Source organism: Neolamprologus multifasciatus, chromosome 10 (assembly GCF_963576455.1).
Source record: "Neolamprologus multifasciatus chromosome 10, fNeoMul1.2, whole genome shotgun sequence".
Lineage (NCBI taxonomy): Eukaryota > Metazoa > Chordata > Actinopteri > Cichliformes > Cichlidae > Neolamprologus > Neolamprologus multifasciatus.
The window spans coordinates 8,150,225-8,222,313 of NC_140448.1; the positions used below are offsets into that span (position 1 = coordinate 8,150,225).

At 39.2% G+C, this 72,089-nt stretch overlaps 3 protein-coding genes across 5 annotated transcripts in view; 1 reads left to right on the plus strand and 2 right to left on the minus strand.

Moving 5' to 3' along the window:
• The first annotated feature begins 10,776 nt into the window (after nucleotides 1-10,776).
• Nucleotides 10,777-18,815, plus strand: LOC146509544 (N-acetyllactosaminide beta-1,3-N-acetylglucosaminyltransferase 3-like). 3 transcript variants are annotated; one of them, XM_085175375.1, is made up of 3 exons: nucleotides 10,777-11,368; nucleotides 11,466-11,605; nucleotides 15,333-18,815. In XM_085175375.1, exons 2-3 carry the CDS (start codon nucleotides 11,598-11,600, stop codon nucleotides 16,465-16,467), a joined length of 1,143 nt encoding a protein of 380 aa, XP_085031501.1. In that variant the 5' UTR covers nucleotides 10,777-11,368; nucleotides 11,466-11,597; the 3' UTR covers nucleotides 16,468-18,815. The 3 variants fall into 3 exon arrangements, with proteins under 3 accessions (XP_085031501.1, XP_085031500.1, XP_085031502.1); XM_085175374.1 differs by having other exon boundaries at nucleotides 10,777-11,605; XM_085175376.1 differs by having other exon boundaries at nucleotides 10,777-11,605; nucleotides 15,425-18,815.
• A 20,359-nt stretch (nucleotides 18,816-39,174) lies between these two features.
• Nucleotides 39,175-57,067, minus strand: LOC146509545 (moesin a). Its single transcript, XM_085174637.1, has 13 exons — nucleotides 56,752-57,067; nucleotides 47,503-47,586; nucleotides 46,996-47,091; nucleotides 46,587-46,861; nucleotides 46,411-46,494; nucleotides 45,482-45,628; nucleotides 45,304-45,400; nucleotides 45,040-45,203; nucleotides 44,695-44,825; nucleotides 44,430-44,590; nucleotides 44,247-44,339; nucleotides 42,910-43,134; nucleotides 39,175-41,439 (listed from the first exon to the last, which is right to left on the minus strand). Exons 1-13 carry the CDS (start codon nucleotides 56,761-56,763, stop codon nucleotides 41,275-41,277), a joined length of 1,734 nt encoding a protein of 577 aa, XP_085030763.1. The 5' UTR covers nucleotides 56,764-57,067; the 3' UTR covers nucleotides 39,175-41,274.
• A 1,707-nt stretch (nucleotides 57,068-58,774) lies between these two features.
• Nucleotides 58,775-72,089, minus strand: part of zc3h12b (zinc finger CCCH-type containing 12B) — a 13,760-nt gene continuing 445 nt past the window's right edge. Inside the window, exons 1-5 of the mRNA XM_085174635.1 lie at nucleotides 70,023-72,089; nucleotides 69,743-69,882; nucleotides 69,377-69,611; nucleotides 69,006-69,112; nucleotides 58,775-68,916 (exon numbers count right to left, since the gene is read on the minus strand). The exon at nucleotides 70,023-72,089 is cut by the window's right edge and continues 445 nt beyond it. Of these exons, the coding sequence (XP_085030761.1) occupies nucleotides 67,496-68,916; nucleotides 69,006-69,112; nucleotides 69,377-69,611; nucleotides 69,743-69,882; nucleotides 70,023-70,657 (2,538 nt within the window). The 5' untranslated portion in view covers nucleotides 70,658-72,089 and the 3' untranslated portion in view covers nucleotides 58,775-67,495. The remainder of the gene's footprint in view (nucleotides 68,917-69,005; nucleotides 69,113-69,376; nucleotides 69,612-69,742; nucleotides 69,883-70,022) is intronic.

A 72,089-nucleotide genomic window follows, 5' to 3' on the forward strand; every position in this document is an offset into this window, starting at 1 on the left:
TTTAACTCAGATGTGATTTCACAGCAGACATTACAGTCTGCCTATCTTTAAGCAATATTATACAAATCAGTCACATTTATCCTCTTTTGTCCGTGCAGTTCTGGGCAGTAATTTATTATTATGTCTGACTATGTGTGTTATTTATTCATGTAAAATAAAGTCTTTCTGTGTCCTAGATAGTCTTACATTTACTAAGACCACAGTGACGTCAGTGGGAGCCTGACTTTTCCTAGTAGACGCCATCTAGTGGCCAATAATGAAACGGACACTTGCCAAACTATTATCTCCCTGTGATGTGTGCTTCCTGATGCTCCTTTTTTTTTTTTTTTTACAATTTAGACAAAAGCTTGATGTATTTCTGTTTTGTTTTGTTTTTTCAGTTAAATTATTACCTTTAATGGATGGGAAAAAATAGACATAATCTGAATGAAAAGTGATTAGAAATAAACACAAAAGCAATGACAAGAAATAATGCAAACAGATTCACTTGTGCTGAAATATCAGCAGGTGATGTAACAGAAGTGACTAAAACACTGAGACATTGTCCTCTCAGTTCTTCCAGTGTACTGCAGTTCAGTGGGTGATTGGTTCAAGTGCTGTCATGCAACTGTGAAAGCATGCGCTTGAGCGGGAGCAGGAACAGGGACAGGTGGGTTATATATAGCCCATGTCATCAACTTTGCTGTCCCTGTTTCATTACTGTAAAATGCAAACAATGTAATTTTGTAAAAAAAAAATGTACATTAGGTATGTGTATGTAAAGTGAAATCTTAGCCTGGTTTATTATTTTAGCAATGAAATAATTTAATAATTTTAAAATTATTTTAATAATTTAAAAATCAAAAATATTTTTTGATTGATTTTGCAGCTGCATGGACCTGCAGCCTTGGATGATGACTCAGTGTAGACAGAATCATAAAGGGAACACAAAAATAAGACATCCCAGAACTGAATGAATGAAATTTCTGATTGTCTGATCTGATCTAAATTTGATGTACTGTCCTTAAAATAAGTCAAAATGAGGCTCAGTAGTGTGTGTGGCCTCCACGTGTCTGTATGACCTCCCTACAATGCCTGGTCATGCTTCTGATGAGGTGGTGGATGGTCTCCTGCGGGATCTCCTCCCAGACCTGGACTAAAGCATCTGCCAACTCCTGGACATTTTGTGGTGCAACGTGGCGTTGGTGGATGGAGAGAGACATGATGTCCCAAATGTGTTCAATTGGATTCAGGTCTGGGGAACAGGCGGGCCAGTCCATCATCTTGCAGTAATTGCTGGCATACTCTAGCCACATGAGGTCTAGCTTTGTCTTGCATTAGGAGGAACCCAGGGCCAACCGCACCAGCATATGGTCTCACAAGGGGTCTGAGGAACTCATCTTGGTACCTAATGGCAGTCAGGCTACCTCTGGTGAGCACACGGAGGGGTGTGCGGGCCCCCTAAGAAATGCCACCCCACACCATTACTGACCCACTGGCAAAACCTGTCATGCTGGAGAATGTTGCATGCAACAGAACGTTTTCCACAGCATCTCCAGACTCTGTCACATCTTTCACATGTGCTCAGAGTGAACCTGCATTCATCTGTGAAGAGCACAGGGCAGTGGTGAAGTTGCCAATCTTGTTGTTCTCTGGCAAATGCCAAACGTCCTGCATCGTGTTGCACAACTCCCACCTGTGGATGTCGGGCCCTGATGCCATCCTCATGGACTCTGTTTCTGACATTTTGAGCAGAAACATGCACATTTGTGGCCTGCTGGAGGTCATTTTGCAGGGCTCTGACAGTGCTCCTTCTTGCACAAAGGCAGAGGTAGTGCTGCTGCTGGTTTGTTGCCTGCCTATGGCCTCCTCCACGTCTCCTGATGTACTGGCCTGTCTCCTGGTAGTGCCTCCATGCTCTGGACACTACGCTGACAGACACAGCAAACCTTCTTACCCCAGCTCACATTGATGTGCTATCCTGGATGAGTTGCACTACCTGAGCCACTTGTGTGGGTTGTAGACTCCATCTCGCTACCACTAGGGTGAAATCACCACCAGCATACAAAAGTGACCAAAACATCAGCCAGGAAGCATAGGTACTGAGAAGTGATCTGTGGTCACCACCTGCAGAACCACTCCTTTATTGGTGATATCTTGCTAATTGCCTATAATTTCCATTTGCACAACAGAATGTGAAATTGATTGTCAATCAGTGTTGCTTCCTTAGTGGACAGTTAGATTTCACAGAAGTGTGATTGACTTGTAGTTGCATTGTGTTATTTAAGTGTTCCCTTTATTTTTTTTGAGCAGTTGAAAGATACTCACCCCTCCTGCAGGTGTCACTGTTGCAGTGCCATTTTACCATCAGCTCTTCTGAAATCGTTTCCATTGCTTAGAACATACAGGCTGAGTATTGCCAGACTAACATGAAGTTTATCTTCTTTGTTAATTCCATAAAATGCATAGTTGTTCTGGGAAGAAGACCTTAAATGTTGTACATTTTACAAACAACAATGCATTAATTATGTAAACTATTAATCACACACAATCAAAAAAATAAAAATAAAATTAAATAAATCTTAGAAACAAAACAAAACGCAAACACGTATTTCTGATAGGTCCTAACAGTTCTTCTGTCTTTTTCCCCTTTTGATGTGCCAAAATGACAAAATTCAAATAATATAGCCACATAAATATAATTTTTGTGTTAAAAGTAAATTTAAATTGTATCCATAAATATAAAGAATCATATCAGCCAGTGTATACCTTGGCAATGTTGAAATATGATAAATCTATTTTTTATAGGACATTTATAACAAACAACAACAAAAAAGCTGCTGCAGTTTTGGTTAGATAATGTGCATCCTGTTTCTTTTACAACAAGTCTTAAAGCCAATAATTTGGTATGACCACCTTTATTCTTCAACACAGCCTGAACTGTCGTGGGCAAGTTTTCTTTAGTCTTTAGGAACACTTTATCAGTCTTCCTGAAGGACATTTGGTGCTCTTCCTTGGATGTTGGCTGCCTTTTTTGTTTTGCTCTCTTAAGGAGGGCCAATTTATGACTGATATTGTGTCATTTTTTATTATTTTTGGGATGATTGCCATGCTGAAATATGATTTCATTGCCACTCAGATACCTTCCAAATAATATTGCATGGTATTGTGTGGTGGATCAAAAACCTGATGTTATGTTTCTGTTTCCAATACCACTGGCTAAAATGTAACCCCAAGCATTTCAAAATTGGATTAATAATTCCACAAGACCTGTTCAGTTCAGTTCCTGTGTAATATTTCCCTGTTTTCTTTCCTTAATAATAGATTCTTGAAAGCCACTTTTCCAGTGAGACCATTTTTGACATTTTTGATATCAAAGATGTCCGGCAAGGCTTCTACAAACATAGATGGATCAGCTGAAGAGCCAGGTGTCTCTGGTCCTGTGTCCTATTTCACAAGGACATGATTTTTCAGATGTTATTCATTCACTGTAGATAGATATTTTTTTAAGGTCCAGTTTCCTCAAACTGTTTAAGGGCATACCATGCAGGGCATATCAAGTTTCAGCTAATTTCTCTTTGTCCAAAAAAACCAAAACAAAAACAGTGGAAAGACCTCCAGAAAATCTGAAAAACTACTTTAAAGAAATCAAGAAAGTCTGTCTCTCTGAAAGAAAAATATAAAGAAATAAGGGTTTACTCAAACCAGTGTTCAGCAGTGTTTTTGTATAGTGTACAGCATGAATTGCTTGTGGTAGTAAGCTTTATTAGTGTTTCATTCACAGTGAGTCACAGGAAAGCTGATGGTAACATTGGTCAGTTTTTGGGCTGTCTCAGAAAAGAGGAAAACTAAGTCTATAGAAGTAAGAAAATGAGTGCCAGTCAGATAGTAGAAGTGTACAGAGATGAGTCAGTGTGTCTTGATATAATAGTCACTGCCACTCACAAAAACCTAATAATCCATCCTTAGGGATCATGGTAAGAAACACCATGTTCACTGTGTTGCTGTTCAGAGTAAAGAGGAAGAGGGAAATAGAGATAGCAAGGATTGTGACAGGGCAGGAAGAGGAGATGACATGGAAGTGAGGAAGAAAAGGAGCAAATAATGGAAGATGACATGTAATGGAGCTCTTCCAAAGTGTTGTTATCTTTTTAAACTTTATAAAACAAGTGGAAAGTAGCTTTTAAAATTTTCAATAATTTGGTTAGTGGACTTCCAGACCCAAACACTTAAACATGGATTTGGTTCTCCTCCAAAAGATGATTACATGACTATGTCTTTGCATAAAGAATCTTGTTGTAAAGTGGTTTTGAATATGTTCTTTCCTGCACAGATCCACTTTTGAGAGCATCACATTAGGTTGACAGCAAACAAAAAATACATTCTTGCATTAAAATATAATGTATTTGTATTTATCATGTGTTTTTATATAAGCATACACTGGCCACTTAATTTGCAACACCTGTTTAGCTGTTTATTAACACTAATTTCTAATCACAGGGTTACAACTCAGTGGATTTCGACACGATCAAGACCACCGACTAAATTTCAAACCAAGTACCAGAACTGGGGAGAAAGGGGATTTAAGTGACTCTGAATGTGGCATGTTTGTTGTTGCCAGGTGGGCTGGTTTGAGTAGATCAGGGGTGTCGAACTCCAGGCCTCGAGGGCCGGTGTCCTGCAGGTTTTAGATCTCACCCTGGGTCAACACACCTGAATCAAATGGTTAGTTCATTAGCAGGCATCTGGAGAACTTCAAGACATGTTGAGGAGGTAATTTAGCCATTTGAATCTGCTGTGTTGGATCAAGGACACATCTAAAACCTGCAGGACACCGGCCCTCGAGGCCTGGAGTTAGACACCTGTGGAGTAGATCATGTTTATCTTCTGGGGAAGGAGAAGTTACTCAGTGACCAGCAGTTCTCTGTGGATAAAACTTGCATTGTTGATGCCATAGGTCGCAGGAGAATGGTCAGACTGCTTCAACCTAAAAGGGAGGTAACAGTTACTCAAATTTGTTACAACCAAGGTATGCAGAAAAACATGTCTGAATCCACAATGCATAAAAAAACATGAACACCACACTGGGTGCCACTCCTTTCAGTAAAGAACAGGACGCTGATGAGTCTCTGTTCCTGCTCAGGTATTAGGGTTAGAATGCATAAATTGTATTAGCAGCTCAGGCTGCTGCTGATGGTGGAATGGTATAGGGGCTATTTTCTTGCTTTGGGCCCCTCAATACCAAATAAACATGGTTTAAACACAAGTCTACCTTGTTGCTGACTATTTCCATCTCTTCATATCCACAGTGTACTCATCTTCTAATGGCTGAGCTCAGATCGTCTTAAACATAACAACGCAGCACTGTACTTAAACTGTACAGGCCCCAGTCCTCAAACCAATAAGTCAGATTCAAATGTGACATTTGAAACCTAAAGACAAACACATTTTAATCACACCTAAAAACTTTGGGCACTGAACAACAAAGCCCTGTAATAATTTTTGCAGATATCTGCTACCCCGAGGCTGCTTTTATTGTTGCTGGCGACTTCAACCACACCAACTTAAAGACAGTCCTCCCCAGATCCCACCAACATGTCTCCTGCCACACCAGAGGAGACAAGATTTTAGACCATGTGTATTCCAACCTGGCTGGAGCCTACAAAGCCACACCCCTCCCCCACATTGGACAATCGGACCATCTCTCCCTGTTCCTTACACCTAGGTATTCACCACTCATCCAACGTGTGAAACCTGCTGTGAGGACAATTAAAGTGTGGCCAGAGGGGACAATACTTTAGACCATGTGTATTCCAACCTGGCTGGAGCCTACAAAGCCACACCCCTCCCCCACATTGGACAATCGGACCATCTCTCCCTGTTCCTCACACCTAGGTATTCACCACTCATCCAACGTGTGAAACCTGCTGTGAGGACAATTAAAGTGTGGCCAGAGGGGACAGACGCAGTGCTCCAGGACAGATTTAAAAACACAGACTGGAATATGTTCACCCACACAGACCTGGACCAGTACGCCTCATCTGTACTGGATTACATCTCCGAAACCACAGACAGTGTCACCACCCAGAAACGGATCACCATGTACCCCAACCAGAAGCCTTGGATGAACCGGGATGTTCGTCTCCTCCTGAAGGCCCACAACACTGCCTTTAGGTCAGGAGATGCACACGCCTACAGTACAGCCAGGGCTAATCTAAAGAAGGGCATCAAAAAAGCCAAACACCATTACAAAAAGAAGGTAGAAGAACACTTCTCCAACTCCAACCTCCGACGCATGTGGCAAGGACTCCAGACCATTACAGACTACAGGACCACCAAACCCTTCCCCGCATCCTCTGATGTCTCCTTCCTCAACGAGCTCAACAACTTTTATGCTCGTTTTGAGCGAGGGAACCCCACAACCACAACCAAAACAGACATGACGCCAGACCACCAACCTTGGACTCTCTCCCCCACCGATGTAGGAGCGGTGCTGAGCAGGATCAATGTCCACAAGGCTGCAGGTCCTGATGGCATCCCCGGGCGTGTTCTCAGAGCGTGTTCTGGGGAGCTTGCAGGAGTGCTCACAGACATATTCAATCTGTCCTTGGCCCACGCTGTGGTACCGGCCTGCTTCAAATCCACCTCCATCATCCCGATACCCAAAAACTCCAACCCATCTAGCCTCAATGACTACCGCCCAGTAGCACTCACCCCCATCATCACTAAGTGCTTAGAGCAGCTGGTCCTAGCACACTTCAAATCCTGTCTCCCCCCCACCCTGGACCCCCACCAATTCGCATACCGCCAGAACAGGAGCACAGAGGATGCAGTCTCCATCGCACTGCACTCTGTCCTCTCACACCTGGACAACAACAACACCTACACCAGAATGCTGTTTATAGACTTCAGTTCAGCATTCAATACAATCCACCCCTCACAACTCATCAGGAAACTGACAGACCTGGGCATCAGTTCCCTCATCTGCAAATGGTTACTGGACTTCCTGACCAACCGCCCCCAACATGTCCGGCTGGATAACCGCTGCTCATCTACAATCACAATGAACACCGGTGTACCACAAGGCTGTGTGATGAGCCCTTTCCTCTACCCCTTCTTCACCCACAACTGCAGACCTGCCGGTGGTTCTAACACCATCATTAAGTTTGCAGATGACACCACGGTGATTGGCCTCATCAGTGACAACGATGAGGCCGCCTACAGGGAGGAGGTGGATCGTCTGGCTGAGTGGTGCGACAGAAACAACCTGCTGCTTAACACCGAGAAGACTAAGGAGCTCATCGTGGACTACAGGAGCTCCTTAGTCTCATCCACCCATCCACATTAAGGGGACGGCTGTGGAGCGTGTGAGCAGCTTCAAGTTCCTGGGAGTCCACATCTCCGAGGATCTCATCTGGACGACCAACTGCTCCGAGCTGGTCAAGAAGGCTCACCAGCGCCTCTTCTTCTTGAGGACTCTGAGGAAGAACCACCTGACCTCAGACATCCTGGTGAACTTCTATCGCTGCACCATCGAGAGCATCCTGACCAACTGTATAACAGTCTGGTACGGGAAATGCTCTGCCTCGGACCGGAAGGCGTTGCAGAGGGTCGTGAAAACTGCCCAGCGCATCGCCGCAGCACCACTCCCTGCCATAAAGGACATCTACAGGAAGCGGTGTCTGAAAAGGGCTGGGAAAATCATCAAAGACCCCAGTCACCCATCACATGGACTCTTCACCCTCCTGCCCTCTGGGAGGCGCTACAGGAGCCTCCGGACTAAGACCACCAGGTACCGGAACAGCTTCTTCCCCACAGCTGTCAGACTAATGAACTCTGCCTCCTGACATCTGACCCACGTTAAACTCATGGACTGAACATACACACACCCACAACCACCTACACACTCAATGGACAACTGTACCCTCAAACACACAATAATAACATGGACTGAACCACCACTCACAACCACTAGCACTTTATATAGCCTCTGTAGAAATTATCCACATATCTCACTTATCTTAACTGCACTACTGTATAGTTCTGTGTAAATAATCATTCTGTACATACGATAATTTTTAATCCTACAACTGTTTATAACTTGCATAGTTCACATTTCTGTATAACTGTATATCTCAGATTTCTGTATAGTTTTTTATTTCATATTTATATCCTGGTTATAGCCTGTACATAGCTTGTATTCACTACAGCCTGTACATACTTATAGTTATAGAATATTCATAACATACTTCATACCGTGTACATTATAACATACCATAATAGACCCATTTCTGTAATATACTTACATATCTATATTATTGCTAATATATATTGTAATATATCTATATCATGGCTAAAGCACTTCTGGATGGATGCAAACTGCATTTCGTTGCCCTGTACCTGTGCAATGACAATAAAGTTGAATTCTATTCTATTCTATTCTATTCTACTTGGGAATCTTGGAGCATACCTATCAGCCTCTCCTTTCCCTGCTTTATGAAGGGAATTCCTAATGAAAGAATAAAGTTAAGTTGAAACCAAGCACACCACTGTTTTTCTTGTGACATTACCAATACGTTTGATGTGTCACATGGCCCTCTTCCTATTGAAAAAACAAATGTTGTATCCAAGATGGCCAACTTCTAAATGGCCACCATGGTCACCACCCATCTTGAGGAGTTTGCCCCCTCACATATACTAATGTGCCACAAACAGGACTTTAATATCACCAACCATTCCCATGTTATTACAGTGTAACCATATAAATGGCCCACCCTGTACTTGCATCTTATATATGAGAGTAATTATGAAAAAACAAGAAACATGTAAAACAAGTCAACTGTCAAGAGTTGATGCCAATCACCTTTCTTCTCCAGGTTTACATGAGTTGCTGTCATGTGATTGGGTGATTCCATATGTACGTTAAAAAGCAGTTGAATAGGTATGTCTAGTGAGTTGGCCCACGAGTATACATCGTGCAATCCAGAGAGGGAGAATGAACTTGAATGTCAGAACTAGAAGCAGTCAGAAAGGCAATGATCCAAAGAGACAAATCTGCGCTTGTCTGAATGTCCCACTGGTGAAAATTTAAACAAAGTTGTATTTCGGCAGTCCTTTTAGAGAATTCCTTCTTTGTTGTCAAAGCAGTTGATGAAGACAGAAGAAGTCGTTTCTTGTCAGACTTGGATGTGTGTGTGTGTGTGGGTCACAACTTTATCATCTGCACTGTGAATTCATACCGTGTGCTTTCTCATCCCTCTCCATTCTGCCAACACATGTCCTGAGAAAAAAAGGATTGAGGATTTTGACGTTGCACTCAAGCATTTTGTGCACCCCTCCTATGTTAACAAAGCCTCTCTCCATTGTCTTATTTATGCCTTACTGACATATCTTACCCACCAAAAACACTCACTCTAACAAGTGTCTCTTCCTCAGTTAAGTATGGCTCCATTTAAAATGAATGGACCTATTAATGAGCTCACTGAGCTCTGTGATGTTTCTATTTGAAGGACCTTTTTCGTCGTACACATGGAACATGTAATCCTCCTTCAGGCATCTTTCCACCTCAATTAACAATCTCTTCCAAAAGGATGCTCTGCTCCTCCAAGCACAAGTCAGAGTGACACTGAGAGTGCAACACCCACAATGAACAGGGTCACACTGCACCACACTGAGTAGGCAAAGGCAGTACTTACAGTGGGGAGCCTACGTTTTGAGGAGCACCAACTTATATGGCAAATTACTTTTCATTTAAAAATTTCTGAAACACTACAATAGGTAAAAGAGAATGTGATTCAACAGTACGTCTACAGTTGTGCAAGAGCATGACTTAATCCTTAATCATGAATGTGAAGAAGAGAGGAGGTTTTTTTTCCTTTTGTTGATTAGTAAATTGCTGCTTCAGGATCTGTCTGTAACACGAGCTTGTACTCCTCAGATGTTTTTTTCTTTCTTTGGTCAGTTGCTTTCAACTTTTTAAACTTTGCTTTGCTTCCCTTCAATGCATTTATACTTCTCATGTTTCCCTACTAAAAAAAAGAAGGAATAATTATATGCATATATCCTTTGAGTGTGTGATTTTTTCACAACATATTATACATATACAACATATAGTTTTGGACATATTCCGCATACTCTGAATAAATAAACATCCTCTTTGAAACAGTGGCTACAGTTAAATGAGACATCGTGGCTCAAGAGTTGGGAGTGCGCCTTGTAATCGGAAGATTGCCGGTTTGAGCCCCGGCTTGGACAGTCTCGGTTGTTGTGTCCTTGGGCAAGACACTTCACCCGTTGCCTACTGGTGGTGGTCAGAGGGCCCGCTGGCGCCAGTGTCCAGCAGCTGTCAGTGCGCCCTGGGGTGGCTGTGGCTACAACGTAGCTTGCCATCACCAGTGTGTGAATGTGTGGATGAATGGATGTGTAAAGCGCTTTGGGGTCCTTAGGGATTAGTAAAGCGCTATATAAATACAGGCCATTTACCATTACCACAGAATTTTACAGAATTTTATTTAGCAAAAATATCAACTGAGGCAATATTATTCTTTGGCCTAATGCATATGTCTGCCTTTAGCAGCAAGTACTCTGAATTTACTGAGGGCAGACTGTTTTCCAAGAAAGAAAGAATGACAGACAAACAGAATAGACAGACATTTTCCAGACTACAAATGCCAGAGACTGGCTGAGCAAGTTCTATTCCTTTGCGCTCAACCTGAAACTTCTATCTATCAGTTCATCTTGAGATAGATGCAGGGGTGTACTAGAAATTTCAAATAATCTGTTATCATTAATTATTTTAAGTTCCTTGAAAGGATAAAGACTTTGCTTGTTCGAACAAGTGAAAGATTTCGCACTTTGTTGCTTGTAGGGACAATGTGAGGATAGATGTTTATCAAGGGAAAGGAGTCAGATAAGAGAAGGCATAAAAATACCTTCCACGGAGTAGTTTCATTTCGATTCTTTTCAATTAGGCAACATTCAGTTTAAGTTATTGTGAAAAAACTTGTTGAAAGGTAACTTGGTGTCATGGAATAAAACACATACTGTATATTCATAATACATATAATTTTTACATTTGTGATTTTTAGAGCTTTAAAAATAAATGTGTGTCCTGTTTGAAGAGACCTAATAGGAACAAACAAGCCTTTTTCATGAGAAAGGGGATTTCTTTATATGGTTGAATAGTTGTTATATTGATCACATTAATACTGTAGTTCCCAATCCCATCCCAGTAAAAATATGGATATTTAAGCTGAAACACAAGCAGGCCATGTGTTAAGATATTCATCTCTTTTTGTTTTACCTAGGACAGTGTCTGCGTGGAAGCTGTTGTATGCTACATGGATTGCATCTCTCTAACACAAACTTTGAGCTTTATAACACCACCAAGGTATGACAAGTGTCTTTGTATTATTTAAATGTATTTTTCTTCTACATCAAATAATAACAAAAATATATTTTAGGAGAATGGTTTGACTTGGGTTTAGGGTTGGTCTCAAAGACTACACCCAGTCTAAATACATGCGGGTAACAGGCTTCAGTTAGGAGCTGTTTCTTATCTGCACACATTCTATGTTGACTACCTGACGGATACTTACCAAGTGAGCTCATCCACCAGTATGTTAAGGTAACTGCTGTCTTCTACACACACACACACACGCACACAAAAACAACAGTTTTATATTGTTTATATTGTTTATCATTATCAAATTTATCACAATAACATTTATTAATACTCCTTTTAATACTCCACAAATTATGTAATGTCATTTTTAGTCTTTTTGCACACACATAAAAGAAAAAACAAACTCAAACTACTTCGCAAGAAATCAGAGAAGCTGGTTTGTGCTTGAGATATCATATATGATACTGTTTTGACAATGATATTGTTTTTCTTAAATATTTTTAACACTATTTCACGTTATGTGGTAGTGTACAAACAAGTTTTTACTAATTTTTTGATACATATATGTACATACATATGTGCTCCATAGACATATTTGTCCATAGAACAAAAAGAGAACATTGCTTGTAATGACAAAGATATCGTCTCACATTCTGTCCCTGAGTCTTAAATGCCTGTATACTTCCTATAAGTACGGGGGCTTAAACAAGGCGACAACCAATGGAGTAAACAGCTAATATGACTCATGTAATTTGTTTGAAGTGTGCAGAGTTTTGTTTTTAATCTGAAAGGTAAAAACTTAAATGCTTGATCATTTGAAAGGCTCTAAATAGTCAGAGCATTAGAAAGTGAAACGGCAGCGCAGTGAGTCAGGGGTGTTAGAAATTTTAGAAGCTCTGTTATATAATCTTCTTTTTACTTTGTTTTTATTCATTTAACATTAATTTGTTTAAATGCTTTTAGTTCAAGGTTCTTGAGGTAGTTAATTGTTTGGTTTCAGCCCCTATACGATGTTATCATAGCTGCTAAAAATAAAACAAAAACTAGAACTAGAAATGCAAAATAGGAAGGATTTTATTCTTTTAAAATGTTAGTAGTTTCTCATTCTATTTGCTGTAGAGTATACAAATGTCTTTTCTTTGTTTATCAGCTGTCAAGCATGGTGGTGGTAGCTTCATATTCTGGGGCTTTACTGCTGGTCATTGTTATAAATTGTACAATGGAAGGAACAACCAAAAAAAAAAAAAAAAGAGGACTACCTCCAAGCTCTTTAATTTAATTTCAAGTCAACCATTAGACGGTTGAAACGTGGTTCCAACTAGGTGTTCCAGGACACTGGAGTTCATTAGAACTGATTTTGGAATGGTTAAAATAGACAAACATTAGGCTTCTTAAATGCTATTCCCCAAACCCTGATTTCAGCCCTTTTTGGCCTGCTTTAAAAGCTAGGTCCATCCCAATACATATTGGGATGGACATATGAGATATGTTCAATTTTAAACCCTGAGTAAACTGGAGACAATCCAAAATAGTGTCACGGTCTGCCCCGGCAGACCGTGTGGAGTGAGTAGAGGACCCAAGAGCAGACAGAGGCGAGGACACAAAACTGGACTTAACAAAAAGCGAGCCTTTATTTAGGGCCGAAAACTCACGGAAAAAACAACAACAAAGTAACTGAGGGAAAACCTGAACATAGACTGGGAAACTATGACTCTACTGAGATTTAGACTATGACTAAACAACATACAAACTATGACTTACTATGGCTGGGAAACTGTGACAAGGGGTAGGGGAGATAACACAGACGACGCGACAATGAACACAGCAAGACTGAGGACTAAATACACACATGAGGTGATCAGAGGAAGTGGAGACACAGCTGACACACATAACCTAATGACAGGACAGGGGAAGTGAAACTAAATGCAATGAACAAAGAACAGAGGACTCTTTCAAAATAAAACAGGAAACATGATGAGACAGACCAAACAACATGGGCTTGACAACATGAGACGTGGAACACAAAGGGCAAACGAGACTAAGATCCAGGGGAGGGGGAAATGAGGAGATCCAATAAACAGAACTAAGGCTGAACAACTTAGGGGTTTAAGAGAGGTGGATGAGCTTAACCCAAACAATAAATGACAAAACACAAAGACTCAAGTTCTAACTAATAATGCAAAAACAAGAACTTAACATATCCCCATACTTAAAACAGAAATACACAATATATAATGAACTCAAAATGCTGGGTCACAGACCCAGCCATGACAAATAGATTTAAACTTGTGCACCCACTTCTTGTTTTCTTAAAAATACATGCTGTACAGTGGAAAACAAACATTTCAAAGAAATAGTTAACCACCATCCCCCCAAATTTTCATGATGTGTTTGACGAGTGTATGTAAAATAATTGACATATTTTCCATGGCCTCAACAAACCCCTCCTACAACTGAGACTTTGCTTGCTTTTTGCCACTGCCCGAGCCGTGTTCCGCTTGACCCGCCATTACCCATTGGCAAAGTCCCACTGGTCACCAATTTAGCCTGATGGCTCCCTGCTATAGACCATCTAGACACAAATTAAGATGGTTTGGAAAGGACTAGCACAAATGTCAAGCAAGTTAAACCTGATTTGATTCAACAGTAGAAACCAAAGCATGCAGTTTTCAAATATTTCTCAACAGAAACTGTGGCTCCAGTAATGGAGTGTAAGTGTGAGAATGTTAGTTTTCTGTGTAAATCATTTAGAACAGCACTTCCAGCGGCATCTTTCAGTTATTCTGTAGATAATTGGGTTCCAAGAAACCACGCCTGCTTGTAAGGATTTTGCTAGGAAATAATTTGTCCCCTTTTCTTGTTTTTTTCCCCCCGCATACAACAAAGTTTTACTTCTGTTTAGTCTTTTTGTCAGGGTCCTGGGTCTCCTGACCCAGTGTTTTTAGTTCTTTGTGATTTTTGTATTATTGTACTTGTGTGTGATTTATTCTATGGTTTCTAGTTTTGATCCCTTGCCCTTCATGTCTCTCTGTGTCCCCTCTGTTCTGTGTAAGTCTGTGTCTGCATGTTTGAGTTTCCCTCTGTGTGTTTTGGTTCATCGAGTCTTACTGGTTATGTCTCTGTGTTTCTTAGTTGCTGTCTCCACCGTGTCAAGTTCGCGTCTCTGTGTCATACTTCCTGTTTTACTTTGAAGGTCCGTGTCTTATGTGATTGTGTTAACTTTACGCTTCCTTGTCTCGTCAGTTCTTATTTCCCCCAGCTGTGCTCTCCTTCTGTGTCTCATTCCCCTCGTTACTTCCCAGTGTATTTAAACCCTGTGTTTCTCTGAGTCAGTGTTGCGTCGTACCCTCAACAAGCTGTGTGTTTTGCCTCTGTGTTTCCAGTGTTTTGTCTCCAGCTCCAGTTCAGTATTTCTGCTACAGTGTTTTAGTCCACCAGTGTTTTTGTTTGTCTTTTGGTGAGTTTAGTTTAGTAAGGGGTTTTTCCCAGCAATAAAGCTGCGCTTTAAGTTGTACTTCTGTGTCTGAGTCCTGCATTTTGGATCCACCACTCCTGCTTGCCTGCCTGCCACACAGCCTACCATGACACTTTTTGTGTGCTAAATAAACTGCTAACCATCTTTCTTTTGTTTAGAATAATTGTGAAGTGACAAAACACTGAAAGTCAAGAAAACCTGTTAATAGAAAGATTTAGAACTTTGAAAAAGACAAATACAATGCTGATTTTTAAATATTTCAAGACTTGGCATTCCAAGCAAATTATAACTGGAGCTCAAATCCTTTATAGAATAGAATAGATCAACGAAACACATTGGTAGCATGTAGATTTGCATTCAGATTCTTACAACCTAAGTATCTACAAAGTAATAGATAGTAATATAATACACACATTTAATGCACTCTTATCTTTTTAATGTTATTACTAATTGGAATTTTTTTTGTGACCACAGATTTTTGAAACAGATCACCTTAAGAGCAAGCAGTTTGCTGGTGGTGACTGGCCTTCTCTTGACTGTTGCTATTTTCTGTAAAAATATTTTAGACTCCCAAGATTCACTTCTTGAAGAAACCAGGAGAGATGATGTCATTAAGCCACCACAAATCACTCCAGCTCATCATTTTTCCTGGTCAAGATGTCGACAAAACATGTCTGTTGCTAACATTAAGAACTTCAGCACTCTTCCTGATCATATAAAAGACTTTCTGTACTATCGCCACTGTCGACATTTCCCCATGCTCCTGGATATTCCTGATAAGTGTGGAGGAGCTGAAGGGTCCTCGGATGTTTTTCTTTTGCTGGTCATTAAAAGCGCTCCTGTGAACTACGACCGCCGAGAAGTACTGCGCAAAACCTGGGCTAAGGAGAGATTGCAGAATGGTGTGTGGATCCGAAGGCTTTTTATCTCAGGAACAACGGGTGTTGGTTTTGAGAAAAAGAGACTGAACACACTCCTTAAAATAGAGCAACGTGAGAACAATGATATTCTTCAGTGGGACTTTAATGACTCATTCTTTAACCTCACCTTGAAGCAAATACTCTTCCTCGAATGGATGGAGAGAAACTGTCCACATGCTCGCTTTCTGCTAAACGGCGATGATGACGTCTTTGTCAACACAGATAACATGGTTGAATATCTACTTCAAATTAAGGACAATGATGGACGGAAACACCTCTTTACTGGCTGGGTGATCCGATATGTTGGCCCTATTCGAGAAAAGTGGAGTAAATATTATGTTCCAGTTCAGGTGTATGAGTCAGAGTCATACCCTCCTTACTGTAGTGGTGGGGGTTACATTTTATCTGGTTACACAGCTTTGGTTATATACAATATGTCCCACTCTATCACTGTTCTTCCCATTGATGATGTTTACTTAGGAATGTGTTTGGCCAAAGCAGGACTTAGCCCTGAGCGGCATAGTGCAGTGAGGATAAATGGACTTCGCGTTCCTTCCACTACAGCTGATGACTATGACCCTTGTTATTATAGAGGAACTCTACTTGTTCACAGATTCCTTTCAGCAAAAATGTACTACATGTGGAACAAGATACATGACCCTAATCTGAAATGCTTTGCTAGTGGCTAAAATAAAAATCATGACTTTGCCCATACTCATTGATGCTGGCTGACTCATTTTTACTTTATTTGCTATACATATTCAATAAAATGTCAGTGTGGATAATACAGGCCCAACCGAAAGAAACTATTTTGCTTCAATTATCCCTTTTAAAACCTACAAAGTTTTCTGTCATTTCTTTATGTGTTATTGAGGTTTTCAAACTGGGGTTGTACATAATTGTGTGGACTTATGTGGCAAGGTGCAATAGTCTGTCTGTTACACTCAAAGCCTTGTGATGTATCTGAATATAGGTCATAAACAAAAGGGTAATTATTCACTGCATATAGGGTTCAATAAAATACTTCCTGGTTACCAGTGGCAAGGTGAGGACATTTACAAATTAAAGTTAATAAGTGTGTGCTTTAAATTGAGTGAATGAAAAATTACATTACATAATTAACACAATCTTTACATGGTAATGGGACAGTATAACTGCATATACTTACAAATATTTCAAAATCACTGTATCCTTTAGTTATGAAGTTATTTTGTGCACATTCTGGGAATTGTAAATAAATAAACACAAGAGACAAACATCACATTAATTTTTGTGTGTAATCAGTTATAATCTTTTTATTTATGAACCCTTTTACCAACATTCTCAGGGCTGAACAGAACAATAGCTTTATTGCTGGATTTATAGATAAATAACACAAAGGGAAGGCTAAGTGGCAAATGCCAAACAGAACATGCTGATACAGAGAATTAACAAAAGAAAAGGACACACAGCAGGAGGGAGATTGCGACACTGGATCGAGGGAGACAGACGATACATACAAGAGGGAATCAGAGAAGAAACACCTGGGAAATACGGTTGAACATGATCAAATAGATGAGACGGGAAGTAAAGTAAACACCAAGCACACAGGACAAGAGAGCGCTAGGGACAGAGGCATGAATAGGGACGCTGACTGGCACATAAACATGGAGATAAGACTGACTTAACAGGGAGATGCCGAAGGAAGCACACGGAGACAAGACCAAATAACTATCAAGAAAACCTAAACTAGAAATAATGTTAAACTCAAGAGTGGGAGAAAACTAAACCAAAAAACATAAGTCTATAAGCAATGATGAATAAACTGGACCTAAAAACTCATAAACACAAAAACACTGGGACAAAGACCCAGGCACCCTAACAATGTGCCAGACATGTATCTGTAATGTCAGTGCAAAAGCATTCTGCACAACAGAGCAATCCACCGTGTCTTTCTTTAAGGTCGTTTACATGGCAAGTATATGGCAAGCAAGCTGTAATGTGTAGCACTAGAGTAATTACTGAGTATATGGTCTAGTATTAGTTGTGAATTAGAATTAGTAATTAAATTTTGGAGAGGTTGTTACCAAACACCAACAGAGTGCATCACAGTGGGAAAAATACATTATACAGTAAACACAGTCACCGTGCAATCATTTGAAACCACTGCAACGGTTTTAACATAAACATGTCGTGCCCTATTGCATATATTCAAACACTCATTTAAATCATACCGACAGGTTTATTGACATTGATAGACTTCCATAACAATTACTCACACATTACTTACAAACAAATTAGATGAATGAATGAATGACAAAGAAATTAGATTAAGGTGTTTTTATTTCTATTTACATTTAATGTAATGTAATGTATACTTTATTGAACCCCGTGGGGAAATTCCTCTCTGCATTTAACCCATTCACTCAAAGGCTTTGACCAGCAGGAGAGTTTGTGTGGACAAGAATTTTCGGAAGTGAAACTTTTTTTGAACCAGTTGGATGGAAAGTTTTAAAGCTTCATCAGGTTTCATCTGGCCATCACTAACGAGCAACACCCCAAAGAGTCAGGTAAGAGTTGCCAAAAACACTGAGATTTTCCTGCACAACAGGGGAGCATCAAATGAAGGTCTTCCTTCTCCTTAAGCAGTAGCCAGGCACAGGATTGTCAGCAAGTGAGGTAATTATCACAGGTGAGCTGGAATGAATGGTAGTAAGCAGTCTTTACAGTCAGTAGTTTTCACATTCCATTTCAATTCAATTCAATATAATTCTGAACAGTTCCCCAGTGCTCTCGAATGATATTCAAAGTCTTCTTTGGATGTTGGCTTTGTGCTGTTCACCTTAAAGGTGATCCCACTGCTTTAAAAATGTTGAGATCTGGGCTCTGAGGAGACCAGCCATTCACTGATAGTATTGTTTTGTGAGATTTTCTTTCTGTTTTTACTGGTTTAGGTCGAGATAAAGGCTGAGATCTCCTGTGGTGACCCCTAAAGAAGAAGAAGAACCATTATAATTTAGTTTGATGGACTTTTAAATTATAGAAGATGATATTTATGTATGTGATCTCCACTTTCCACAGTGTCAGTAGAACAAGAATTAGTTCAGGTAAGAGTATACATTGAATCAACATAACTGCTAAAAGTGAAACACAATCTGGACCAGCTCTTTTAAAATACCTGCACTTTAAAATATTGCTGTTTCCAATTTTTTAAAAATATTTATATTTCCATACCATTTTTTAAATCTGCAATTGCTTTATTGTGATGAATACCTGACACCGCAACAATAAAACCTTTCCTGTCTTTGTTTTACCCAAATACACTAATTATTTGAAGCCTTTATTTCAACCCTGTATTTACCACAAGCTTGGCAGGGGGACCATTTTACAAACTCTCTCTCTCCTTAAATGACCGTAACTCTGTTGCCTTTTGTTCTAGAGACAAATGAAAATTGTTTTGGAAGGAAAAAAAAGACAAGCTTCACAGAAGTATTGAATGTACCAGTTGCACAACTTATTCACAGGTATTACTGTCAGAACATAGACAGGAAGAATTAGCTCCACCTACCTTCACAACACCTCACTCAACTATTTTGACAGTTCTTTTAATCTTGAATGATTTAATTTCTTTATCATTTTTCTTTATTATTATCTTAAATCAACACCCCACTGATAGCAGTGTGTGTCTATATGACATTCTTCTGCTATTATTTAGTTAGGGTTTAGTGGTGTAAAGATGAAAGTGACTTCATACAGCCCCAATCTGCAGATGCTGTAAACATACCACGACCATGCTTCACCTTTAAACTCTGAGTAACCTTAGCCAAAATTATTCTGTACATTAGGCTGAGACAGTGTGATCATCAAACATTTTAGCGCAAAAAATATCAAACCCAATGGACTCACAATACCTCCATGCTTATTTACTGTCGGGCTTTTTCAGCAGTGTTATTTTTACAAACTAGCCTGTTTGATTTTACCACCACTGCAGTGGGCAGTCTGTCTCGCTGATGGTGGATTCTGGTCTGTACAAACTCAGGGCCCTGTTACACAGGGCTTCCTTATCTGAATCAGAGTCTGAAGACAATAAAGAGAGGAAGCAGCTCTTTGTCTTTGCTGGCTCCTTTGTGGTGGCATCGATACACTGTTCATGCAGCAGGGCCTGGTCCAAACCTCTTCTCGCTCTTCCCTTGGAAGACACTTTAAATCCTTAAAGTGTGGTTCAAGCACAGTAGCTATCTTGAGCCACTGATGGTTGAGTGTAGCTACACGTTGGATGGCTCCTTTGTGAAGACAGCCTTAAATTTCACTATGTAGTTTCAGTCATCATCAGAGACCTCCATGGTGTGATGCAGGTGGCAGAAATCAGGTAAAACCACTGAACTTGAGACATCTCCAACAAGCTCAATCACAAACCTGTAGTAGACAGTTCAAGAAAGGAATTATTAATCTACACAATAACTGTCAACTATAGAGCTTTTTGAAGAAACAGTAACAATAAGTTAAAAATAGTTTTATTTACCTGTATGGCTTAAGGAGAGTTGCCAGCTTTTGGAGTTTTACCAGCTCTAATGTAGTTATAATGAGTAGCTTGTGCTTTTGTTTGTCTAAAGTAGCGAAAACAGCCTCTTAATTCTTTAGCAGATGAGAAACCATATCCAGTGTTGAATACTGCCATGTGGAAACATCCTGTATGTGTGCCTCTTTCTTTAAGCCCAGCCCTCGGCCAACTCAGGCACAGGTAACAGTGTTAACTGGAGAATGATAACCAAAAGCATTCATGAGTCAAAACAAAAGAAAAATAAGTTAATCGGGCTCTCCAGTTTCCAGCAAATACAAACATTTTCATTTAGTGAGATTACTCTTAAGAGCTTTAAGCGATTGTGCAGAAGTTGGTGGAAACTTATAAATGCAGGATAAAAGCGACTGGAAATTTTGGGGATTATTTATACTCTTTGCCACCCGTCTAACCTGTAAATAATGCACTGAATATGTAAATTCTTCTGAGAGAACTGGTAAAGGTTTGGACTTTTCAGTTTCTATGGCTCTGTTTTTCATAATCCAGGGCCATTCCCATATGGAAAAGAAATAGAAAAAACTTATAAAAGACTTGCATCAGATTTGGCCTACTTCATATAGTGAATCATATACAGTGGGGCAAAAAAAGTATTTAGTCAGCCACCGATTGTGCAAGTTCCCCCACTTAAAATGATGACAGAGGTCAGTAATTTGCACCAGAGCTACACTTCAACTGTGAGAGACAGAATGTGAAAAAAAAATCCATGAATTCACATGGTAGGATTTGTAAAGAATTTATTCGTAAATCAGGGTGGAAAATAAGTATTTGGTCACCTCAAACAAGGAAAATCCCTGGCTCTCACAGACCTGTAACGTCTTCTGTAAGAAGCTTTTCTGTCCCCCACTCGTTACCTGTATGAATGGCACCTGTTTGACCTCATCATCTGTATAAAAGACACCTGTCCACAGCCTCAACCAGTCAGACTCCAAACTCCGCCATGGCCAAGACCAAAGAGCTTTCGAAGGACACCAGGAAAAGAATTGTAGACCTGCACCAGACTGGGAAGAGTGAATCTACAATAGGCAAGCAGCTTGGTGTGAAAAAATCAACTGTGGGAGCAATCATCAGAAAATGGAAGACATACAAGACCACTGATAATCTCCCTCGATCTGGGGCTCCACGCAAGATCTCATCCCGTGGGGTCAAAATGATCATGAGAACGGTGAGCAAAGATCCCAGAACCACACGGGGGGACCTGGTGAATGACCTGCAGAGAGCTGGGACCAAAGTAACAAAGGTCACCATCAGTAACACACTACAACGGCAGGGAATCAAATCCCGCAGTGCCAGACGTGTTCCGCTGCTGAAGCCAGTGCATGTCCAGGCCCGTCTGAAGTTTGCCAGAGAGCACATGGATGATACAGCAGAGGATTGGGAGAATGTCATGTGGTCAGATGAAACCAAAGTAGAACTTTTTGGTATAAACTCAACTCGTCGTGTTTGGAGGAAGAAGAATACTGAGTTGCATCCCAAGAACACCATACCTACTGTGAAGCATGGGGGTGGAAACATCATGCTATGGGGCTGTTTTTCTGCCAAGGGGACAGGACGACTGATCCGTGTTAAGGACAGAATGAATGGGGCCAAGTATCGTGACATTTTGAGCCAAAACCTCCTTCCATCAGTGAGAACTTTGAAGATGAAACGAGGCTGGGTCTTCCAACATGACAATGATCCAAAACACACCGCCCGGGCAACAAAGGAGTGGCTCCGTAAGAAGCATTTGAAAGTCCTGGAGTGGCCTAGCCAGTCTCCAGACCTCAACCCCATAGAAAATCTGTGGCGGGAGTTGAAAGTCCGTGTTGCTCGGCGACAGCCCCAAAACATCACTGCTCTTGAGAAGATCTGCATGGAGGAATGGGCCAAAATACCAGCTACTGTGTGTGCAAACCTGCTAAAGACCTATAGTAAACGTTTGACCTCTGTTATTGCCAACAAAGGTTATGTTACAAAGTATTGAGTTGTATTTTTGTTATTGACCAAATACTTATTTTCCACCCTGATTTACAAATAAATTCTTTACAAATCCTACCATGTGAATTCATGGATTTTTTTTTCACATTCTGTCTCTCACAGTTGAAGTGTACCTCTGGTGCAAATTACTGACCTCTGTCATCATTTTAAGTGGGGGAACTTGCACAATCGGTGGCTGACTAAATACTTTTTTGCCCCACTGTAAGGCTTATATGATTTACTCATGAAAGTGGCCACTTTCATATATTGTTTTAGTAAGTATCCAAAACACACAAGTTTCATTTATATAAATTTTCAAGGGATCTTACATCTGTTTTCACTCTTGTATTCTTTTCATACAAGTTTCACACAAGACAGATACAAACTTTATAAGATTTATATCTTTTCCATATGGGTTTCCTCACAGCTTGCCTTACCTATAATGAGGTGAGCACAGTAAATGGCGTATTATAATATTCATTCCATGCACTATTTAAATGGACAGGCCAAGGGTATTTTGGTAAACATTACAGCGTTTCTTTGCAAGACAAAACAGCATGTGTGATGCTGAGCTCAATTTCTGAGTCAGCTATATGCTTTGCTTTACGCATTTAAATGTTTACTGCTTTTTTCTCTCCTGAAACTCAAAGATGTTTCAGAAACTTAGACAAAGTCTGGTGATCCTACTCTGCATCTCTGAGCATTGTTTTACCAGTTTTTTCTTTCCTCCTTCCAGTTCCGTTGTTTGTACTTCCTTTTTATTATAAAATTCTTGCAGTTTTAGATTTTTTCTCTCAAAGTCCTGGAGAAAAAGTTTTTCTTCTTTCTGTTTTATGTCCAGTTCTTATCAAGTTGTTTTATCAAGCTTTATTTGGAGCGCTTGTATTTTTCCTCCATGTCTTCATGCTTGCAATAAATTTCTTTCTGTTTTATGTCGTGTTGCTTTCTCTCTTGAAGCAACTGTTGATTTTTGTGCAGTGTCTTATTAAGCTTTCCCTGCAGCACTTTTTATGATGTTATTTTTTTTGCTTGGACAAATTATCAGTAAAGTTTCAACCCCTGTTGTTTTTTTGTTTTCCATCCATCCATCCATCCATCCATTCGCTTCCGCTTATCCTTTTCAGGGTCGGGGGGGGTGCTGGAGCCTATCCCAGCTGTCATAGGGCGAGAGGCGGGGTACACCCTGGACAGGTCACCAGTCTGTTGCAGGGCCAACACACAGGGACAGACAACCATTCGCACTCACATTCATTCGCACATTCACACCTAGTGGCAATTTGGATTATCCAATTAACCTATCCCCACAAGCTGCATGTCTTTGGACGGTGGGAGGAAGCCGGAGTACCCGGAGGGAACCCACGCAAACACGGGGAGAACATGCAAACTCCACACAGAAAGACCCCGGCCTGATGACTTTTTTGTTTTTGTTTTTTTAAATGTGTTATAGCAATACCATACACCAAAAGACACACACATATATTTAGGATTATTGCACACTGTAACCCAGGATAATATTGTTTGGTGTCAATTGTATTTTATATTTTCGGGAACTGTCCTCAAATCACTGTAAGTAGTATTTTCATTGCTGTAGTTCTTTTGTATTTTTGTTTTTGGTATATTGTTCTGTTGTCAGAACGCTTTTCAGTCGCAATTTATTCATTTTTTTTTTAGATATTTTAGTCATACATGAAGATTCAAGATTCAAGGTCTTTATTGTCAATACAACAATATACACAGTGGACTAAGCACACAGCCCTGCAACGATCCTGTAATCAGTCTGGGGACTTTGGAAGTGTTATTTCCTATGAAGACAGACTGGGGCCTGTCAGTTAGCATAGCATAGCATAGCATAGCATAGCATAGCATAGCATAGCATCTTTATTTATAACGCACTTTACATTCAACAATGTTGACCAAAGTGCTACAAATATAAGAGAGGAAACAGTTTAAATTACATATAAAAAATATCTTAAAATTAAAAATAATATAATTAATAAGAAAACATATTAAGAGACATCAACAAGTCCTGCTGTGCTAAAAGCCAAGGTAAATAAATATGTTTTAAGACGTGATTTAAAAACAGATAAGGAAGGTGCCTGTCTAACATGTAAAGGCAACTCATTCCACAATTTTGGTGCTGCCACAGCAAACGCCCGATCCCCTCTGAGCTTACGATTAGTCCTGGGCACACTCAGGAGGAGCTGGTCTGCCGACCTGAGGGACCGGGAAGGTATGTATGGATGAAGAAGCTCAGAGAGGTACAGAGGGGCAGCATTGGACAAACATTTAAAAACAAATAAAAGCAGCTTAAAATGGATCCTAAAATGCATGGGCAGCCAATGAAGTGAATATAAAACTGGGGTGATATGCTCGTATCTACGAGTGCCAGTTAAAAGGCGTGCAGCAGCATTCTGGACTAGCTGCAGTCGAAAAACAGAAGATCGACTCACCCCAAAATAAAGAGAATTACAGTAATCCAGCCGAACGGTTACAAAAGCATGGATTACTGTTTCAAATTGCTGTCTCGTAAGAAAGTGCTTAATTTTGGCCAGTTGCCTCAGATGAAAGAAACTAGACCTTACAACCAACCCGATCTGGCTTTCAAGTTTAAGCTCAGGATTAATTTTTAAACCCAGATTAACAATCTCTGGTTTACAGAATGATTTCAGGGATTGCAAATCAACACACGGAACAGCAGTGGAGGCAGGTCTGAACACTATTACTTCAGTTTTAGAATCATTAAAACAAAGGTTTAGTGCCAACCAGTGGCAGTCCTAGCCTGTTTGGCGCCCTGGGCGAACACTCCCTCTGCCCCCCCCCCCCCCCCCCCCCCCACACACACACACACATACACACACACACAGACAAAACATATTAAGGATTGTACATTAACATAAACCTGTTGTACACACACACACATATGAAGAGAGAGAGAGTATGCATAGTATGCAAACGGCTACCAAACAGCTATCATAATTCGTCATACAATGAGAACAGGACAAATCAACAACTGACAATGACTAATTAACATTAAAATCTGTGACTGTTATTGTTTGGAGTTTAGTCTGTTGCTATTTTTACCATTTCTTCTTGGAGCAGCTGTAACCCACATAATTTCCTTAGGGATTAATAAAGTATTCTGATTCTGATTGTTTCAGGATGACCTGCCATTATCCAATCACACATCTGCTTACCTGCATCTTTTGCTCGTTTCTCCTCTTCTTTTCTCTTTTTTCTAAACTGAGCACCTGATGGCTTTGAACTTTTCTTGTCCATCTTCCATTGGTTTTAATTTTGCACTCCAGTATGAACACCCATCCCTCAACCCAAGGATCACCACAACATAACCTAACAGACCTACACCTTAGTTCACAGATTCACTTTGTCTAAGGTGTATTTCTTGAACCCAGGATTCAAATCATGAATACATAATGGACATGGATTTACAACATTATGAATGAGATGTGCTCTATTTGGAAGCCCCTCCCCTTTCAACGGGTTGTGTGTGAAACTTTAAATCATCAAACTGTAAATTTTAAATTGTTATTGATCCCTTTACCCCGAGTCCTAAAGTGTATATTTATTTTCTAACTCCTGTTATATTTATTGTTTACTTGCACTGCTGTAACTGGAGCCTCGTCGTCTCGTCTCTCTATATACTGGACTGTATGTAGCGGAGATGACAATAAAGTTTACTTTGACTTCAGCAGCGAGCAGGCGCACTGAGGGCTCTCGCGCTCACTTTTCGTGTATAGAATTTCAAAAAAAACATCGGTGCAAATTATAAGTCTGTATCATAATGTCTGGTGTTTCCGTGTTTGTTGTTTTGTTTTTATTTTGTTTTATTTTGCGAGTTGGTTATTAGATGCTGCTCCAGCCACCAGTGAATCCCCGACGCCCCGCCCTCTCCTCTCTGTGCCGCAAGCAGCAGGCGCACCTCGCAAACGGAGGGCGCCCTTACTCCCAGCAAATGGGCGACAGAAAACCGATCGGTGCCTATGCCATTCCCAGTATGCGCTGGCTGACGTCGGGGCAGCATGAGTACGAGCATTTTTTTTTTGCCGATGCCCGTGATGCCGCCCCGGGCAACCGCCCGTGTCGCCCGTATCTAAAACCACTACTGGTGCCAACCACGACTTGACGTCCTCCAGACATGTTTGTAAACGATTTACAGACGACCCATCTTTCTTTTTAAGAGGAACATAAATTTGGCAGTCATCTGCATAACAGTGAAACGAGAGTCTGTGCTTTCTAAGAATTGAGCCCAATGGAAGTAAATAAAATGAAAACAGGATAGGGCCCAGAATGGAACCCTGTGGTACTCCATGAGACAATGGAGCACGGGAGGACTCACAGTTTCCTAAGCGAACTGAAAAGTTTCGATTTGTTAAGTAAGACCTGAACCATATCAGAGCCACACCTGTTATACCGACACACTGCTCCAAACACAAGATTAAAATTTCATGGTCTACAGTGTCAAATGCAGCAGTTAAATCGAGTAAAATAAGAATGACACTTTCACCAGAATCACATGATAAAAATATATCATTAAAAATTCTTAAAAGTGCTGATTCAGTGCTATGCATTGCTTTAAAACCAGATTGAAAAATCTCCTGAACATTTTGTGCATTCAAGTATGAGATCAATTGGTCATATACAATTTTTTCCAAGACTTTAGATAAAAAGGGCAGCTTAGATATTGGTCTAAAGTTTTCAACAGCGTTTGTATCTAGCCCAGGTTTCTTAAGAAGTGGTTGCACAATTGCATCTTTGAAATTCTTTGGAACCACACCTGAAGTAAGGCTGCTATTTAAAATGGTTAAAATGGTTGGACCTATGGTAGAAAAAACTTCTTTCAGAAAAAGGGGAGGGATAGGATCATAAGGTGAGCCTACAGGCTTTAAATGATCCACCACCTCCTGTAGCTGAGCAAGAGTAACCGACTCAAACTGTTGAAAGACAGCTGAGCAAATTGGAAGATCAGAGGGGTCAGATGTGGGCAAAATAATCCTCGCCCTAGCCGAGGCTACCTTGTTTATAAAGAAGTGCAGAAACTTTTCACACATTTCAAGTGAAGGCTCAAAACTAAGAGCAGAGGGAGGACTTTAAATAGTCTCAATTGACTTAAACAATATATGTGGTTTCTGATAATTCACCATAATAATGTTTGCAAAGTGTTTCCGCTTTGCTTCTTTTATTGTAAGCTGATATAAGGCCCAGCACTCTCTTAAACTTTGTAAAGAGACCTGTAAGTTATCTTTTTTCCATCTCCGCTCAGCCCTACGACATTCATGCCTCACAGCACGGGTTTCATTGCTCAACCAGGGTTCAAACTTAGTCTTAGGATGCTTAATTTTTAGAGGGGCAACAATATCCAAGACAGTCTGACAAGTGGTATGAAACCACAAACTGAGTTCCTCTACGTATTGGAGTGTCTCAGGAATGGAGAACTGATTATAGTAGGTGGAGAGCCGTGCTGCCGTGGAAGAATTTAACAAACGAGATGTCTTTGCAGGGACATGCCCCCTGAATTCATTTCTAGATAAAGAGATGTCAAACAGAACCGGCATATGATCAGAGAAAACAGGATCGGAGACTTTCAGATTAAAAACAGGCAATGAGTGCGCTAAAACCAGATCGAGAGTGTGGCCACACTGTTGCGTGGGTGCAGACACACATCGAACTAAATTAAAAGAATCAGTAAGATTCAAAAGGTCTTTAACCATGGGCTTATCTGGACAGCACACATGAATATTAAAATCCCCAACAATAAGAAAGGAGTCATATTTTATTGTGACTTCAGTTAGAAATGCAGCAAATTCCTTTATAAAGTCCTTATTGTATTTTGGGGCCCTATATATTATTGTGCACAGTACATGGGGAGAACAGGCTATTTCAAACAGTAACAGTTCAAAACTGGAAAAATAAAATTCCAATGAAACCTGCTTGCACTTGTAGCGATCTCTGAAGATAGTAGCTACTCCTCCACCTCGACCAGATCTGCGTGGGACATTAAAATAGCAGCAGTCTGAAGGCAAAAGTTCTGCAAAGGCTGGTGAGTAGGAACCAACGACAGGAGTGGAGGCGGTATTTTGTGTGCATTTCCCAGTCTACACGCGTATTGGGAGATAGTCGAAGATCAAGTAAAACTTGGCGATCATAGACCAGTCGACATCATAACAAAATAAAAACATTAAAACAGAAACTTGGAGGAACAGACGGCAAGCCATACACATCGGCGCCATCTTGCCCCAAATACTTAGGAAGTTAGGAAGTCCAAGATCCAATTGCAGAGAGTGGTGTTTATTCCTAGTAGGTCCAACTTCTTTACAGGTTCTGGGGAATGACTGTGTTGAATGCTGAGCTGAAGTCAATAAACAGCATTCTGACATAAATGTCCTTTTTGTTGAGATGGGAGAGAGAAAGGTGAAGAGCAGGCGAGATGGCATCATCTGTGGAGTGGTTTGGGCGGTAAGCAAACTGTAGCGGGTCTAGATTCTTGTAATCAATCCAGGCCATGCACAGGTTGTTCAGTCTAGTCTTACAGTCTCAAATGACTACTCTATCTACCAGTAGCTGGTGTTTTGCCCTTTTGGTGTTTCTGGCAATTCCTTTCTGTTCACCGCACAATATCAAACTATTGGATAAACCTCGGTCACGTCACAGAAATACAGAATAGTGACGGGATACTGTCATTGCCTATCCCTAGTCTGGTAGAGGAGTTTAAATGTAAAAAAGTGAGGCTTGAGATGTCACTGATAGACTCCCGGGACCCAATAGTGAGAGGCACTGCTCCCACCCTAGCAACGGGGAGGAAGTGGACCCCAGCCAAATCTGTGCTACAGGCCAAATCTGCTCTTCAGCATCGTGATGTGGTGGGTCACATCCAAGAGGGCAGAGGAGGATTTGGTCTTGGAGCAGTAACACCTTGGTGGCAACAGGCATCTGTAACCAAAGGTCGAAAAACGGTGGTGGAGGAGGTGCGTCAACAGGAGGAAACAGCCAGACATGCCAGAGCCGTAGCGCTGGCCAAGCAGGGTTGCTGGATGAATTGGGAGAGTGTGGAAAAGAGAAAACTCTTGTTGGGTCCAAACATGTGACCCTGCTGGAATTAGACCAAGAGAGACTGCAAACAGAACACAAGAGCCACTTGTATGTTTTTACTTGAAAGGCGAGACTGCGCTCAGAGAGCTAACGATCACAGGGCGATCGTGGCTCAAGAGTTGGCAGTTCGTCTTGTAATTGGCAGGTTGCTGGTTTGAGCCCCTGCTCGGACAGTGTTGGTCATCGTGTCCTTTTGCAAGACACTTCACCCGTTGCCTACTGGTGGTGGTCAGAGGGCCCGGTGGCGCCAGTGTCCACCTTTGTCAGTGTGCCCCAGGGCAGCTGTGGCTACAATGTAGCTTGCCAATACCAGTGTGTGAATGACTGAAGGTAGTGTATAGCGCTTTAGGGTCCTTAGGGACTAAGTAAAGCGCTATACAAATACAGGCTATTTACCATCTAACACAAGCACCCCTGTAGCCAACACTCCAAACTTCAGTCTCCTCTCACAGTCTTTTATTCAACTCAGTTACACAACCCCCCACCATAAAACCCCTGTGGTGTGCCATAAAAACTAAGGCACTGTGTGTGTGTGTGCATGCATGTGTGAGCATGTGAATGAATGTGTGTGTGTGTGTATGTCTCTGTATACATGACTTCCTGCCACACAATATATGCTTACAACTGTTTAACCACATTTCCTCCACGCGCTCTCCGGACAAAGACGCCATAAAAAATGTAATAAAGAATACCATTGTCCATAGAATTCTGAGCTCCATTGTAGGGGATAGCAGTCCACAATAGAAAAACAAAAACAATAACACAAAACAACAGAGAAACATATATTAAAGAGAAAAAAGGACTTGGTCAGGTCGGAGCTGCTAATACTGGCTGCCAGCTCGGAGCGGCGCCGGCAAATGCATATGTATATATATATATATATATATATATATATATATATATATATATATATATGTGTGTGTGTGTGTGTGTGTGTGTGTGTGTGTGTGTGTGTGCATGCTAACGACAGTATGCTTCGAAACAATGAGCTGCATCACAATTTCATTGTAATCTTAACTTCAAAACATGAATTTATGCTGCTCAATATCATCATATTTTGCTTTTTTAGATTCCAGAGAGTCTGAGGCAAGTTCTAAGATGTTGTACTTTGGAATTTTACATTGGATTTCATTTATATGTTAAAAGGCTAAATTGTAAACCGTTTCAACAGATTGAACTACTTAAACCCAAATGCAAAATGTGAAGCCATCACTTATGGATATAGTTGTTTTTCTCATCACAATGCTTATCCAGACAATTGACAAGAGGTTAATCATATTTAAGCTCTAATTTGGCCTTTTTTTCTTCTTCTTGTGTTTGTTTGTGTCCTAGATGGCCTGACTCAGCAGGTGGGGGTAAACGCTGTTTCTGAGTTTGCCTTCGCCCAAGCAGTGCAGAAATGTCTCCGCTACACTCCAGATCAGATGGGTGGTGCAGGATGTCCGATATCCAGCCCAATCCCCGAGTAAACTAAAAAAAAAAAAAAAAAAAAGTGACCTGCAACCAAGGGTGTAGATTTGGTTGTGGCATTGGTGGGGACGGATGATTCAACCATCAACCCCTGCCCCGTTTCTTATTTTTTCCTTTTTGTTTTTGCTTCTTGATAAAAAAAAGAAAAAGGAGAAATATACTTGCCTACATATGCTATTCTACATGCTTTTAAACCGTTTAAAATTACAATTCATAGTTTTATATGTGAATTATATAATTCTAATTCTATTCTAAACATTCTAAACTAATTCTATTCTAAACATGAACTACTGTTACAGGCTGTAACAGTAGTTCATGTTTAGAATAAAACATCCCAGCTCACTGATCTGATAGAGGGCAGTAGTGCCTAAAATGTTGCATAATGTTGCTGAGAGATCTTTTACTTTGTGTTAATCTTAGATGAGTAGTTTTATGGACAAAACCCACCAGATTATTCAGTGTTCCCTTAGTGCTAATGTGTCAGAGATGTTGGTGTACTATAACTGAAGTAATGTTGTTAAGTCCTTAAAGTCATATTCTTTTATTGTCATGACTGTATTTGAAGCTATTTTTACTTTTGTATGATACCTGATTTATATGGAATATGGCTGAAGTAAACTAAAGCCTGAAATACTTAGTCAGTCATTTGTTTAATAGTAATTTAACATTATATAATTCACATATAAAACTATGAATTGTAATTTTAAACGGTTTAAAAGCATGTAGAATAGCATATGTAGGCAAGTATATTTCTCCTTTTTTTTTATTATCAAGAAGCAAAAACAAAAATAAAAAAATAAGAAACGGGGCAGGGGTCGATGGTTAAATCATCCGTCCCCACCAATGCCACAACCAAATCTACACCCTTGCTTCTCTCTATCACCTTTTCTATCCCTTTGAAGAAGTGAGGATCCATAAATGTTAAAGAGGTAAGTATTATTTCCCAGATGCAGTGAATAGATAGGAGAAAATAAACTGTAGAAAACTAAACAGAAGAAAGAATAAGAGAAATAACAATTTAACATTTTTCAGTGAGCTTTTGCACACTGAAGCTTCCATTCTATGGTTATTGCTTAATAACGTTTCTAAACATGAAAGTTCGGCATGGCAATGTTTTTTAAATTTAAAAATCAAAATTTAAACGCAAATTGATTATTGGTTGATCCTGTCAGAGAAGACAGTGTTTTAGATGTTACACAAAAGGCCAAGTCAGACAGAGAGCACCATGAAAGCAACAACAGTGTATGTATATGTGCTTGTGCATTCCACGATAATGAAAAACGTGAAAAATATGTTAGGCTCTTTTCTAAGGTTTTAGATCAGTGAAATGCTACTGTACTGCAGGAGAAGGAACCAAAGCTTTGGTGCTGCCCTAGCATCTACTTTACATGTATGGACAATCTGTACGTGCCACATACTGTATGCATTGGCTTTGCAAATAAACAAACAGTTATAGCAGCAACCATTGCACACACGGTTACTTCTCACAGTACTCAAAGGCTGGCAAAGATAAAAGTCAAAGAACTCTATTTACTAATCATGCTTACGTTATTATGAATCAAGGGAGGTGTTGCATGAAGCAAACATAAAACTTGCTTCATAGCATTTAGCAACAATGCTACAACAAGGACATCTCTAAAATGTTATTTGGTAAAGAGGACAGCACCCAAGCACACTGGAGGCAAGATAAAATCCAAAATACAAAGGTCTTTTCTGAGACTGCCAGCAGTACACAAGAAAACAGTGAGTGTGGAAAGACAATCCAAGATGGAACAGTCAAAGGGAAGAAGCCAAAAAACAAGCAAAGGAAATGTACTGGAGGGGGGAAGGATGAGGGAGCGATTTACAAGACTTGCAAAACTTGGAACTTGAATTATTTAGACATTGTGTTTGAAAGAAATGCTGGAAAGCTTTTTACTCCAAGTTCAAAGAGAATGAGGCAAAGAACAAAGGGTGACAGAGCACAGACAATTCACTGGATGATTAGTGACAGGTGGCACATTTCTTCACCACTGGCAGGAAAATGAACCAGGAATGAAGAAAAGTAACATTAAATAGAATTATGAAAGAAAACGAGTTTGACGGGAAATACAGTTTAATTCATTTTGTCATACATTAACTTTCATGTAGTTGAATTTGTAGGTAGCATTTTTGTTTGGTCTTGTCAAACTCTGACACTCTTTAAAGAGAAATTCACACTCTGTAAAACAAAGACATGTGCAAGTACAATGTAAATAAGGGGATGTTAGCATTTTGAAATGGCATTTATAGAAATAAATCAATTATTACTGAATACAGTTTTATCTCCTCTTCATTCATCGATTTATCCTGTCCAAATTAAAGTATACAGCTTCAGCACCACTTACTGGACAAGCGTCATTACAGCAGCACGACATAACCAAGCAAAAAACACAGGAAATACAGATAAACTAAAGAAAAATGGAAAAGAAACAAATGTAGGTCAAATTATATATCATTTGTGCCATGTAAAGGCAAACTTGGAATGAATTCTTTTTTATATCACCTGATATTTTTTTTTCATAGGATGAAGTGTGAGGTGAATCCACTGGATTTAGACAGATTTTTGAAGTGTGAGTTGCAACATCTAGTAAAAAATGCATGGCTATATATAACCAGCTGTCTCTCACAGAGGAGATGGTTAGACTGTGTCTGCAGTTCTTGTTATCAGAAATTATGCAATTTATGATTTGACAGCCTTATCGGAGGTTTATTTCTGCCATATAGTGAACTCAGCTTACGATAGCAGATTGCTTTACCAACAGCCTCAGTGCACAGCAGTTTTTGATGACATGGGCTTGTATTTAATGAGGAACTGATCCTTTTGTATGAATATAAAGGATTGTATTAGTGACTCTGAGCTGTTCGGGTGGCTCATGAAACATGTGTTGATGTACCAGTCCAGACAAATGTTCATTTAAGAATATTTCCAGCAGTCTGTGAGGCTAGACAAGGCTCAGTGCTCAGTACAGCTTGACATTTGGACAAACCTCAGGAAAAAGGAAAGTAATCTTAGCTACTTCAGTTGGTCACAATGTAAAACACTTTTTAATGACTCTAATTTAAAGACGCAGGATCTAGCCAGCTGATTTCACTGCAAATGGGAGTGCCATTAACAACTAGATTGGGACCATCTGCCTGCATAACACTGTCTTTTTAAAAGACAACGGTGCATTATTTACACTCAATAAATGAAAGTGTGCATGACCGTTCATTGCTGATGCAAACCACAACTGCAGTACAAACAGCTTTCATTTCTGCAGCCAAGGCAGAGTTCATGTGACTTGCACCATGTGTAACTAGCCCTTTATTCAACGTCATTTGAAATAGATGAAATACAGTGATAGTACTAAAAGGCTTATACGCATGACCTACGAAATTGAGTAATATAGGCCTTTTAAATGATATTTATGAGATAAAAGCCTTATTTAGCGCCTTTGTCTTTGTTCTGTTGAAACAGAGGTTGGAAACAGTTATTCATTGCTATTTGAAACAGACATCCACGTGTTTTCTTATGCCTATAGGCTGTACCATGTTGCTAGAGGAACAGGAAATACAAGCTAGTCTGATAAGTGTCTTCATTTAGTAGTCAGTTGGAGGATGAGCTTCCACTGCAGCACTAATACAGGCTACATAAATATGACACGTTAAAGATCACGCATTTGGAGTATAAAAAAAAACACACACACACACACGCATCATTTGCCTTTATTATATATTTCTCATGCACTTGAGCAGATTATGTTATCATAACACAAATTCAGAGAACACCATTCTCTTCCCTTCTGTATGTCACATGTGAAACTGAAAAGACATGTGGCCCCACATGCGGACACAGAAAGGGCAGCTTCTCTGACGCTAAACAAAATAGTTTATGAAACCGAGAGAAACTGATCACATATATACTTTTGTGTAGTGATAGCTGAACTGAGTAAAAACAGAAAAATTGTCTGTCTGTTACTGGAACATTGTTATGAAGCCTTCATGATGCAAATAAGATAGAAACAGAACCTATTTGATACAAGTAAGATTTCTGATTACTTAAGAACTTTTAAGTAAACCATTAGCTTGCATATGAATTACTAGAGCAGCACAGATGATGCAGTACCTAAACATTTTACTTTCATTATTATTAATTTAACACTTTAACAGCTCAAAACCTTTACAGGCAATGTGTTTTATGCCCGTTACCTTGGAGTTCTCAACTTCTATTGGGTTAGCAGAGCGCCCCGTGGAGTTGGCACATCAGCTTATGGGGTGATCTTAACTTGTAGACAAGTGACACCTCACTTGGGGTATTTGACAAACTGACACTCACTGATACAGAGTGTCCAACTCAGCTTGTCAAATACACTAAGTGGGGGGCCTGATCTCATGCAGTACCAAAGACTCTGGCTCTGTAGATTCAATGAACAAGGCATCAGGACCACTTTAAAAAACATGATCAAAAACCTAACAAAGCACACCAAGTATGTATTAATCTGATTGCATAAAGAGGTTTCCTTGGTATTGTTTCAGAAACTTCATGCAAATGCGTGTGTTACCTGTTGCAGACTAGAGTCCAAGAGCAGCACTCTTCTTTCCTCTCCTTCACAATGATGGCACTGTGCACAAGACAGCTCGTTTGACCAAAGCACTTTAGCGCGTCAAAGAGGAAGTCAAAACAAGGAAGATAACTGCAAAGCTAGCTCTCAGGAAATGTGGGGAAATAAAGTGTCAACATGTCATGTTGTGAAATGCTGTTGACGGCTTAAATGGCTCACAACTTATGGTTTCCTGAGCCATATTCAACAGTTTTGCTCAGCTTTTGTCGCACTTATGGTTTCTTGATGCCTGCATCAGTAAAGCTCCTACATGAGCATGCACAGAGGCTCAGATCATTACAAATCTAGGAAGTAGCGACCTCTCATGTGAGACCTAATCAATAACACTTTCACACAAGTTTGTGCAAAGTTTAGATACTGTTTCATGGTTTTATTTCAGAAAAGAGTTGCACAATTAGACCACGAGGACATCATCATTTATTTTACTTTGTTTTATATCACACTTCACTGTCATCACTTTAATCAAAAACATCATCTCTCACATGATTTCTCTACACTGGCCCTCATCTTCCCCTTCCAGGAAAAGTGTTAAAGCCATACGGTTGATTGAGGGCTTATTCATTTGTCTGTTTCCACCAGTACTAATGCTGCCAGACAGCTAAAACAATACTTTTTATTGCCATACTGTTTCACATTACCGCCAAATTTTCACAACGACTAGAATGTGCCACGCACTTGTGCTGTGTAACGTCCTCATGTTACTCTGGACCAATGACCATGAATCAGTTGCTAGACTTCCCTATATAGATACAACTATACTGTATGGTGAACTTCCGTAAGGCACTGAGTGAACACTGAACATATTGAATACTGGCTGGTCAGTGGGCACTGCAGAATGAACTGCTTCTCTCATGGAGCCTCATCACAGTTCACTGTAGCGGCATAATCTGCAACATCAACATCAAGGTCACAGGCAAAGAGTAAAGAAACAGTTTGGATGATTCAAACTTAGATGGTTTGGATGAGGCACAGCTCGAGAGGGAAAAGACCTAAACTTGAATCTTTTAACCTTTAAATTAAACTAATCCCCTATAATCAAAGATAAATGACTAGGTCTGGTATACCACATCCTGTTTGGCACTTGGACACTGGCTGTAGATCTTTTGGGTCCTATAAGCACTTGAGCACATTGATGCCTAATCACACTTTGAGCAGGCCAGAGAAACCTTTTTGGCTCTTTGTCATGTTTATGGCTTCTCTCACTAATATTGTAGACTTTTTCCCTTTTCAATGCAGTTAGGTTCACAAGTTTTCAGACAATTTTGCCTCTATACATCACAAATTAAGCAGATGAATGATCAGGTTCATTCAAAGTGTTGTCTTACAGGTGGTAGCTCTTCACTGTAACTCTCAATACGAGTCCCTAAATATATGTTGATGTAAGTGAAGTAGGTCATTATTATGGTAAAAATAAACCTAAAAAAAATGGCCAAATCTGGGTCATTCTTAAAATTAATGAATGCGCTGTTCACTAAAGTGGATGTTTGCTGAACTTTTTTCTCAGGTAGGAAAATCCATCTCTCAACACATAGACAAGTATTGTCAAAGGTCTACAATCAGGAGACACCTTCATCAGTGGGCATACAGAGGGTTTACAACAAGGTGCAAACTACTGGTTACACAAAGCTAAGCATGAGAAAGACCCACAAACAAGCAGCATCCAAAGGTGGCTGCATTAAAGGCATGGCAGACCAACCCAAGGGAGCACATGCAGCATCCACAACTTTTTTATTGATCTGCTAAAAACAATCGTTATATTTAAAATGATTCATTTGTCAAATTACTTTTGAGTATCTCAAAATGCACAGTAAGGACCAGTTAATTCCATTTGAATGTCACGGCTCACTTGGTTACACTCACCTGTCACTTAATTTGATAAACCTTTCTTTCCCATTCTAATGCTCAGTTTGAATTTCACCAGCTGAGCATCAATGCAATGTGTTGGCACCATGTGATTGACTGATCAGACACTTGTATTGACAAGCAGTCAAACATGCGTGCCTAAAAAAGTGGCCAGTAAGTTTATATCATTCATACAGTAGACATACAGCACATTGTATGCAGATGCAGACATGACATGAATATGTAAGTGAAGTGAAGTTTCCTGTTAGGCCTGTATTTCAAAGTATGAAGCATCACTTCCAGTTAAATGCCTAAAGCTCTCAGAGTACAAAACTAGAACACGGCTTCTTTTGTAATGCTGTTTCAAAACCTCCTCCATCAAATAAAAGCAGCAGAGTAATGCTCAGAAAAATCTATAATGATGCTATAGTTGCAAAGAACAACACCACAAATTAAGCTCTACAATGTGGTTGTAGAGCACATTTTTATCCAGTGTTAAAAAGAAATCGAGAGATTCCTGTAACCTGAAATCAACAAATAAAATGGTTTTATAAGTAGCCTCGGCCCTTTTAAATACTTTCTATTTTCCCTCTCAAGCTGTGCACAGGTGACAGTTCATCTGCATTTTTTTTCATGAGTCACCAGCGCCACAAAATGATTACAAATTTCTGTCATTATTCAACAAGCAAACTACTTTAATGGGATTTGGAGCACGTCGTAGCTTAGAGGGTGTTGTGCTGTAGTTAAAAGTTTCCTTCTGACAGAAGGAAAGAAGAAGAATGATGTCGAGAAAAGAAGAAGAGCTAACAGCTTCTCATGAGTCATTTTCTGCAAAACACTAAAGTACATTCTAGGAGCTTTGTTCATACAGGAAGAGTCATTGCATCTTATCTCTAAGTGGCAGTTCAGTGTGTGAACCATTTCAACACCCACTGTAGGCCACTAATACCACATATAGGGGAAGTTGGAGATAAAAAAAAAAAAAAACCAGCACCTCCCTTTGGTGTTTAGAGTTGTTCAATTTTCTATTGCAAAAATAACAGAAAATTAGGTTACCTTCATTTATTTTGTGAAATATTTAGTGATCTACCAAAAATCAGCATTGGTGTAGAGTACTACCAATACTACTACAACTGGTAGAATTTGGATTTCTTGTATCTTGTATTGAGTTGTCACATGGTTATCAAATGATTATCAAATTTGAAACAAAATGTTAAATGCTGCGCTCGAGCAGCAGGATCTCACATCTCCGGAAATGTGCTCTTTTGAAATGTTTTATTTTTAATCGAACATTTAAAAAGGAGACATTTAATCGAGGAGACAGGTGCCTCCTGCACTCTGCACACACATTCAAAGGTTGAAACTGCAAATTGGTGTTTATTTGCTTGCCTGAATGCTCCATGTTGAATTTGTGACACGTGGCATTTGAGTCTTTTTTATTTTAAGCAGTAAAAATCAACTCTTGGAAACATTTCAGTGAGTGAAAAATTTAATAATAACCTCCAGAATCTTCTGGTTTAACGACACAGTTCTTTAATTATTTAAACATATTGTGCAGATATGTAAACAGACTCATGTGATCTTTATAATAATCCAGTAATCAAATGTTTCACTAAAATTTGTGTGAACAAAATGAATCCTTTTCGAACTGTTGCCATGTCACCCTTGGTGCAGAACGGTGACGTGGCTGAAACTCACAGTTTATAAGCCACCTTGTGGACACACTTGAGATTTACTGTCTTTTTGTTTTGTTCCTTTGTACTTTTTTATATATAATGATCTGCATTCGGTTTAAAGACACACTAAACATTCAAAAGGAAAAATGACAACACAAGAAGACAAAAACCTTTATTCTAAATTTCATTTATTGGTGAAAGGAAGACTTTAAGCAGCAAGATCTCATGAACAAACTGGGCAAGGCACTGTCTGTCAATGGTTTTATAAGTCAACATTATTTTCCTTTTTGAGACAAGACAAGCATCTTTTAATGAGTTATCACCTATGATGACTAAAATTTCAAATTAGGCTGCTAACACACAAACTTTGGGGTAAAACACAAACTGCAAGGATCACAAAAGTTACTATTCAAGGCATGTAAAGGAATCTGTAGCAGCAATCCTTTGATCTGTTTTCATGGCACATAAAACAAGTAAAACTACACTGCTGATCAAAATGTGTCTTTTTTCTTTCACTAAAAGACATCAAAATAAAATAATCAGAAATATTTATCACTAAAATAAATTTGGGCTTAATTTGAAATGTGAAAAAGAAATCAAATACTAATTTCTTAAAAAAAACAAAAGGTTCACTGGTTTAACGCACCCTTAAAAGAATGTCCTGTACCATCTGGTTCTTCCGCTTACAAAACGCTGTCTTTAAAAAATGTTGTTCCTTTGAAAACAGGTATTGTTGACAAGTACTCCTAGTTTTCTACATTACAAAAATATCCTAAGGTGTGTCTCTCTTAGACCTTACATAATTGTATCACATTTGAAAAATCCCAAATACAAAAACACACAAATGTCATTAAATACATACAGTATATAAAAATGCATGCTTCGGAGAATGTGCCCATGTGGGACAGTATATTTTGACTCACTTGTAAAAAGGTAAACTGATTTTTCCAGTGCATGTCTGACGAAATTGTTTTATTTTACGCATTACTTGTTTTAAGATTAAACTACAGCTTAAAAAAAGCCAACTTCACAAGTTACAATTAAAATTGCTGTACTGGGTAAAACAATAATCACTATAATAACCAAAAAACATCCTCAGTGATAAGTAAAAGAGCAAAGACTTGATGATGATGGTTAAAAAAATATTTTAATGGTTAAATGCAGCTGATAATTTCTACAAATTTCAATCAGATTTAATTTGCAGGTCAAATTTCAGCCTTGCTTCTTTCTTCAGCGGATGTAGGTCAGCATATGTAGATGTGCATATCAGTGCTACCTTCTCTTTTGATGTCTGAGCATGAGTAAAAAACAAGTTGCAGCGTATACGTTGAACTAAATTTGGATTCTTCAAACAACTGGATTGTTACAACATATGAGATTTGCAAATGACATACCAAGTTTATTCCGTCTCTAGGCACAGTTAGACATTTGTTTGCTTAAGCTTCAACAGCAAGTTCTACACTTTCAGCCACACAGCTGAAAGTGTAGAACTGAAAATGCAAAAAAAAAAGAAAAAGACAAAAATCCATAGATCCTTCATATCACAATGCCAGTAGGCTGTAAATACTGTGACTTTTAACTGCTGGATGATTCTGAGCGCAGTAAAATTAGTAAATAAACTGTGAATTTTCAAAATAATAATAATAATAATATAAAATATTAATAATACTGCTGCTGTTTTTTGTTCCATACAAACAATTTATTCATATTATTTGCATTTGCTTGTATAGATTGCAGTGCAGTTAATTTTAAACTGCAGAAAAGCATTATTTCTAAAAAAAAAAAACAAAAAAAAAACAAACAATTAAAAATATCCAGCTTGCTGTAAAGAATCAAGTGCAAATGGCTTATGGCACAATTTGGATTTGTGAATGGCACAAAATTAAATGGATTTCTACAGCTTTTATTCAGAAATGATGATATAAAAATGTGAAAGAGATAAAACAAACTAAAAGTTGCTTGCTCAATGTGTCATGAAATGAGGCGTGAGCCCGTTACTAATATGCTACACATACCCCTAGTGAGGAATGTACTAATAAAATACAGTATGTCCCTTTTCAACCAGTGACTTGTCTAAAATTCAAAGTAAGAAATGGTAACAAACAGAACCTTCCAGATCCACATTTGTACAACATGCTGTGCTTTTGCAGCAACGTCATTTGGTGGATCTGACTTTATTTGGGTACAGAGAAAACAGCTAAAGTGAGGCAGGACTGCAGTCCAGGCAGAAAGGCCCACCTCTGTGGGCTTTTGCGTTGGTGAATGCAGACATCACATGCATTCAAACTCATCGATACGCTGTTTGGTGTTTCCTGACCGGATCTGCCTGAGGGTCTTGTACTTGTCACGTCCTGCTCGCATGTTGTCTGCATGAATGATGTCATTTGCCGTTTTCTTGCTCTCATCCCGGGCGTTGGCCAGCTCTGAGCTTAAAGCCTGGAAAGAAGGTTACAAGTATTATAAAATTACAGTTAACATGTGCAACTCGTTGTGTAATGTCATGGTGTTTTACCCATGTTCTTGCACCGAGCAGTGAGTCACTTAATTGGCTCAAAATTAACACTCTACTCACTTATTTCTGCTTTTTAAAACCTGTTTTTCAAAGGGATTCAGACTTAAATGAGGGGATTACTCTTACCTGGATCAACCTCATTATTCTACTTTAAAACAAGAATCCCTAGCTGATTGTGTGTTCTTACGAGATGTAATCATAATGTTCCTTCACTTTGCCAATAAAATATCAAAAAGAATTATATTTGATTTATATCCTCCCATTTCCTTCTGCAGGCCACCTCTGTCAGCATGTTTTGATCCCTGTTTTTGCCTCGTGGCACCATCAGACAGTGCAACCATGAGTGCATTTCTCTAAACATGCTCCCACAGACATCTCAGATTGTTATGGTAGAAATCAGCATCTGTCAGACCCTGAGTGACCAAATTCCCAGTGCTCAACCCCATCAAAGTTAAAAATAATGAGAAGCATGCTCCTAGTTTCCCTCCTGCTCTGATACCTTCAGGCTCCGACACTGTGGACTTCCTTCCTTGCAACTTGTTTTCTGGGTACTACAGAAGTTGATGTTTATTCTCAAGTTCACAAGTTTACAACTCCACGACAAAATGCAGAACCACTGTGGTCAGAAGCGGACTTTGACTGAACATTCAAAAACAGCAGACCACCCTGGGAAGACACGACAAACTGGTTTGAATCTATTTAAATCAGGTATGAATCACAATTTTTAAGGGTAAAAATGTATGAAATCTTTACATCTGACTGTAATAATGAAGCTGTATGACACATACACGTATCTACATACAGTCATCTGACTGCTTTAGTAGCATGACTTAATTATGCGCATTCTTTATTTTTAGCTGACTAAAGCTACTTAAAATTGTGTCAACAGTAGTCAAAGAAACAACCCAAAAAATACTTAGATACTAATCAATACTAGAAAATACTGGATTAAATACTCATTTGCAACAGTATCAGTACCAAAAGTGTTGGCTTCGCCTTCTCAATCTGACACACAACTTCACACAGCACTGCTTTCCCTTTAATGCTTCACAAATACAGACAAGCAGGCACGCAGTCCCTCCCCACACTAGCAGCTGAAGTATTTGGCATTCACAACACCGAACAGCACTTTGGGAGGAAGTTCAAGAGGCCAGTAAAGCTCCCATTTCAACAAAACTGAAGCATTAAACAGCGTAAAAGCTAACTTGGCTTCCAAATGTTCTACATTAACAGGAAAATATAATTATTTGTGTGTCATGTTTCTCTTACAGTCCCAGAGTGAAGCGAGACAAAAAACAGTGGCAGCCTACCAACTTTATTTGAGCAACGTTTACTTTGTCACTTTATTATTTGTATTGTTTTAATGTTTATTAAAAAAAATTCCAAGGACTTACAAGTAGATGTTTCTGTAAGCGTTCGTTCTTCTCAGCTTCAGTCATTCTCTCCTCCTCGCTGCGGTCCTTGTACGTGGCAGCACCTGTTAACTCGGCGCTGGCTTCGGCGCTGCTCTCATCATTCTCATCATGCTCGTTCTCTGCGTTTAGGGGCTCCTGAGGTACCATCACTTTGTTTTTAAGCTCTTCTTTGGTCTTTTCCAGGTCCTCCTGCACTGTCGTAGCCTGAGCAAATATAGAAATAAAAGTGAGGTGTTTTAGAAATTACCCTTATTTAATGTCTAATGAAAATGACAAAAGTGGGGGGAGCTTAACTGATATTTCTGTATTGCCATTTTTCCTACAGCATGCAGTAGAGGAGAAATGCACAGGCAGACCTATGCTACATGACCCATAGCCAGGCTCTTGGTTTCCTGTTTTGGTTTCTCTCCACCCAAGCTATATATCTTGGATATTTTTATTAGGAAATCCCTTCAGGAAATTCAATATAAAACCGAGTGCTTCTTGCCCGAGGCACTATGAGTCAAAAAACCAGCTATGAGTAAGACTGGAATTTCAACTACTATTTTTTCCAAAAATTCACACAATACTGAAACCACCAGTTTGCACAACTGGTTTTTCCAAGGCAGAAAATCACAATGGTTTAAAAAAGGTGAACAGGATTTCCCTCACACAAAGACATCCATCATCACTACAAACACCATGAGTCACATGGGCTAAAAAAAAAAGAAAAAGAAAAAAAGAAAGGGCTGGCACGCAGGATTCTTTTTACCAAAAAAGACAAGAGGCAGGCTGGGAGAGTTTAACCCTCCCCCAAACCCACACAACAAAAAGACCCCAGGAATGCCTGTCCTGACTATGTCACAGAGGAGGGGCGATGTGACCAGCACAACTCTGATTAACTTCTTCCTGCCATAGTTACACTGACTTCGATTATCAATGAACAAAAAGGCTTTTAAGTCTAACAGTTTAATCTTTTCTTCTTCCTTTCACTTTTTGTCCATCCATTTTTTTTGCTTTTCCAATTACATTTCCAAAATTACTAAAATAATATTTTTCTGTCTTCATAGAAATGAGTGAAAGTGTCCTAGTTACAGAACCACAAAAGATCAGTTCTCACCACAAGATGGCAGTAAAGCACAACTTTCCTTTTTTTGTTTTTTGTTTTAACTAGAAAACCAGGAAGAACAAACTGAGTTCTGCAACTGCATATTCAAGTATCTGTTAACATGTTTTCTATATAGACAGCATTTTCTTGCCTGTTCCACTATTGGCATATTGCCATATTTTTATGTTATCAGTTTTGAATAGCAAACTACGGAAAAGTCGAGCCACACCTTCTGCTGCCACTCTAATGCTTCTTCTTCCTTTTTCTTCTTGGCATCCTCCAGCAGGGAAATCTTGGAAGTCAGGTCAGCCAGCTCTGTGGCCTAAAAGAACATCATATTTGAAGCATCAGTACACACATTATTGCAGTTTTTTAAGTGTCAGTGTCTAATCATACTGGCTAACACACTAACCAGGTGCTCCTGGTTCTTCATCTGGTTCTCTGACTGCTGCAGCAGCGCCATCTTGGCATCCTCAGCACTCTTAAGATCACCCTCCAGGCGTTCAGCCTCCACCTGAGCACGCTTTCTTTCCTGCTCCAACTCCAGAGCCCTCTGCGTTTGCTCCTCCAGCTCTGTGGACACACACACACAAGAATTAAGGGTGAGCATCATGTGAGGAAAACATTGTCATCATTCATTACAGGCAGCTTTTCTTGAACTCTCACAACTTCCCCACCTTGCTGAGCTTTTCTTGTCTGCTCCTCGATCCGCTTTAACCTCTCCATCAATTCCTCCTTCTCCTTTTCGATCTTTTCCTTTTCCTTCTCTGCAAGTTCTCTTTTCTTCTTTTCATTTTCCAGCACAGCTCTAATGAAAACGAAATCGTTACAGGATGATTGCACGGAAATGTTTCAAACGCAGAGCAGATAATCACCCCATTTTATAGAGTATTTGAAAATAAAGCTAGTAATCTTTCTATAACTGTTACAATATCCTATAACAGCATCTTTGGAACTAAACTCACACAATCCATGTGTAAAATATTTGTAGGTTTTTTTGTTTGGTTCCATTTCGGTCCTACCTCTCCATCTTCTTGAGATTCTTCTCCTCCCGAGCCTGCGCCTTCATCTGTTGCACTTCAATAGTGTCGGGCTTGCGGCGGCGCATGTAGAGCTCATGGTTACCCATGCACAGAGCCAGAATACGCTTGTTGATGCGCAGCCTTGGAGCATAGAATACAAAGTCCTGCAATGGAAACATTTGAGACATTTAAAATGTCTTATTGTTACATGTTATTATTAATATTATTCTTAAATATAAATAACATAACATTATGTTAACATACAGGTGCTTTCTTGTCAATTGGTTTGATGACAAACTTCTTGTCATTGAAGGAAATGTTTCTTATTTCACTCCATGGAAATCCAATTTTGGGCGTCATTCTGTAAGAGAACAAAAATGCTTGGTCAGCCCTGCACAGTGTACCTTTTACGAAACACAAACCCTTCTGTGGAAACACTTACTTATCATTTTGTTCATAAATGTTGAGACCCAAAGCATCCACTCCCAACCACAGCTCTGTTCCCTTCTTATTTTTGATGTTGAAGTAATTGACTCCGTACATCTCGAGGTCCTGAGCAATTTTCAGATACTCCATCATGGATTCCTCTCTGTGGACAAATAAGACAACTTTAACTTTTGCTAAAAGAAAAATTCACAGTCAGAGCGTGGCGTGCTGTTTGCACTGTTCTAACCGGCTGCAGAGGCCAGAGCTCAAATGCAGAGCTTTCAGGATGTGTGGTTGAGCGGGTTATACCTCTTTTTTAACCTTACCTGAACTATGAAACTTAACTGATCAACAGAGCAACTGGGGAAACATATAATGAATCTAGGCTGTGTTTACTGTTTATCTACGACAAGCTAACCTGACTGATGAAACACATATGGAAGCCAATAAAGGACATTCACTATTGTCTTCAATAAAGCATATACTAAAAATGTCAGTGGCACAAACAGTACTCAGATCACCAAACTGCAGTGACTCAAGGCCAGTAACAAACTTTCAGAGCACCTGTGAGTCAACACAAAGGCCGTGGTAACACACTCTCTCAGCTCTATCTCAAATTCACGGAAATGACAGAAGAGGGAAGAAACTGTAGCAACAGAGAACAACAAGGTAATTCAACTAGGAATAACTTCCTCAATAGTCTTATGTTTTAGTAGGTTATGAAGTGTGTATATAAGCTGTGGCTAGCCTAATGTAGTCACTGAAGACTACATTGTAGTCAAGTGGCAGAAAAAATAAGTGTGCACATTGATAATGGAAAGTTTAAGCTACATATTTTCATATCACCAGAGATGCAATAATTTCCCAAATATCCATATTTTAGGCAACCGTCCTCTCTTTCACGTGTTTGTGTGTGTGCTGGGGAACGCGTGTGTCGCTGATCACCTCATCATGCCCTTGTGCTCTTCATGCCACACTTGAATCCTCTCTTCCCACTGTTCCTTGTTGAGCTTGTGCTGATCCAGGACTCTGAGAATATGAGAGGCCCAAGTGTCAAAGAAACATGTTGGGAATGTTTCACGTGAACCTGCATATTGAAGTGGCAATAAAGTCCGCGTTACCTTTGAGGAAGCAGGTGTTCGCTGCTCAAATAGCCTGGTTTGTGGACTTCCTTATTGTAGTCGGCATACTTGGCCTGCACCGCGTAGGAGGCCAGGAGGACCGCCGTCTCTGGAGGGCAGTAGATGTCATCGTTTAAGATTCCCTCCTTTACCTGCAGGAAGAATAGCCGCTGTGTGGCATCCTGGATTAACTCCTCTGAGACATCCTCGGGGAAGAACTTGGCACGGAACTTAAACAGCAGCGGGCTTTCCTTCCTCACATCCTGGGCTGTTACCTAAAATATGATCCGACACGGGTGAGAGGGTAGAGGTTATGCTTCTGTTTGTGGACTCGAGATCAAAAAGCGCAGTTCAAGCTTGAAAAAAGACGGCCCAGTGAATGAAGTGTACTGAGTACTGAGGAGCTCACCTTCTTATTGAGCTTCAGCCAAGTCGAGAAACCCTTTGTGTCCTGATACTGGAGTCCAAAGTACCAAACCTCTCGTAGGCCGATGGTTTTCACAACCTTTAAATAAAAACAGCAACAAAAATAAAAATATAAAATATAATTCCCTTGTTTTATTCTGTTATTTAAGGGTTTTCAACCACAAAGATTTACTGCTTTCCTAATTGTAAATGTATTGTTTTTAGATTTTAATCTGTCATATAAAAACAAAACAAAAATCAAACAACAGCCTTTCTGTCATCTGTCATTGGATTTTTCACATTTAAAATAATTTTAGAAGACTCAAAGATCATCAGCCAAAAATAAAAAAATTTAATAGCCATGAAAATAATATATAATAATAATATATAATAATCTCCCGGCATTTTCCAGAAATAGGAGTACTAAACCCCACCACAGTACTCGTCAAAGAGTCATCATTTATGTTTAATGGTAACTTAAGTGCTGGCTAGAGGAAACAGTTTCTCATACCTGGTCAAAGAGTTGCTTTCCTGTTGTATTTGGCTGAATGGCGAACTCCAGTTCGGCATCCATAGTGGTGACTCTTACACTAATCTGAGGAACAGAGGAAAGAAAAAATATTTGAAAAAAAAAACTTTTTCAAATATGCAAATAAAAAAAGACAGTATTTTGGGTTAAAGTACTATTACTATTACCCATATCATCGTACTATCATTGTATCATTGAAATGATTGTACCATATCATTTCTTGATAAATAGAGAATAGACAAAACTAGATCTTCTGTTCTTCTCTTAAACATTATGAAACTCAACGCATTTAATCATTAGTTATTATTAACCTGTCTCCCTCCCCTCACTCCCAACAGGTCGTGGCAGACAGCTGCCCCTCCCTGTTCTGCTGGAGCCTTCTTCCTGTTAAAAGCGAGTTTTTCCTTCCCACTGTCAAAAGGTACTCGCTCATTTGATTTAGAAACCCCTCTGTGTTAATATACGGTCTTTACCTAACAATATAAAGCAAACTCTATGCAATATATAAGCTCTCGTGCATTAAAAAAACACTAGTGACAGTTCAGACTGTCACTAAAGTGTCATTCTATGCAAACCATTTAATGGCGACCATCTTTAACAAGTGTAGCATCTCAAAATGTGTGGCCCTCTTGTAGAATTCATTAAATGTGCCTGCAATAAAAGTGTACACACATATCGCAGTCCTGCTGGAGAACAAAGTAACACTACAGTCCAATTATTTTTTTACTATTTTATTCTGAAATTTAGAAAAGACTGCATCTCATGGTTGCGACGAATGTACCAATCTGGCTCTGTCTCAGTCAAGAACTTATCTACAGGAAGTAACCACATCCTTTGGTGGTCGGGCCCTGTGAGGCATGACTGTTAAACACTGAGCTCTCATGAGAGATGTGCACATCCTGTCATGCATCAGCCAACCTGTCTGGTGTAGCAGGATTTAACAAGATCGGTTTGTAGACAGAACTTAAGCTCGATCTCTTTTTCAGGTATCACACTTTGCTACCCTGGGTTATTCAGTAAACGAGGCACGCCTTAGTTAGACAAATTGTTATATCTGTGTCTTACAAAATCACATGTCCGAAGCTGAACACATTTATTTAACCTTTTCTTTGGAAAAGCTTGCTCAGAAGGTGGCAAGAAAAGAAAAAGACTCAGTAGGCTGTGCAGGAATTCCTCATTTACTGTGCCCTCTTAGAGACTAGGAAAAAAAGAAAAAGAAAAAAGAAACAGCAGCATGCATGTCTATTGGGAAACAACTGTGCAGACAGAGGCCCACGCCTGCCCTGAACAACAATGGTATGTATTATTTCCTAGTTGTGGGGTTGATTAGAGTTGCGTTCTTTCCCATCCATGTCAGCAGGACCCTATTTACTGCTCAGGACACTTGCCCCACTGTCACTTCCTGCCATCCCAGGCAGTTAAGAGCTGAGGAGAAACTTTAAATCTGGGCCCACTCTGAATGCCAAAACTGCAGTCTAGAATCGTCTAGACACAGGAGTTGTTAAGCTTCCAGTTATGAACTTTAGGTGATACACTTTTTTATATTTGAGCAGATAAGAGTTCAATTTGTGGCCACCCTGCTGGTGTCTAAGCAGTTTCATTTCCTGAATCAAAATAGTTAATCTTGCAAGAAAAAGGAACTACACTTATACATTTTCTGCCTAGTTAGGGTGTGTCTCTCATGGCCAGGGCTCAAAAACGCTTAACACACTATTATTAGCACATGCTGAAAAACACCCTGTTCTGGCCCACGTGCCATGTTTCCATGACTTTCTCTTAGCTCTTTTTTTAATCGCACCAAAGCGATACTGCAAAAATAAAATCCCAAACTTGTACATTTCACATTGAGAAACACATCTGTGACCGATTTTGTCACACGGGTGTATTTGATGACTACTGACTTGTTTAAAGCTTTACTGTATGTCATGTGAAGCTGCTTTTAACAATCTGTCACTTCACTGACTGTCTGAAACGTATGAGTTAATCTGTGTTATTTTATTTATATATTTTTTAATGTAATACACAGCTGTATGCTACAAAAATAATACTTTTCCAGACTCAAATCAAAGGTCTAATGCCTTGACTTACCAACAACTGTTCAAGCCATGCTGGACTCACAACACAATATTAGTTATTTAAAAAGAATTATCAGGATACACATATGCTAAGGGTGACAATGCCAACATTGTGATGTTTAGTGGGTCTAACATTCACTTTTGTGAGCAAATAATGAGTTTGATTGAGGCTGAATATAATTTAGTTATCAGAAATGTCACGGTAATCCTAAAAATCTGCATTTTTTTCACTAATTTCATCTTAATGGCATGTTTGTTCAAACTGTACCAAGCTAACTGTAATGCTGAAAACGCACATAGCAAGTGAGAGCTGTTGGGCTTACTGAATACAGAAAGCTGCACTAACCACAAAGAATGAAAAAAAAAGGACGCAACTATCATAAGTAAAAAGTGTGCACGTGTCTTACAATTGTACAGCCACTGAATGGCAATGGGGTGATGAGCAGTTAACCTGAAAGTTAACTGGGGTCAAACATCTGGGTTGCCTTGTCAGTAAGAGGAAGCAAAACTGATGAAAACTAAATTAAACGTGGTGCTACATATTGAGTGAAGACACAGTGATGCAAGCAGTCTGTCACTAATTTTGCTAGGTTCATCAAGCTTCCTTAGCAAAATCTTTTTTTAAATCCCCTCTGTATATTCAACGATTTAACAAACATGTTACTAAACCAGCAGAAACAGAGGTCACCGGAGAGCATTTGCTGCAATTAGGGCTGCCACGATTAGTCGACTAGTCACGATTACGTTGACTATCAAAATCGTCGACGGCTAATTTAATAGTCGACGCGTCGTTTGAAGCTTTGTAAGATCGCAAAAGACGATGGAATAAGTAGTAGGATTTAAGAGTGTAATAACGGACTAAAACAGAAGATGGTAGCACTGCATGTACAAGGATGCCAGCTGCCGTTAAACCCCGAAGAAGAAGAAGCAGTGTCCCAGAATTCATAGTGCGGCCCAGCTCAGTTTCCAACAATGGCGGCAGATAGTTAGTTTTAATATTACTCTTTCTGGGTCACAAAATAAATGTTTAACATGTTTTCGGGCAAGAATGTAACTGTGTAAATTTCAAATATCTGCTCAGTTTATCGAGACACCACATATTTTCAAAATCACGCCGACGTTTTCGGATACGTCTGTTACCCACCAGCTCGATAGCTAGCCGGGGGCAAGGCTCACTAGAGGCCGTGAGAACACCGGACTCCTGGCAAATCGTTTTCAGACCCACCGCCGTCTTTCACTACTCAGGTTAAACATGATATATAAGTCACTTAGATGACTTAAAAATGTTATTGTTTGGCTTTTTTCAGTATTTTATTTGTTCCTGAGTAAATCAGTTTGGCTGAGATTAAAGTTATAGTTTTTACACAGCTGAATAAACGTCAAGCAGACAACTGATTATCAGAAGTGTGAGATGCTCAAGAATGTTCTCCGGTGTCCTGTTATATTTTAGATAGCAAGGAGCAGACGGCTGAGTTTATTAAACTTTACCGAAACAATCTGCAGATTTCATTTAAATTTAATAAACTATCATCTTGCCTTTATTTTTAGTTAGCACATACCTTAAACACTTAAAGCTGTAAGTTAATGATAGTTATTTAAGAGCAGATGAATGCTGGTGCAATAAACTGTACGTTTTACGTCCAATGGATGCATGCTCTGATTAGTCGACTAATCGCAAAAATAATCGGTGACTAGTCGACTATCAAAATAATTGTTTGTGGCAGCCCTATTTGCAATGACTGCAATTACTTATTTTAAAGAAAAAAAAAACACTAAGTGCCAGCTAGTTTAACCCTGTAAGGTTTCAAATCACAAGAGAGCTTCAGTAAATCTAATCTTTAGATACAGCCCCACTGACGTGCAAGAATTCAACTTCTGCCTTACATTCCCACACAAGAGTTATCGCCATGTGCTGCTCACAACTACAATCTGTCCAATACAAGCTGAGACAATAAAGAAGATAATGCTAAGTGGTTCCTGGAACAAGTAGGAATGAGTTAGGCTCTGGACTAACAGTTCTTTGACGTGAAAGAGCAGAGCGTTTTTTAAAGAAGGTCACTATCAGAGTGTACGATAAGCCTGGCTTATTTTACAACTGATTTATAACAACGAGAAGCGTGCATCAGAACATGCCATTCTTTCAGTGTTTACCCCAATAACCATAGCAACTGCACATTGATAATTCTGAGTCATACATCTGAGTCATGCCATGCATGAGAGTCACACAATGTCAGCATCTAAAGTCAACAACTGCTTAACAAAGCATCCTCTTGGTTGCCAGAGAAACGCTACTGCTGGCTCCACCGCAACCCGATTTACAGTTTGGTGTTTCTGAAAGATAAACTGAGGATGTCAGGGGCAACCAGAGTGCAATTCAGATTCCAATCCATTCAGGTGAAATGCATTTTTTCCTCCTTTACTCAAGCATGAGAGACATTTTAGTTTTACCAAATGGCTATAAATGCTCTCACTTCCATCAGATATGCTAACATGAATTGATCAATCGCTCATTCTGAACCAACAAAAGCTCTGAATCTGGTTCTATTAAAACGAACACGGAACATTAACAGTTCAGGTTATTTAAAGCGACATTTGAAATGGTAAAATGTGTGAAAATGTCATGACTTCCACTTATCCTTTGCGATTCACAGTTAACATCTCATTATGTTATCGCTCAAAGTGTGGAAAATAAAAAAAACTTGCGGGCAAGATGATAAGCATATGACTCTCTGACTAGAGTTTGCAGTTAGTTAACAGGAAAATGGAAATAATTTAGCTCCATTGTAAGTTTAAAATTGAATCCTCATTCAAATCTTAAGGGTATCTTCATTGGTTATGTCACCAAGTCTTCTTTTCTGGTTATTTTGGGTTTACTGTGTGCTTACGGGTATTAGCATTAAACGAAAGAAATTCAAACTCTGTCACAGGAAGAGGAGGGTCGAAAAAAAAGGATCGGGTTTCTTCTTTCTAACCAGGGGAGAGTACAAACACGCACACACAAACACACTCAAGTTTGGGTCTTTTAGAGCCGTTTCCCACGACCACTGTTTATTTGATTTTTAAAATGTCGGCGCAAGCAAACTGGAAAAGAGTTTTGTTAGTTTTGCTGCTTCGTCATCTGGTGAAACTGCTGACTGACATCTGTCTGAGCCAATCATGGAATTTACCGTCTGCTCTAAAAAAACATCCAATAATAAGAAATCCCAAGCACCAACTGATTAAAGTATGTTTTATGCATACTTGCCTTCTTTGTCTGGTATTCTCTGGCACATTGTTAGAGCCATGTAGACATGCAGAGATTAGGCAATAGCATGGAGGTGTTAATATGTGTCAAAGTGCAGTACAAATTTTCCATTCCTGACATCTTTTCAGATGACTAATGTTAAGTCCTGAAAGTTGCCACTGTACAGTAGAACTGCTATGCTACCTGTTCACCTTGTGTGAAATTATGATTTGTCCGTCTTTGTGTAGATCCAAATAAGCTAATACATTAGCAGGTCAGCAGGGTGGTTCTAAATTAAACTAAATTATCAGTTGTCAGCTGAGGCAAAGTTAACCAAATAATCAGCATAAGATCAAACTGGTCTATTGAGAACCAATGCTAGCTCATAAGCAACAGTAAATACAGTATTAAGGATGTCAAATCAGAACACTACATGACCAGCAACAAAGTACTTACGTTCAGATCTTTGATATTTGCCACAGCTTTCAAAGAGAAACCTTTAAAAAGTGAACTTTTGATTGCAGTTTGTCCACCAGCTCTACCTCTACACTGTTAATCTGCTCTGCTATGTGCACCACAGACCCATATTTAATCTCCTGCTACTTGCATACTTCCAGGTCTTTCCATTTGCCACGTCTCCATAGACACGCTTGTTAAAAATGTGATTATTCCAAGGGGAAAGCTAGATCTGTCATCATTCCTGCAATTCGAGCTAAAATGGTAAGTTATTCTTAAGTTTTATGTGGTAACAGCTGCCCATTTGTGCATTTCTGGAGTCTAAGGAGTTAACATGAAAAAGTGTACCAGCTTTGAAATGGTTCTAGTGTTGAAAAAAAAACAGGTAGGAAAGTAAGTGAACCAACCGTCATGGGGTTGCATGAGTGGGAAAATCCTTTGCTTTGGAACAACATGGGGTGAAATTCTAGCAATAAAGCTGATGATTGTTTTGTGCTTCCGAAAATACAGCCTATTTAAAAAGTAATTTTAAGTTACTGTTACCTTCTTGATAAAGCAGATAAAAAGCTGCAATTCCATGTAACAGCATCACATAAACAAATTCAGTGTAATAATAGAGCTGCATTAGGAACTAAGAACAACAAAAAAACTGTGGCAACAACAGACATGCAGAAATATTCTGAAAGAGGGTTTTGCACTGCTGTAGTGCAATCTAAAGTGGGGCATGGTATCTGAAGACCACGCGGAGGAAAGCAGGGAGGAGATCAGCCAGACTGTGATGTGAAAGTCCATATAAGGCTGCAGGCGAGGAAATTACCAGAAAGGAACTGATGTAAGTACAGAAACCTTGAGTCATAACACGACTTCCTAGGGAAACTGAAGGACTGCCAAAAGGAGTCCAGTAAAGGCTGAGCTTCGCAATAATTATTGCTTTTGAGTGACATTAAGCTTTATTAAATGTAACTTGAACACCGGAAAAATAAACTGTCTGAAGAACTAGGTTAAAAAAACAAGTAATGGAAGAACTTTTTTTGCTTTAAAACTATCTATGAATCCCAGAGGCAGCTTGGTGGGGACATGACTTTTACTTTTGCTGGATACAGAGTCGCTTGATTTGCTGAATCAGTTTATCTAACTTCCTTTTTTAATGCTCCTCATCTGTTGCATCTTTGCATAGCACCTTTAGCTAACGAAAAAGGAAATGAACCGATGAGTGTCACACATCTGAGTTTGAATCATTGCACCTGTTCACCTTTGTGCTTCTGTGCATACAGGGTTTACTCCATCTACACAAATAGAACAGAATATATTTTCTTATAGTTCCAATGATTATACTTTTGGCAGTGGCAGCACAACGCATGCTGTTCATTAATGAATATAAAAAAAACCCACAATCTGCTGTTTATTTTGAGAAAATGTTGCTGCTTCTTCCTGACCAACAACTGGTTTACTCTTTTCTAACTGACAGCATGACAAAAATGTGTTCTTCTGATTTGACAGTAACTATCTTTTAGGTGCTTTTGAGGTGTTTGAGGTTCCCAGTGGTGACTGCAAAAGCAGCTACTTTAAACACGGCTCTGGTTTTGCTGAGGTTAACAACATCCCAGCTGCACTCTGCAGACAGACACTGATACTTAGCAATGGACTAAAATGCATGGCAAGTGAACAATTCATTATAGGAAACAACTTCAAAGACAAATATCTGTGTCTGTGTGGGACGCAAGCTCTTAGTTGAACTACATTTATTACAAACTGCACATACATCAGTAGTGTAAGTAAATGTATGTGCAGAAAAAAAAACATAAAAAAATGTTTGATTTTTTTTTTGCTAATATACAATTGAAATTCAATAGTTATGTAGTGACTCAAGAGAAACTTCTTTTCCTCAGAATGGGTCTTTGGGAGGTGACTAGATAAATTATCAAGACTCGTACACTAAATGTAATTTTGCATCCCTGACCACCTGATAAATGAAAGTGTTGATTATACCATTTAAGTAAATGCTAGTAACTAGTGATTGGTTGTGCCAAAAATGCCTCCATGCAGAAAAGAAAAAAAACAAAACAAAACATACTTAAAAACATGCTGATATTAGACGAATTCCTTTGGGGAAGAAGAGGGTAGTGAAGGCTTTTTAATGCCAGGATGCTTGACATTTTTTTCTGGTTGACAACTTGGAAAAATATCAAGGAAGTACGAGCAGAAACAATACCGCAGGAAGAAAGCAGGTACGAGACTTGGAGGCTTTTTTTCTCTCCTTTGTAACATTTAACGTTTCCGGCCTGAATATAATATATGACTAGTAAAAGGTGACACTGATAAATTTGGTATCATACTCAGGTAGTAGCTATAAAACTAACCCAGTATTATATTAACCAATCTGTAAAATAATAGTTTATTATTCATAAAAATCTGACACACACAATCTGGGAATAAACATGATAGCACTACGATGAATTACAGCATCTGCACTGTGAAATGTGAATCACTCTGTAGGCTATATAATGCCAATCACCTTCTCATTGGTCATGTGTGAATCTTTTAGTAGCATCATGTCCCTTTTACATACAGAATGTGCACGTGGGTATCTCAGGACAATGTGTAGATAAGAAGAATGACTGCACACAGATTCAGCAGCTTCTTTGTTATCTTCTTCATTCAGAAAGCATTTCACTGAGCCAAAGCCCCACACACCTTCACCCAGCCGAGCAGAACCAATGAGTTTGAAACCGCATTCAATTCTTTTGTCCACTGATAAAGGCATCCACGGAAATATTGGGCTGTGCCTTTTATAATGCTGTAGGTCTGGACCCCCTTATTTTCTTTGTTCAGAGCTCCACCAGTACCAGCACAAATCTGTGAGTGCTCCTTCATTTCAAGAGCACTTATTTTTGCCTTTATTTAATAACCTTCGCAATGTAGCATTAAAAAAGCTCTCTGTGTCTCCTCTTTTGCCTCCTAGCCGTTTGCAGATTTGCCTCCATTTGCTCCTGTTTTGACCATAACAGCTGGCCTGACTGACAGTTCAAATCCTTCCTTGTTAAGAGCTGACTGAGAGGGAGGCCTGAGAAGGACTAGCTCGCTGCTAGTCCAGGATACACCTCCGCAGAAAAACAGTATAAAAAGTGTAATTTAAGCCTAAATATACAACTCTAGAGCATTTTAATAGCGCACGGCTTCCACCCTGAATGAATGATTTGATTTAAGGCGCTAATTTTAGTGAACACAGGGTAGGAAGCGCGCACGCGCGCACACCTAACGGAAAGTACCACAGTAATCCTCGGGTGAGTTTGAAAGGATGCGAAAGATTTTTAAACACGGTAAAACCCATCGGACATGCACTTTAGTTTATCTTACTGTTATTAGTGAATAACAATGCGAAACACCCACACCTAATTAAAATCGCGTACTGAAAAAGAGACAGAAAAGGCAAAGTAGCTTCTGACATAACAACATAAATGTACTTTTCAGCCTTACCGTTTTCGGCATCTTTCTTTTCTTTCACGTCCGGCTCAGGCTTTCTATGAAGTTATTAAATAAAAAGAGCAGTTTGCTAAACCAGGAGAAAACTTTTTCCCATCAGAACAACGGCGCCAACCAAACGCTTTCCCGTCTCGAGGAAACAAAACCTCACTTTTTTCCGTTGGACTGCGAAGAGCTATTTTCGACCCTACGCGAGTGGGGGGTGTTTTTCCTTTGTTTCGCCTTAAAGTAAAATGGACTCGAGCTGGATTTCCTGCTAACGGTACCCTGCAAACCACACCCAACCCGATGACAGGACAGCGGAGTGAAAAAGAGGTTCAGGCCAGCAGCAGACTCCGCCTGCAGTAGTCGCATCATCATGGCTGCGGTTCACTGTCTCAGCACTAGGCAAAAAAGTTTCTCAGCACTCTCACTTTTAGCAGACAGGCCACGTTAAATACCATTCTTTATATGAGTCTTTTATTTAAACGACGACCAGTGTGTTGGGATACTTTGAGAATACGAGAAGGCAGAAAGTACTAACAAACATGTCAGTATCTAAAACAAGCCTGTTAGAGTGTGCAATATGTTCGTCATCGGCCTCTAGCGCTGTGCTAAAGGCTGGTAACCAATACTTTTAATCTATAAAGGCAGCTTATGAGAGATGCTGTTGACGCAGTCTGCTTTTTATCTTCATGTTTTGTTTGTTTATATTTTTTGCACAGTAGTTGGGTGGCGCACCCATAATTTCGTTGTATATCTGTTATGATGATAAAGGGCTACTACTCTTATGTAGTGGAGAGCAGTGTGTCAGATGAATCACATTCAATTTGCAAATTCTAAAAACATTTTGATAACCATTAAACCCCTGTGATTTTCCACAATGATTTGTTAATACAAAAACAAAACACGCATTTCAGCTTTTCGTGTATTTTAAATCAGGGTTGAATTTGTTGACATTCAACATAATAAGATTTAGGCATTTTTCACAGTTCATGTTTGAGGTATATTTTTCCATTTCTCCATAAAATTATTTATTTAATAAAATTCAGTAGGCTACATACAGACGAAACAAAGCACAAAGGAAGTATATATCCAATGGTACTAGTATCGCACTAGTATCGATCCGATATCAGTATCAGTTTTGGTATAGATACTATCTAGTACCTCGCCTTTGTCAGTGCGCCCCAGGGTGGCTGTGGCTACAATGTAGCTTGCCATCACCAGTGTGTGAATGGGTGTGTGAATGGGTGGATGACTGGATGTGTAAAGGCTTTGGGGTCCTTAGGGACTAGTAAAGCGCTATACAAATGCAGGCCATTTACTATCGACATTTCAATCGATCGCGCCGCCTCTATTGGCTACATTATAAGCATTTCAAATAATTTCCCAGAAAATCATCATCGTTAATGGCAAAATTGCAGGCTGATATGCTACATCGTTCACAGACTTAAGAAATAAAAAGGCTGCTTTTGAATTACTGTTTAATTCAACTGTTGTGGTTGTTTTACTAATGTAGTTTTGTAGAATTGGGTTACTATAGGATAAATAATGCATACGGTGCTGTGCAAAAGTCTTGAACCACCCCCCATTTTTAAAAATATTTTGCTTCCAAGGAGCTATAGGCTTTCTTGTAATTTTTAAATTGGTCTTGAGGCATAGTTCTCCAGGCTTTCTGATGGTCATTCAAAGCCTTTCTTTGGACAATGGCTCCATTTCCATTTATTTTCAGTGCAGTCCTTGTACCTGACCATTTTCAGAGGAATGATTTTTTATTGTCAAGGTACTTAACACCAATCTATAAATTGTTCAAACTCTGTGTTTTCTGGAATTTATCTAGCTCTGTCAGGGGATCAGTTGGCCTGAGGTATGTCACATACTTACAAGTGCAGCGTGCAATATGATGAAATACAAACTCTAAGGCCTCCTCTTTCAGTATGCATCACATAAAGCGCCTAAATCATGAAACTGCACACTGTCTCAGTGCAGTAAACCAACATCGTGAACCTTAAAAGAGGTTTCTACACTGCTTTTTACATACAGGGGTGGCTGTAGCTCAGGAGGTAGAGCAGGTCACCTACTGATCGGAAGGTTGGTGGTTCGATCCTTGGCTCCTCCAGTCTGCATGTCAAGTATCCTTGGGCAAGATACTAACCCCAAGTTGCTCTCTGATGCGTCCATCGGAGTATGAATGTGTGTGAATGTAATTAGATAGCACTAAGTATAGATAAAGTGCTTGTGAGAATGTGTGTGATTGGGTGAATGTGGCATGTTGTATAGAGCGCTTTGAGTGCTCCGAGAGAGTAGAAAAGCGCTATATAAGAATCAGTCCATGCTACATAGGAATCTTTGAAAAGCGCTGGTGTTTGAATATTCTCAGTGAGAGCGCAGCATGGAGATGTCACTGAGTTTGTATGTTGACTCATCTCTGATGATGGTGGATGACCACCCACAGTCTCACTGAATGAGCTGCATGCTGCTTTCAAATCAGAGGCAAGACGGCTCCAAGACCACACGTGTACAGCTGTCACAATCTAGCAGATGAGAGCAGACTGTTTCTTGGACATGTCCACTCTTCTTGTTGAAAAGTGGTTTTTGAACATTAACATTGTGCAAGGAATGCTCTTTTTTTCATAAACGAACCCTATTGAGTTTCCAATGATCTAAAAGTAAAAAAACAGATTATCATATTCTGGGGCATAAAATACACAGTATTTGTTGCAGTATAGAAATGTTGTCAGAATGAATCCTTAACTTTCATCTGCAACTTGTAGTTTCTTTCATAGCTGATATTAATCCCAAGAAGTCTACCTAAATATCAATTTATCATTTCAAGTACACTGAGCACAGTATCCATCAGCAGACCTGACAGCAGTTGAAAAAGGTCTCACAGGAGCAGTGGAGTAAGTGCTTTGTTAGAAGTTAGGAGCCAGAGACAGGAGTTCTCAGACAGACAGATTATAGTATTTGACAGTTTTAATTAAAGAGGCTTTTTAGGTTTCTATAATTGTTTCATATAAAACAATAAAAGTCTGCACATGTCAGTGGCGCATGGCTCTAGCTATTGCACCGCTCCACCAGCAGAGAGTGTGCATGTGCCGTGTAACCTGTTGCACATGCACAGCGGCAGTATATAAGCAGAGTGGTTTATAGCATCAGCCTGTGGGATCATTTTACAGAAGTACAAATTGATTTCTCTTTGAATCTCAAAGTATATTTAGGCTAGAATTACTTTAAAATAAATGGTAAAGGGGAAAAGTAATTTTGACAAATATCTTCCAGTAATGATGTAGGACGGTTTTGCTACTTTCAGAATACATTTTAAATCAACACGTCTATGCCATAACACATCATTCAAAACAAATGATGTAACATTACACTCTTCGCCTCAGCTGATGGTTTTGCCTGATTCTAAGTCTATATTAAATGAAATATTATGTATTACAGGTTGCTGAGGAGGTACAATAGCTCATCTACTAATTGGAGGTTGATGGTTTAATCCCTATCTAGGGCTATCTAGGTACTGAACCTCAAGTTGCTCTCTGATGCATTCATCTATTTGTGAATGTTAGCTATAGAAAAAGCATTTGTGTGAAGCATGAGGCATGCTTTATGAAGCCCTTTTGAGTGCTTGAGTAGAAAAGGGCTATATAAGAACCTGTCCATTTATCATATATAAAGCAGTGTCTACAATCAATCCATCCACCTCTATCCAGTATCCTGTCCTTCTGGAGAGTGAGAATGGGTAATAAACATCTAAGTTAATTGCATACTGAGGATTATACCTTTCCTCTTTTCAGGAAATAAATAAATAACACGGTTGTTTCTATAATCAACCACCTCATTAAAAAGAGATAAAACACAGTTGGAACAGAATTCTGTTTTATTTATGGAGAGAAACACAGTTTGTCATTAAGACTTACATTTTGTTTGAGCCCACCGACCCAAAGAGTCTATTTTCTTATATATTAGTCTATAAAAGCAATGCTTTCTAGTCAGTGTGAATTACAATACTGCAGATCATCACAACACAAAAAACTTGTTTTATATTTCCCTTTTTCACGTTGCAGACACAATGGTCTATTCAAAGGTGAGACCTACACATACTTCAGAAAGGTGACCACTGCATTTCTCAGTATTAGAAAACAACCAAGTCTGCGATTTAAAATGTTTGTGTGTTTAACCTGAGTATTACACTGTATACTGTATATGTACAGTCCTGTTTATATGCGTGTACCTGTTGTCGTGACATTTCGTACGCCAGCATTCCATATGGTCGCACAAACTGCAAGACATCAAGGGCCGAAAACTATTTGAATCAATAATCATGACAGTTATGAGAAGTGTACACATCAAAAATCACTTTGGTCTTGATTTCAGCCAACAACAGATTCTGATATAATACTGACAATATCCGTGTTAACACATTGAAAACGGTGCTAATCAAATGCAAACTGGCCTCGGATAACAACATTAATAAATTACAATTGGTGAAGAATTCAGTACTGAAAGAATCCACAATTCAACACACCTCTGCTTTGTTAACATAGAGGGTTAGTCATTAAATCAACAGCCAAGCATTCTAAGAGAATTCCAGTTTCAAATGCATCTTTCAAGACCGATACGGATTAAACACAAATCAGAGTGAAAACTGGCACTTTATTACAGTCACTAATGATACTGCAGTCTCAGTCTTGCCAATGGTGTGGATGGTATGTGGTGACATCACTTGGCACCCAGACATCAGCCAATGATAGACTGCAGATTTTGTATCGTGCTTTTAACCATTTTTAAACTGCCAGGCTATGCACTGATTTGCGTTTGTTGTCTAGTTACCCTTTGCTTACAGTGTGTGAAAAAGAAAACCTTTGTCTTCAAAAATATAGAATACATTGCATGACAACCCGTGTGCTGAATCACAAGATTTTTTTTTTCTATTTGTTTTTTTTAAACAAAGCCACCCAAGAATAACTTTGGCATATTTTATTCAGCAAAATATATCCAAAAATATTTAAATTCCCATTCAAATAGCATAAAGACATATCAGATCAGATGAAATAGATGCACATGTTTACAACACAAAATTATTTTAACAACTTAAAACAAGTTAAATACCTGTTACATTTACAGATTGCGCTGTAAAAGTGCTGTTCAAGTATTTGCCCCTTCTTGATTTTTTTTTTTTTTTATATTTGTCACAGTTGTATATTTGTCACATCAAACTAGTTTTAATATTACACAAAGATAACCCAAGTAAATACAAAATGCAGTTTTTTAAATGACTATTTAATGTACTAAGCCAAAGGCAGGTTTGGCTAGCTTTTTAAATTGAATAAACAAAATCATCATTTAAAAACTACATTAAATCACATTTGTTTGATCTGAAATGTTTAAATGTGACAAATATCCTAAATCAAAAAAAGAATTAAGAAGAGGGCAAATACTTTTTCACAGCAGTGTACATTTAATGTAATTTTTTATTTATGTTTATATATATATATATATATATATATATATATATATATATATATATATATATAACACTATGTACAGAGAGGACACTATGCTTACTGCTGTACACAGGGTATCTGTGCACGTTTATGTAGCACATAAATGTCCCTGTAATTTAACTACTGTACCCAGTATAAGAATAAGTACATACCAGTGGGCTACTCCCAGTGACACACAGTGTCACAAACATTATGGCATTGTTTTTTTTCCCCCTTTATTTAAACAAAACTATTTTCATATTATACATTTCATATTTTGTTACATTCAAGGTATAGATACAATTTGTATCAACAAGCAAAAGTCAATTCTAGACATTTGTAACTTAGCTGTTTGCGGCACTTAGAAAGGAAGGGAGAGGATTAAAAACCACCATTATGGTCTGTAACATTTATCCAAAGCAACAACAACAACAAAAAAGAAGAAAGATTGCTAAATACTTTCAATGTACCAAAAATAATGAAGTTTTTATTTTTATCCTGGAAGTAGTCCATTGCCAAACAAGTTTCCAGATTTAACACAAAACATAACAACAAACCCAGACCATTTGCTTTTTGGTGGATTTATGCTGTGGCCTACATCCTACATTACAGTTACTAAGTACACGCACAATTTAGCTCATGGCCAATGGACTATTCCAGTGTTCATGTTGAATATGGACCTCAATAAGGTTAAATATTTCTAAGTGAAAAAGGCAAATTACTGATCTTAATTTGGTGCTACAATTAGCAACAAAGCCAATTTTTGTTGTTGTTGTTTTGTTTTTTATTTAGAGCCGTTTCTTGTAGCATACAGCGCTTCAGTGTTTTTGCAAAGTTTTCCAAAAGTTTTTGGAGCATAGATCAATTCAATTATTTCAAAGGGAAAGGATGGCACGCAAACTTTTAGCCAAATGCCAGAAACAACCTTGACAGCAGCCTTGCAATCTGATTGTTTCACATGAAGAAACATTTAGGCAGTTTGTTTCACCTTCTCATGAACAGACAGCTGGCCTAACGTGGCCTCGTCTTTTTTCATGAAAAACAAAGTCAGCAAAGCCCAAAAATAATTTTGGGCAAAACACATTCAACAGTTTTTTTTTTCTTTATGTCTACATATTACGGTTCTAGCTAAACATTACAAAGAAATATATATATATATATATATATATATGCATCTTTAAAAGCACCACCAAGGAGACAAGGTCAGGCTCACATAATTAGCCTTGTTAAAGAGTAATACCACTCAGTTTAAAAATTCATGAACACATCCATTGAATAAATGACAAATAGACAGCTTTGTGATAGTCTGGTGCCACTTCGTTTTCTAAAATACAAGCTAAACATTAATTTATAGCGTTTTTAATCATTTATTAACATAATGAAGGGCACGAACTATAAACTGACACCAAATGTATTTTTGTTGTTTGTTAAAACTCAATTGAATCTTTTACATATGAGCCTTTAACCACTGTGCACTTTAATAGCAGGCCTAGGGGTTACCATTCCTGAACCCTGAAAATAAGTGGCATTTCCCTTTAAACGCGCTAGGAGCATGGTTCTGCTATATGGACTGGCTTTACATAGTACAACTTCTGCAAGTGTATTGTTTGAAGCAGAATAATAACAGGCCTGACCGCCTAGTATCAGAAGTCAGATACCAAACTTAGTACCCAACGTCATCATTTTTAGGCTTGATAAGGGCAGAAATTTTTCAAGGCCTGGTTCAACACTTTCCAATCAGCATTACTGTTACAAAAACCACGAGCAAATCAAGAAAACAACTTCTTTGAGTACTTTTTAATATTGCGACATTTGTCTTTGGCTACAGAGACACCCTTATGGAAAACAAATACCTTCTGAAGTTGCACCACATGAATCCAGCCTGTTAGCTCGCTGTTTGAACGCTCAAGGTGCATAAAGAGGATATTCACAAAAAGTACAAAGTTTTGCAATGCCATCTTCATGTCTCAACCATAAATAACTAACTTTAAGGTACTACATGTTACATGTAGGAATTTCACAAATATATCTATATATAACTACTAGATCAGAGTACACTTTTGCCAGTAACCGCTGGTTTTGGCAGGAAAGACTTAAAATTAGAAAAGTGAAAGCATCCTGAGAGCAGTGTGCTGCAAGGCACAGCCAAATCTTTCTACAATCCTTAGAGACCAGCTGCACGCATGTGTATTGTACATCTGTATATTAGCAGTCCAGCCTCCTATAAAAAGCCATACAGAAAATGTCATCTCCAACATGCTTTCAAGCATTCACAGAAATGTATTTAATATGTGTTCATTCAATTTTTTGTTATTTAAACCTAATACTTTACAAAATATCAGAATATTTATTTTACTACCAGGCCTAACTATTTAAGCCAGATCCTCAGAGTTATCTGATAAATAACTTCAGTTCAGTCGGTATCAGAATTCCATGTGCAAACATTTAACTGATAGTAAACACTGTTTCCATCTCAAAGAATATACTTCTACAACTTCCAATGTCCCTACTAAAGTCACATCATAGCCAGGAGCAATGAATTCTCAGTTTTACCACATTTACATGCACATGAGAGGAAGCTGGAAGTCAGGTAACGACATAAGATTGGATGACTTATTTAGGTGCACAGGAATATTGACGGAGTAAAAAGTCTCCTTTCTGCAGTTTCAATCAACTTTGCCATATTTGAAATGCATGTACATTATATAAGAAATTACTTTCTACAAGAAAATATTTCTTACAGGCGCAACTGAACTAAATGTAATGTGAGGAGATGTGCTCTATAATAGGGGAGCATGTTTTACTGCATGCATATTTCCATCTAAAAACCTTCTTAATGTTAGAAATGCACTTGTTCAATTTAATACACTAAACCACTTCATTTAATATTAAAATCCATAGATTTGTTCACCACACACTGGACTAGACTTTGGATATAATAACTTTAGATGCAGTAATCTTGGATTTTTGCTAGATAACTGCCACAGTGATACCGCCTTCCCTGGCTTAGGTGTGTCATGCACATTAGCACTTGATGACTTAAAGTGAAGACAACAGTTTTTTTTTTTTTTTTTATGAATCATAATTAGGTAACTGACTAAAGCTCAAATGATCACACTATCAAGGTGCATGTAAAAGTAGTTAGAAAATAAATTGACTTGCACCTGAAAACAAACTGCTCCAGCGGCAACTTGAACAAGTCCAATAGAACTACTGCGTGAAACAAAGATACTTTGAATACTTCACACTGAAAAGGATTAGCACAACAGATTTGACAATTTTATAAAGAGGAAAGTCCTGGATGTAGCATCCAATAAAATCAGACAGCGAACTATACAGTACACTATATAAATTATCCAAACACATATGCTCTTTTTATACTATAATCCAATTGATCCTGTGAACTAAAATTATTTTGAATACTGACACTATATAAATTATTTTTTTGGCATTATTTAGCAGCTTATAAATGACTTTGAAATAATGGCTTTTCTGTGATCATATGTACATGCGCACATATATACAAGTCAAATAATTTTTTTGGCTTGCTTTGTGCACTGTCAAATTCTACCAAAATAGTAGCTTTGTTAAGTGAGGCTGAGAAAATATATCTCTTTAGATACTGAGATAGTGCTTTACATTTGAAATTATGAGGCTTCAATGACAAAGACGTTCACCGAAACCAATTGGACAATGAATAAGTGTGAGGTCACTCAGATATAAGGCCATAAAATGTCATAGTTCATGCTGTGAGGTATATACCTACCTCGCTCTTACTCATCTTCAAAATAAATCTCCCCCCCCCCCCCCCCCCCAAAAAAAAAAAAACACAAACAAACAAACAAACAAAAGAAAACCTAAATATTATTTACAGCAGAGGCAGGCTGCATGGTTACTTATAGTTCCACTGCATCAGTAACACTTTAAATGCCTTTCATAACGCATTCAAAGCACCTGAACAGGATCTTCATAAAAATGTGGGAGATAGGACCATGTAATTATTTCCTGTGCTGATATTTACCTAACTCGTTTACTCATTCAATTGTTCACACTGATACGCGCATTCAATATTACAGAAATTAATTACAATTACATTAGGGTTCAGTTTAGTCTTAAATTATGATGGTAAGCCATCTCCAAACAGAACCCAGCTATACAATTCTAAATGAAATAAACATGTTCACCTCTGTAAAATACATGAATAAACCAGTAACTTCTGGAACAGTTTGATGGTTAAAATCAAGTTTAAAGTAATATTTCAACAGTCCAATTAGTATTTTTATGACTTCATCTCAATACAGATACATATTTTAAATACCTCTCTTGCTGGCGATATCAAATAAAGAAGTAAATAAACTTCCTTAGTTTTGTTACTGTGTTTGCCAACTAATGCTAACTAGCTAGCAAGCTTGTCGATTAGCTCACAAGTGCCAATATCAAGCTGTTGATTTGAAATGAAGAAATAAATGATGGCTTTTAGTGTTTTTTGGTCTTTAAAAGATTGCTCTCTGAATTAATCAGCCAATTTTAATTCCTATAATAAACTGTCTTCTGTGCTTACAACGTACCTAGAATGTTAGCTTGTTAGCTAAGTGGCCTTTGCAGCCTTATAATAAAAGGAAATCTAAAAATCTTTATCTGTGTTGTGTGTTTCAAGGAGTTCATTTTTAATGACTTTTACAGCTAACAAGAGCAAAAAAATGATAATTCTGTTAACAGCTTTTTACCTTAAAAGCTGAACGCTGATTAAAAGGTGACAGGTGGTGTCATCTGTATATATAAATACATATAATGAGTTTAGATTTCATTATTTCTTATTTTACTTTATTTCACACATTACTTTATTTATATATTTTACAAAATGGATTGAATATTTCATATTGTTTTCAGCCTCTACAACTTTGTACAACATGTAACATCATTTAAATACAGCAGTATTATGTTCCACATTAAGGGACACCGTACAGTACTGCCAAAGGTTAACGACAATACAGGAATTACCTTTCATGTTAAACAGACGCTGCTTCCCTGTTCCTGCTCAGGTAGTATGAATACGTTATGAACCAGATTTCTAATAAGGTGTTGGCTTGTATCAGCTACACCCCACTTCATACAAAAATGTCCTCTATCCTACCAGAAACATTTAAAAATGACTAACTCCTGAGGGCAGACGTTGCACATGGAGCAACATTTAACATGTGCCTATCTTTGCAAAGAAATCCTCATTTCTCTTATTAAATCCATTTTGAAGGTTTCATACAATTAACTGTTCAGTGGCATGACCTCAGTTTTGTAACAATGACAGCGGCAAGTTGCTGCGGGTCTGTCAAATGAGGGTTCTTCTCCATTACAGCATGGACTATGTAAGCAGGAAAGATGTTACAAAGGTTCCTGTATGTTTGATACTGATGGTCTGGGATAGCATACCGCTCTTGGTGTTCAGCTCCAGATGGGGCCTCCCATGGCGAGTTCCAGATTTGTTCCATTTTGTCTGGCATGCTGCGGACCATCACCCGCTCACAACATGGCATCAAGCTGTTACTCAGTGGATATGAATGATATTCATAGGACTCATTACCACAAGGGAGAGGGTCCCAGCTTGCATGCTGCTCACGGCACAGTGGAGGTCGCCTCTGTCTCATTGGGTTGCTATCATATAGCCTCGAATCCGATATGCTGTCCATACGAGTCATACCTAGCGAGCGTGTGGGTTGTGAGGACAAAGGTGGGAGAACATTCTGAGTTAGGGGATAATCTCCAGGACAGCTGGACCTGGCTCCCACTGCAACATGCTGGATATGTGGTGCTAGATGAGGCCCAGCCTGCTTACGTAGGCCTTGCTTGGGTTCCTCTGGTCCGTAACTCTGTACCCTAGTCAGCGCTTCATGACGAAACCCGTGGGAGAACGCTTGCATCCTAGTCTGTGCGGGAGACTGCTGCTGCCCCTTCATACTCTCCTCTAAGCTACTGTCCACAGAGCTTGGGTACAGGTCCCCATAAGACGAGAACGAGTCACTGTTTGAATGGCTGAGGCAGGATTCAGGGCAGTGGCTGGGGTTTCTCTGATACACATGCTCGTGCTCCATGCTACAGAAACTGTCAACATTATGCATGCTGCTCATGCTCATATTTGAAAAATCACTGTGCAGTGAATAATAGCCATGGTCACTAACTGAGTCATACTTTGGGAACTGTTCACTATATGTTACAGAGGCGCCATGACTATTAGTAACTAAAATAGGAGGGTACTGTACACTAGACATGTGCTCCAGAGAACTGTGAGAGAACTGCAAAGAACCTGGCACTGGGCTGCTGGCTGATCGTGTGTTCAAGGCACCAGCTGCGTGACTCTTGGCTGGCTGCATTGTGGGCACACTGAGAGCAGACACGAGGGAAGGCACTGAATTTGTCTCAGACTTCCTAATGGCGGACAGTGCCTCTGGAGGTTCGCAGGCCACTGAACGAATGCTGGGGTCAGACTGACGTTTGGGTGCCACGCGTTTGGCCTCAGAGTTGTCCCCCTTTACTGTTGCTGGACCAGTCCCACATTTAGCTAAAGCCCCTTCACTCATAGTTTTCACTGCAGACAATTTGGCAAAAGCCCGTAGTTCATCAGCCACGGAGCGCTGTGGCTGGTTGACACGCTCTGGGTGATAGTACTTGCACTTGTGTCCATATGTGCATTTTTTCCCTTGTACAAAGAAATGGAAGATTAAGTTAAGAAAATCAAACACATTGGATATCCAGACAGAATAGCAGTATTTTGAAGAAAGAACCTACCATAGGGGCAAGGTTGTTTTTTGTGCTCTGGAACAACGGGGCGTTTGCGCAGGAAATTTTCTAAGCTTGGTCCATGTCTTCCCAATGGATCATCAGGTGGCATAAACCTAATAGCAAAAATATTTATTATTAAATGCAAAACTGTCTACCACAGAATAGAATTCAAAAACTCCTATTGTCTACTATAGATCACAATATAAAAATGCAACAGTTCATGCAACATATATAGTCTTTATTTTGTTGATTTATTTACATAAAACAACCCCGACACGTTTCTAAAAGACACTTTATTTGTATAGTGTAAAGTGGTATTCATGAAAGCATTTTACATAGTATAGCTATGCCATAAAATGACAGTAACAGTTTCTTACTTGTCATTGACAAATGAGTACATTAGGAGTCGCTCTTCTATAAATTTCTTCCATTCTGGCTTCTCATTTTGCAAGTCTCTGTAGTTGTCATTTGACACAATAATTCCATCAGAATCATAAGCCAGCTTCACTATGAAGCGATCATCATAGCACACCACTCTCCTGCCTTGAACTCTCCGAGACGGGGTGAAAACCAAGATCTTCTCTTTCTCCAGCTTGCGTAAGATTTCTTGATCTGAAAGAGGAATACTGAGTGAGTTTATGTGTATCAGTTTGGTAACAGTTTATTATAATAAACAGGTGCAAGTTAAAAGGCTGCTCTTTAAATAGCACCAGTGTTATGATGTAAGGTGAATGCACAGTCACCTGCGATGAGGGCATCGGGTCTTGACTGCTCCTTTCTCCAGGCTGGAACAAACACAGTGATGTCTTTGTGTCCTTTCTCCAGAAACCATTCAACAGCAAGCTGGATGCCACGACAAGAGAACACCTCTTTGTTTCCGTGGCTATCAAAACAGAACAGTATTAGGTTTAGTTAACTTCATGGAACAGCTGACTATTAAAGGAAAATACTTCAGGACAATACGTTTATTCTGCACAGAGAACAGACCAGTTCAATGTGAGTCTACGTCTCTGTGTCCCTCACCTCATTGCCACATTTGAGCCATCGATGACGATAGGCCTGAGGTTATCAAAACTATCCACAGATTCCTCTTCCACTGACACTTCGGGACTAACAGTCTCTTTAACACAGGGGGGGCGTGATATTGACGTGGCTGTACTGCTGCTGCAAGACTGGTTTTCAGGCTCTGCTTTGTTTCCGAGCCGTACTAACTCGGCAAGAACATCGTTAATAAGCGCAGCAGACCCTAACTTGTGGAGCACAGTTTCAACCTGCTCTCCTGAATAGCCCAACTTCAAAGCAAATTCCATCTTAGTCTGGTACTCTCGCTCACTGGTGGGCTTAGCCCCTGGTACTGCGTTGGTCTCATCCTCACGAAAGTCTTGCACAGTGCTACTCTGGGAAAAACTGGGCCGATCAAGGCATGGGGAGCGACAGAGCTGTCGGTGGGGTTTTGTTACAGCCAGTGGCTCCCTTCTCTTACAGCTACTGCTGTTCACCTGAACCCTTCGATGTTGCTGCTCTTCCGATTCGCTATCTGAGCTGCTTCCATCCTCAGACTCGTCAGTGGCATGCTGCACCTCGCTTGAGTCAATGTTCTCCTCCCTGCACGGGCGTTTTTCCATTTTGAGCTTCTCCACCATGGACCATGCTGTCATCACGTTTGTCTTGACACCCCAAATTTCCACTCCATGCTTCCTCACCTCCACCACAACCAGCTAATCATGCTAAGGGATGGACTTTTAGCACTGCAGGCTTCTCCTCCAGGCCAAAGGGTTACGGCCTCTACTGTGTGAGCAGGTAAAATCAAATTATGTAATCCTGCAAGAAAGCAACAAAAATAAGAGTCAATATGTCTCTTTCATCAATCATTTTTTTTCCTGAGCACCTAATCTGAAGTTAGACCAAAAAAAGACACTGAGGGAAGATACCAGAATGAATCTAACAACGATATAGTAAGTTTGGCCCCTCCTTTCCTAAAATGGGGGTTTTTGTGTGGCAACTATGGCTGGTCCACATTTGAAGACAAGGTTATTTTATCTTATTTGACAAATATATATGCATTCCTGTTGTTTGTGACAATTTATAAATAGAAATCATGAATTGTTAAAAGGGAGTTTTCCTTCCCACTGTTGCCAAGTGCTTGGTCAAAGAGGGTTGTTTGATTGTTGGGTTTTATCTTTATTATTGTAAGGTCTTTACCTTACACTATAAGTGCCTCAAAGCGACTGTGCTCATATGAAAATGCCCATTTCAGGGCTTTAGAACAGGAGTTTGTAAACCAATGAGTGACGTCAATCTTTAGTACAATCTGTGGTATGGAAACAGGACCAATGGATTGCATGGCAGCTTAGGAGGGTCCCATATCAGAGATTTGCTTTTGGTTCCAGGATGGTCCAGCGTAATACTAACTTAGAAGGGATGACAGATTTTCAGTTATAAGTACAGTAGGTGCTCCCAGCTTTCTTTTATACATAGTAAAGGTAATGTTGAAAGGTAAAGTAAGTACTTGAGATTATTTAATAGAAAACACTAAGAATACTAAACTCCGAAATATATATCAAATTAGTCTATAATTATGTCTTCTAACAAATTCCAATAAAACCTGGGAAAACACTTTTGAGTCCCAGTCTTCTGCCCCTACTTGTGGTAGACCAGTAAGTTCTCCACCAGCAAGAAACAATACCATCTGCAGTAAGTGACTGAATTATTCAGGCAAATGGAGCACAATAATCACACATGCTGACTGGTCTGCCTGACACTGCTACATGAGACACTGGATTTGTAATTAGCAAATAACTGCCATGGGTGGGTTTTCCCCTTAATTATGATGCTGGGGTCCACAACTGCAATGTTTTTACTCTTTACCCTTTCAAAGCCTACTAGGAGTAACCCTTGAAGCCCTTTCTGTCACATTTCAGGCCTGCTTATAGAACTAAATGACTCCGTATCAGAGGTTAATGATGAAGTCAGAGATCACACTAAGTGTACTGGGGAGATCTTTATATATCATCTTTATGGGGTGAAAGAGTTAAAGCAGCGCTTGTTTTTGGTAGCCGTCGGGCATGGTTACTCATTGACAAATGGAGG

Excerpts from the sequence above, each read along its gene's own strand:
- LOC146509545 (XM_085174637.1), bottom strand. Across the intron at positions 45,401-45,481 it reads ATTTATGAACAAAATGATAA|AATGACGCCCAAAATTGGAT; the intron begins GTAAGTGTTTCC and ends GTTCTCTTACAG. Across the intron at positions 44,591-44,694 it reads GACAAGAAAAGCTCAGCAAG|AGCTGGAGGAGCAAACGCAG; the intron begins GTGGGGAAGTTG and ends GTGTGTCCACAG.